Source organism: Manis javanica, chromosome 12 (genome assembly GCF_040802235.1).
Source record: "Manis javanica isolate MJ-LG chromosome 12, MJ_LKY, whole genome shotgun sequence".
In the NCBI taxonomy this organism is placed as follows: domain Eukaryota; kingdom Metazoa; phylum Chordata; class Mammalia; order Pholidota; family Manidae; genus Manis; species Manis javanica.
The window spans coordinates 10,007,295-10,071,447 of NC_133167.1; the positions used below are offsets into that span (position 1 = coordinate 10,007,295).

The following is a 64,153-nucleotide window of genomic DNA, read 5'->3' on the forward strand; positions in this document are numbered from 1 at the left end:
GAGGCAGAGAAAGTGCAGGGGAAGCCAGAAACATCTTTGTGCATAAAGCAAAATAAGTTCAAAGATCAGTAAGCACGTGTCAGACAGACACAAGAGCCATATTTTCAGACAATATTGGCTCCATTAAAAGTAAGTGATTGTGACACACTGAATAAATGAATTTTAAAAAAAGAGGAAAGAAACCATTTGCATGTCTATTATACTAAATTCTTACTCTGAAAATTAAAACCTTCCTCAGAAGAACTATATTGATCTGTGCTGAGGGAAAGCTCTTCTTTACAAAGAATTCCAGTGAATAATATAGAAAGAATAATAAGAGATTTATAACCTTCAGAGTACTAACTGATTGATGCAGGGATCCACAGCGGATGTAAAACTACCAGGTAAGCTGGGGATATTGGCACAATGTCATCATCTCACCCCACAGATGGCTTACTCTTGACAAAGGTAAATACCTCCTTTATAATGAGAAGATGTCTGTCACCGTCTTAGCCAGGAGACCACATTAGCATCACTAATTGTGTGACAAATTGGCATTATGTGCTCTGTGAAGGGAGTTATATAATGCAAACCTGAAAAATTTTGTCAGAAAAATTTACCTGAATCTAATCAGCTTTTAGATTTAACTTCTAGCCTAAAGGAAATATGAAGGACAGAGAACAAATTAAAAGAAAGAATTATTTAATACAGAATTTGCAGTTTAATAAAACAAATAATTATTCAAACAGTCAAGGTGATAAAAAATAATAAGTGAGGGAGGTCTGGTGTAATTTTTTGACTGAAAGGTATAAATCAATAAGCACAATGTATAAACCTTTGTTGGAAATTAATTTGGAAGAAAAAAATAGTCAAAAATGCATGTGGGGCATAATTTGGAGAAACATAATATGGATTAGGCATAGTAGAAAATGTTTCTTATTTTATGAGGTGTTATATGCCCTAATGATAATGGAGGAGAATTTCATTGTTTTAGGAGATGGATACTAAATTCTTAAGGTGACGTAACATCACATGTCTAACTTACTTTGAATAATTCAGCTAAATAGTTCAGAGGAACACAGAGTAAAAGAGAAGGAGATTGAGAAAGAACAAGAGAACAATAGGCCAAAATGTTCACAAGTATTGAGACTAGTTGTCAGGGACATGGTGCTCATGAGACTAGCCTTTCACCTTCTCTGTATGCCTGAAAGTTTTTATATTAAAAATTTTAACAAAAAGAATGAACAGCAAGAAATAAAAAAATCTTTTAAAACTCATAATAGTATAATTTAAAGATAAGGTAGTATCAAATCAAAATACATTTAAAATAATAGAATTTGAATATACTCAACAAAACCTTGGCTCCATTCACAATGGATAACACAGATGTACCTGGCTCCTCATCCTGGTGCATTCTGATCCAACCTATGCCCTGCGGCCACAGTGATCCTTCAAAAAGGATCAGCTCACAGTGTCCATCCTTCAGTGGTTCAGAGGCAAATCCCAAATCCCTTGGCCTGCCTCCTGGCACACTCTTTACTTTCCACAACAGTCAGACAAGTGACTTTGCTTCATAGAAATGCCCTTTGTACCAAAGGTCCCTTTGTTCTCTCAGTATGATGGAAGTTGAAGATCAGCTCATTCACCCTCCATACAGCCTTCCTTCTTCTACCTGGAAAAGTGGAAAGCTGAAACATTTCTGCAAGCTTCCTTTCAGCTAGGGTGCTGGATGCGAGGTGATCTGCTTACTAGGGGTACTAGTTCAAGAGTCGGAAGGTAGAAATCAGGCAGGGTCATCTTCACCTCCCTTTTTTACTGGTGTTTGCTATCTGTCAGAGCCGTGCAAACATGAGGTTTCTAGCATTCCATGTCCATCTTCAGCTTCCGTTGGGGCCTCTTGATGAGACTGATCCCTGGACTGCAGCTATGGGTACCCATTGTTGAGTTTCTAAAGAGTCTAGAGGTGGTTGAAGTGGCGGCCACAGTCTACCGCTAGCAGCTGGTGATCCCAATCAATATTCTTGATTCCAGCATAGCTCCATGGTGGGTGAGCCCTTTATGATTCTAGAATTATTCTTGGTGGCCCATCTTTGTTCTCATTCTGTCAGCCCTTCCAATAATATTTTAGGACCTAATTTTCTATATTAAAACCTGCTTTGATGAAAATACCTGGAGTTCTTTTCATTGTCCACACTGAACTCTAACTGATACAATTGTGTAAATCTGAGAAGTAATTACCTAAAAAAAAAAAGATCCTTTGAAATAATAGGAGCTTACATTTGGCAGAAATTCCAAAATATGGAACATCAAACCACCTTGGACACTTGAGAAAAAAAATAAATTACCTGACTACACCCCAAACCTGCACAATAAGACTCTCCCTAGGTGGAGTGCAGGATATACGTTTAAAATCTGTCCCTGTGATCATGATGCAACCTGTCTAGCACAGACAAACAGGTATGTAGGGTTCTGAGGTGTAAAGGCTTATTGACGTCATGAGACCCGATCTGCCATCTGATGCAAGAATCTCAATACCGACATTCTGATATTTCCCAACCTTCTTTTCTTACAGGTTACACTGTTGTCTGCAGTAACTTATCAACCTAGTAGAAACTCTCTATTAAAAAAAGCCACCTTCATAGAAAGAATGAAATAGCTTCTTTCAAAACTGTGTAATAAAGTAATTGCCCACGTTAAATTGACTTAAAGATCCACAGTTTACTTAGCAGAATGCAAATTAAACTGATAATAGTATGTGATACACTACGAAGCTCCTTAAAAATAGTTTTATTAGCTTAAAACATGTTCCTGATGTTGTTAATATACCAAAACAGAATCTCAAAGTAGTATGTCATAGAATCACAGAATTACAAAATACAAGATTTGAAGCAATTTTAAAGACATTCATTTTAGAACAGAAACCTAGAAAGCACAACTTAATGATATTGGGAAAAAAGTGACTTCAGAGACCTTTACCTTGATTTTTTACTGAGTGTTGGCTCAACAGAGCAATGTGTTTAATGCAGCATTCAGGGCTCTTTACAAATACATTTTCGATTTAGGCTCATGTCCCTGCATAACATTCTTTAATTTTCACTGGGTTCTTACCTTGAGATGCTCATTAACCTTACCCCTTCTGTGGATTCAACTCTGATATAAAGAGTTGGAGACTTAATTAAACATGGACAGGTAAACAGAGCAAAACAAAATACCAAAAAATTAACAAAAATCTGCAAGTTTGAAAGAGGCAAGTGATTCTGGGTATGTGTACAATGAATTTAAAAAGAAAGCAAAGGTGAAGAAGCAAAATTTCTTCCAACATCACCTTTGACAGGCCGAGAAATAATTGAGAATGGAAGCCTGTCTACTCCCAATATTTCAAGTCTGATAGTGACACTGTGGGGTGCTGCTTTCTGTTGATGACAGAGGTAGTCTGTAGCTGGGCCCAAACCCCTTAATTTCTCATCCCTCTTCTGGGTATCAACTACCCAAGAGAGTAAGAACAATAAAGTTCTTTGAAAATTGTTAAGTCCAAATGGCTAAATGTTCATGTCACAGGAAGAATATGATCTGACTTTTAGGGCAGAGAATTTACATTAGCAAATAAATAATCATGAGACCCATCTGGTCTGCTCAGAAGAAAGTTCGTGGTTAACAACTGCATGTAGATCTACGTCGGATAGACAGGGTATTAGGAGCTCAGAGTTTGGTCTAGAACTGGCCCCTGCTTCCTAGAGTAGTGGTGGCCAATAAGGTCTGCTAAACTCATAGAGGACAATAAGAGAACTTAATTTAGTTGTTCAAAACACATAAAGAAAATCACACATTTATCGTTTTGTAGTTGAGCAGGCAAATTCTCTATTATTCATTAACTTGGCAGGTATTTCCTGGGTCCCTAGCATGTAACAGGCACTCTGCCAAGCCCTGGGGTAGAGTGGTGAGCAGAGTCATTGTTTTCAGGAAGCCCCCATTCTGGACAGATTCCATGTGCCTGGAATGCTGCCAACAATCCAATGGTCTCATCTCTTCAGAAGCTCTAAGGGCATGGCTGTCAGGCCAGGCTGACAGGGACTTGGCTCTCAGCCTCACCCCCTGCTGTACACATACTCCTGGGTGCTTGTCCCACCCAGTGCCCTCCTTCTTCTGGTCCCTGGGGTGGCCACATCCAACATGGTGCCACCGTGAAGTGGGAAGTGACCTGGTCCCATAGTGTAGGGAGACACAGCTCACCCAAGTCTTTCCAACGAGGAGGTCCACTCACTGGGGAAGAAAACAAAGTTCTCCTTGCCTTAAGCAATGTGTCCTTCTCCTTACTCAACTTCCCAGTTTAGGGACTCCATTCAGATAGGACTCGTGTAGGCTGATGTGGACCCCCATAGAGATGAGCAGGCTTGTTCCCTCACACACAGGCTCTTCCCAGGAACCAAATCCACTTAATAATGAGAATCAGCTTCACATTAATGAAAGTAGAGACTCTTGGGCCCCACTCTGGACCTCACAAATCAGAATCTCTGGGGATTTCTTTTTTTAACAAATACGAGATGACACCAGGTGGCTATTAGTTTCTAAAAAGCAAAGGCCAGGTATTCCATCAGAACTTTAGATTGCTTTCCTTTTTAAAGACTTTTTCTGATTATGGAATAAACAGACAAATATGGCAGAGAATTTTGAAAAAGGGAAAAAATAAGAAGAAAACAGAACTTACCCATTATCTCAAAGCCTACAGTTAAGAAAAATGACCAGATTGGTGTTTCCCTTTTTATTTATTCCTGAGTATACATATATATTTTTCTAATGTATTTAAGGTTATACTATAAATACTGTTTTCTTTTTCTTATAGATATTCTTTGTGTATATGCACAAATGCTCTGAATACATGCCTGCTATTTTACAGAAACAGTTTGATTTAACTATTATTTATTGCAAATCCCTTATATGCAAACATTGCTTTAGATGCTGGGAATACAGGGGTCAGCAAATAGGAAGAGACCTATGTTTTCATGAATTTATATTACAATCGTAGGAGATACACAAATAAAATAATTAGTACAAGTGTCAGGAATGATAACATCTGGGTGCCTACCAGGGTAAGGCCAATTAGCATACACAGATGGACTGTATTAGCCCACCCCACCTCTTAAAAACTCTCCTGCCCTTTGTTTTAGTGGAATTGGCCCAGGCTTTAGTTCTGGCCTCTCTCGCCTATTACAATAGCCTTGAATAAAGTCATCTTTGCCTATTTAACTTTGTCCAGTGCAATTTTTGCTTTGACAGCCACAGTGAAAGTCCAGCCGATTTAGAAGGCCATGAATTTGCGATAGTCCCCCAACACAGATGGTGGAACTCTACCAACAGGACTCAGCCTTCTGCAAATTGAGGCACTGAAGGACGGGACCAAACCGCAAATGCAGTTTTGTGACTTGGGTACGGCACAAAGGAGCAAAGGGATGAGGATAGCAACAGGAGAATTGTTTTGGTAAACATATGGGACTTCGGCCGACGGGGCCAGGGGTGGGGGGGCACTTAAAGCCTGCTGATAGTGTAAAAGAAAGGAAAGGAATCAAGAAATTGGAAGACTGCCTGAGATTAAAATATAAAGGCAATGTAAGGAAGTGGGATCAAGTAGCAAGAGAGGCAGCCATCCTCAGATAAAAGTCAGCCCAATCTGACCATGTCATTCCCTGCTGGAATCCCTTCACTGGTTTCTCATAGCCTCAAGGATGACGTCACTTCCTTAATGTGAGAGCCATCCCCCACCCCATATCCAGCCACTTCTGCAGCATGCACACACACCCATACCTACTAGAACACGAGTGTTTGTGCATACACATCCCTTTTCCCACCTGAGACAACCTGAAGTGTGCATTCAACTCTTGTGTGTGAGAAATGCCTCCTTGCCTTCTACAAGTCCCAGGCAGGACTCATGTTATTTCTATAACTTCCATAGCATTTCAATTATGGACAGTGCTTTTAAGGATATTTTTGAAAAAGCCTCCTCCTTCTTCTCAATTGTAGGTTGATGTGTGCAATTTAGGTTTTTTATTTGGGGGATCTTTTTTAGTTTGTTTTGGTGGGGGACAATATTTTTACTCCCCGTAAAATGGTAAACACCCCTTTACTCCAACTGACATTTCCACCTAGGTTGACTCATTGCAGGCAGGTTTGTGGAGCCAATTTTTACAGTGGAGCTGGGAGGAGAAGCAGGCCCAGTCAGGCCCAGACAAGGTCAAGGCTGGGCTGAGGAGGGTAGTGACAGGAAGAAGGAGGCAGAGAGGCAAGCCCTGCCCAGCAGCACTGAGGATAGAAACCGAGGAAATGAATCCTTTCATCAAGTGAAACACAACTTCCGGGCCCGATGAGACTGCACCCAAGGTACCGAATCCAGACAGCCACGGGCATTCAGGGACAGACGAAGGTCAAGGCAAGAGCTACGATTGACTGAGACCTGATTCTATTAAAGGAGAGATGCTACCTGGCCTTTCTATTTGGAACCTGTATCCTACATGCCTTAAACAAAATACCAAAGGGAGGCCGTGGGGGGACGGGGTACTGTAAAACAGAAGAAAGAGCTTCCTGCCCCTCCTGTTATTGGAGGCAGGGTTGGGGGAACACAATGATTGCCTTGACATTTTTCAGGGAAGACCCATGTGTGTCAGCTTCTGCTCAAGATGTGATTAAATTTCTTCCAGGTAATTCTGGTGAGATGGGACTCTCACTAATTACATTTTGCCAAGACTATTCCACTCAATGAATACAGTTCCATCACAATGTGAAGGATAAGACAGATGTGAGAAAACTTCTGTGGCAGAAGAATTCACATAAGGAGCTGAAGATGTTGTGCAAACACACGGTTTTCATGGACCAAGTGCAGAGTGAATTTATGAATACCTGTGCTGCATCCCAGAGGGCCCGGGTTCAGGTTCTGTGCGCTCTTCTCAGTCCCTGGAATAGTCTGCCGGGGCTGCCAGAACAAATACCACAGCCTGGGAGGCTTACACAACAGAAACTAATATCCTCACAGTTTTGGAGGCTAGAAATCCAATATCAGAGTGTTTGTGGGGTTGGTTTCTTCTGAGGCCTCTCTCCTTGGCTTGTAGAGGGCTATGTCCTCACAAGGTCTTTCCTGCATGCATATCTGTGTCCAAATTTCTTCTTCCTGTAAGAACACCAGTCACATTGGATTCAGGCCCACCCTATGACCTCATTTAACCTTAATCACCTCCTCAAGTCCCTAATGAATTATGAATGTCCACATACAGTCACATTCCAAGATAATAGGGGTTAGGACTTCAAAATATGAACTTTGAGGGGATGACACAATCAACCCATAAGGGTCCCTTCACCGCTGGGCTCCCTACCTGCCTGGGTCAGCCTCTGGATTTCATGATTCAGGACCCCAGCCCTTGCTTTCGCCCCTGGATTCTGGCCTCTGAAGCACTGAGCTCATTACAACCTGAGTCTGAATGGATCAAAATCCAACCCTTTCCTCCTTGCCTGGAATTTAATTGAGTTTAACCTTAATATATTCCTGTTAAGATGACTGATATTCAAGTGAAGAGGAAGGAAGCAGGAATAAGAAAAATGAAAACCGTTTTTTCGACTAGCCTTTCAAACTTGTGACTGTTTACTGTTAAAAATGCCTCAATTGTAATAATTCAAGAAATGGAGGATATGTTGTGCCGTGCCAGAGCGTGGGCAGCATTTTCTCTAACAAATAACTAGATCTATCCACAGCGTTTATCCATTTAATTCAGTCAGAGCCACAGAAAGAAAACAAATTTGCAAAATCACCAAACCGTGCGAATAAATGTTACTTTATGCTAATTAAATCACCAAATCATGGTTTGTAGGTTTTCTGACCTTAAGTTAGCCCCCAGTTGGTGTCTTGACACTTGGTGCTAAAGTCATTCCCATGAAGAATGCTTAGTCTTAAGGATTCTACTGACCTATCCTCTTGGTCAGAACCAACTGAGGCGGAGCACAGCCGTCCTACCAGGGCATTATTTCATCTCAGAAAGTTAAGACCAGACTCTTGGACAGGCTGAGTCACATCTGTCTTCTTTGCCTTAACTGGGCTCCTTCCTCAGCCCAGGGGAAGACCTGAGCCTTGATTCTGAGAGAAAGAAAGTCGATTGTGACCAGCCCTTCACCGGATATGGAGATGTCTGTCTCCACCCCACTCTTGATCCCTTCACTTCACTTCATTTTTCTTTCACATTATGTATTTATTTGGTTACCTGTTTGTTTTCTGCCCCTACTTCGATAAGTCACATGGAAGCAAGCACTTCACCCTGCTTATCCCCAGTGACTGGAGCAGCCTGGCAGGCACATAGTAGGTAGTCAATAAAGTTCCCTTCCTGTTCCTTTCCTGTTGACTGATTGATTGAATGAATGAATGAATTAATTAATTAATGAGTGGAAAGCATAACTTATTCAATAAACTGTAACTGAACAGGAAAGAAAAGCTCAGCGGTGATGTGCATCTGGCACTGCTAGGAGAGAAGGTGCCCACATCACAGCTGGAGCTTACTACTTGGGGAAACAAACTTCTTCAGTCTTTTCAACAACAAATTCTAAAACACTCTGATACCTTCTAAAACAGCAGAGCACACAGGTGACTGTGCATCTAGAGGCAAAGCCTGAGCCTGAGCTAGTCTAACCGGTCCCTGCTCTCACAGGCAAGCTGCAGAGGGCTGCCCGCCACACGCCGGTTGGAGGCGCAGTACACCGGTATCTCCAGTCTCAGTGAAACCCCCACACTGTGGCACAAGCCTTCACTGGCACCTCAAAGCCCCAGCCCTGCCTGTTCACACTCTCAAAAGGCAACCAGTCTTTCACCAAGTAAAGCAAGACCACCAGATCGAACTCCAACTTTCTCCACCCCAAGTCGTACACTCCACTGCACCTACTCCCATTCTTCCCTCCGTGCCTCTTGTTCCAAAGGAGGAGATAACCTCGATTGACTTGTGTTCTGAAAACCATTTCTCTCACCTCTTGAGGGAAGTTGAGCCACCATTTATTCCCCCTCCGATGTTCTTTAACATCTTTAATCTCTTCTCAATCTCTCTTACTCTCTGCTCTCGATACTTTTCCATCTTAAAAAAAAAAAAGTTCCTCTCCTAGATTTCATTTCCTCCTACCTTCACTGCCAAACGCTCTGTTACCATTCATTCTTCAACTTACTGCCCCTACAATCACCAGTAACTCACAGTCCACTGCCAGAGTTCAAAGACATTATTCCATCCTCACCTTATTTGACCCCTTAATGACAGCTGACACTAATGGGAGCACTCGTGAAGTTCTGCAGGACCTGGAGCTATCCCAAAGAGTACACAAGTGAAGCCACATGTAGGGGCTAAGGCTACGGTCAGGCGTTAGCAGTTTCACACAAGAAACACTTGGAGATGCATGACTGAAAAACCCAAAAATGCTCAGGTGGTCAGAGATGAATTCCAGGGAGAAAGGACTAGACTCTGATTATAAATTAGTGCTGGAAATCTATGTTCTCAGGAAGAGCGTACAAACAAGACTGCTTGAACTAAGAGAGATAAAGGCCCCCCTGTGGAGTCACCCCTGGAGAGGCAGTTGGTGGAAGTGGAAAGGAGGCCTTTGCTTCTTCACTATCACCTGAATTTAAGAAGGAGAATTAATTCATGCATTATATACATAATTAAAAATAAGTTAAAAAGACAGAAGATGCTAGTGAAAGAAGACAGACACCAGAGTACATCCTATATAATTCTACTTACTAGAAAGCAAGAAAAGTCAAACTAATGAATTATGAAATGGATCAGAACAGCTGTAGTCCTGGGGCTGTTCAGAGAGAAAGGGGCAGGAGGGGACCTTCTGGGTGCTGCAAGTATTTAATATCTTGAATGGCCAAGAGTAGTAACACAGGTATGTACATATGTAAAAATATGTCAAGCTGTACAAGTTCAAGTCTTATATTTTACTGTATATAAATTGTAGCTCAGTTAAAATACTAAATACAAAGATACACATTTTCCAAAATGAAAAAAAAAAGAGAAGCTGTGAATTGGGAGTGACCTCCCTAATCCAAAAATATGGTTAGTGCAGTGACAGTAATGAACTGAACGTTCAAATTGCACGGCTGAGACTCCAATCTGCACTGATCTCAGGCGGAACAACCGGCTTTGTGGTTCCGATTTGACCACATGGGGGAATGTGTGGGTCTGCCCGTGTGCACATGCCCATGCACTTGACACTGGAACATTGTGATGCATAAATTGGCATCCTGGCCTAGAAATTTCTGCCTCCAGAAACTCAGCTAATAGTTATTAGTACTCCTGGTCCCAAAGACTCAGACACCATCGGAACACTAAGAGAGTGTGCCACTTTTCTGACTCTGCCAGGTCCACCTGGGGGGCCTCCCAGCAGTCAGCCAAATGTGCGGACCGCTGACAGTGGCTCTCTGGCTGTGCTGTTCCAAGAGAGGGTAACTGGTGGGTGGAGGAGGGCAGGTAACGGTCTGGGGCGATTCTCAGGAATCCCAAACTCATCTCTACTCGACCTTTCTTTTTGCCTTGACTGGGACTGAGGTCTCGCCATTTGCCGCTCTATCCACTCACTCAGTTCTCTCTGGTGCCTCTGCTTCAGCCTTCCATCCCACATCCCTTTCTCCCTGCTTGGACTTCTCAGTGTTCCCCCTGGTGTTGCCATGTTTGAGTTCAAACCACTGTACTTCATTGAGGTAACAGTTTCAGTTTAACGTGCAATTACTCCCCCTTCACCCCTACAGATTGCACACATTCTGCTTCATCCAGAGTTGCTCAATTGGTGGCATGAATGACATTTGGGGTAGGACGATGCTTCATTGTGCAGGACTATCCTGTGCATTCCAGTAAGTTCAGCATCCCTGTCTCCTGTCCACCAAATGCCTACAGTACCTACTTTCAGATATTATGGCAACTAAAATAGGTCCCCTGATTTTCCAAACACCCCCTGCTGTCCTTTTCCCAACTGGGTGGCTGCTTCTGGCCTTGCATACTTCTTGGGCTGAGCTGTAAGCAATTGTCATCTTCAAAGTTCAAGACTATCAAACACTGGCTCAACAGAATATTATTTCCTTCAGGAAGCCCTCACTACTGATTCCATACAGCAGCTCACTTTCCTTTTGTACATGCTTGTAATCATGTGTTGTAATAGTTGACTTAGTTGTCCCCTTTCTCCCACCACAAAGCTTAGTCCTAATTACCAGGGAGCAAGGACTAAATCTTAACTTTATCTCTTGGCATCTCAGGCTCCACTTGGCTCAGTGCCTGGCACATAATAGGTACTAAACCCATGTTTAATGAATTAATAAACAGGATATTGAGCATACTTTCCCTGATGACTCAGTGTTATCATTCCCAGGCACAGAGATTTCTTCAGGGCTCATGGAGCCACATAACAGCTTTTGGCTCCATACCAAATGACCCATGATTGTCCTGCTTTATGGATTTCTGTGTCTGGATTTTGCACCATATCCCTGGTGTGTCTGCCTGCATCTGATGATCCTTCATGGCCTTTGGCATTTGAGGAGGTTCTATGTGGAGGTGGTCCGTAAATATTGGCACATGAATGCTGTACTACACTGCTTCAGTGTCCTTTTGTCTTACTTCAGGGTTCTTGCTGGGTTTTACACATTTCAAGTCCCTCTGCTGGTTAGTGAAGCAATCAGTTTCTAAGACTCCTCTGCATAATCATTTTGTTTTTAGAAACTGTCTCAAGACATCTCGGGAAGACTTTTGAAGTAGAGAAATGTTCCTTAATAAGATGCTAGGATGCCTATTCCTCGGTGCTGGCTGGTGACAGAAGGATGAACTATTGATCTCCCAAGGCATTTTCTAAATGATTGTTGTGTCCTTGCAGTCACAAAGTTTGTGGGTCCACTTTTTCATTCTGAAAAATTTTATGTTAATAAACACTGAGGTATGGATCTCAGATCTCAAGATTTTTCTCATTTTTGGCTTAGATGACTTTGAATATAAAAAACAATATATTTCCTTTATAATTCATCCAAAAGGAAGCCCAGGACCATAAGGGATAGAGATAAACAATCATAAATGGGGAGTATAATTACTCAGAAAATTTCCATTTTTATTCTATCTTTAAACATTTTTCATATACTTCTTAATAAATGCTATATAACTCAATCAATGAAAAAAATTTGGTTGTTTATTTTTGATATTTATTCTTATCATATTTCTCTTTTACACAGTAATTATAACAATTTAGGAATGAAAATTATGTAAACGGAAGGCTGTTACATAGTTTTAAACATAGCTTGCTGCTTACAAGAAAGTCCATAGAATCACATTCCTCCGAACATAATTTTATACCTTGTACTAAACCACATACCTTATGGGAAATATGTATTAAATAGAAAAACACAAAAAAATGACATATATAAATAACTTAACATAAAATAGAGCTTGACTCAAAAGTGATGCTTAACAAAGCAAACCATGATGCAATATGAATCAACTTAGTTAACCAGACAAGCCCACGAGGCACAAATCAGAAAAGTGCTAAATCCTCCGTGATGTGCAAGTGAAGCCAACAGCTTCAGTGAAGTTCCTTTTATTCCTGGGCTGTGTCCAATTCCATTCCAGACAACATTGTTATTACATCTTCTTGACTCTTTGGCTGTAAAGAGAAAAAGAAGAAACCAATAAGCGAACAGGGGGAGACTGGCTTTCGAGAATAATGGCATCAGTACTGAAAGGTTGCCTCTATTCCCTTATCTCATCTCAGGATGCCAAGCAGCTCAGGGTCCACATGAGGAAACAGAGCTTCCGAGAGCCTGAGCCTTACCCAACATAACGCAGCTAACTAGTGACAGAAACAGCATGTGAACACTTAGATTGTGTCTTTAAATCCAGTGTCTATGGTACCTGGGGTTACGTGACTTCTGTCCTTTGATAAATTGTTGCTCCCTATTATCATCAATGTAAATCAGAGCCATTGATCTCTTTGGAACTGTTTTTCAGTTTGCAGCAAACAAATGCCATTATATAAATAGGAGGCATTTTTGCAAGAAGAATTAAGTAGCTCATGCCTATCAAATCATAGGCATTTGAATCGAATGCATAGGAATCAAATAGATCACGTGAAAATCACTAACTTGAAAAACTTAAATGATCTATAAATGGAGTTTTGCTTTCATGGGCCAACTCAAATTTCCCCTTTAAAATTCCATAGTGTTTAGGCTAAAGAATCGGAGGAGCCCATAACCCACCACTCTACACACTGCCCCGCCACACATACTTAAAGAGAGGCTGATTGACAGTGAATGTTCCGCACCTGAGGATATGCACAGCTTTCTTCACCCAGATCTTCTTTGGATCTGCACACACAGCCAGTCTTTTCTTGGTGTAGAAGCTGAAAAATCAGAAAATTTGATTTGTGTTTAAAGTGCTTTTAAATGGCTTTCTTCACAGGACATGCAATGGAGATTTCATATTCCCACTGATTGCTCTACACAATGAACATTTCATTTATTCCAGAGGAGAAAGAAAAAATGCCAAAAAAGAAAATGTTTCTGATAAAGCTTGATGCCAGAAATGAAAATGATTCCTCCTTTCTCTGTAATTTAGCAAATAGTTGTAAAATGGCAGGAAAACAAAGTCTCAGGATTGTTATTTAATTGTGTTGCTTGTGGTTACATGAAATACATATGTATCTGATCAATAACACATCATTCCAAAACACAGCATCCTATGTAAATCAAGAATATTATATATGACAGTCCAACTGCTCTGAGTTTTTCCTTACAGCTTCAACCATTTTCTGGTAGAAGGCGCTCATCTCAAAGTTTATGCCTCCCGTATTCCTCTGGGATAGCATGGTAGTAGCCAAAAGTTTATCTTAGAAAGTGATTTTGCTGCCCTCAACTGTATTCCTTTGTTAAAAAACTAAAATTTTGCCTTATTGCAATCCTATCTAAGGTGAACTAGGAAGGAGGTATGTGTTCTGGAAACAAAGCTATCTTTGCCACATCGGGGTTTTTTTGAATGAAACTCCAAAAGGGCAAATTTTTTGTACCTGAAATTCAAATGTACTCCTGATACAACTGAATTAAAAGTTATTACTTACATGATTGCATTGATGTCACAAGCTTCATTGGCCAGCTGCTGGGTGAAGCCCATGATAAATTTGGGATGAAGGACATGTTCTGTATATCTGAGGCAGCAGTCGAAGTTGCTTGCTGCTAAAAAGAAACAAAAGGTGTTGAGTCCACAAGAACGAACTTATTCTGTGATAGGTATTATGGAACTACTGGAAGTGACAGAAAACAGAATCTGATTTACATGGTAAATAAACTATTTAGAGGAACAGTTCCAATGTCTTTGAGACCTGATTTAACATAGTTTCCAGTCCTCTCAAAAAAAAAAAATGATCTGTGTGCTGGGAAATTTTTGTTCAACAATATGGTTTAGAAGCACATGACTTCTCATAAAAGAAGTAGCTTTAGTAAAAAACACAAACTGACAGTGTTTTATTTCAGTTCACTATAATCACTTCAGACCATGAGTATCTCTCTCTGGAAGAAACTTACAGATAACCTTCCAAAAATCACATAATGAATAAACCGGCATATTTTAATCTATTATTTGGCTACTGTGGATTGAGAAGAACAAAAAATTACAAAGGAAAATGTGATTTATGGAGCAGCTCATAAGGGCCACAACTAAAGTGCTTTGAAATTATAGTATGAGTTAGTAGGATTTTTAAGTTCTATTCATATAGGTTCAACATGCACATTTTCAAGAATGCAACTGGTGTTAAAAGTGATGTACTCTTACAGTATAAAGCAAAACTTGGACACTGCCCCAAGTTAAATTATAACCTGATGTAAGGTAAGGGAGAAATGTTATCTTCAAAGTTGGCAAGTGATGTCCCCAAGGCTGTTTAATGACAAACACGTCAAGTGAGTCAGGTGCCATAACCCATTCCTAAAGAGTGAGTTTTGAACTTCACTAAAGTTATTTAGTTGGTAGGTAAGAAAGTTGGGGAAATAAAGAGTGCTACCCACATTTCAGAATGACTCAGTTCCCTGGCAATGTTACACAATTTACATCACTCCCAGAGGTAGCACTTTGGCCTTGTTCTGGAGCTCGAGTCTCTAAGAGCTCACCTAGCCCCCAAATCTGCTGGGATTGACAGCAGAGAGGAAAGCCTGGTCAGCAGCAGGAACCTTGTCCTCCTCTGCTCACCAGTGAGCCGACAACTCCTATCATCCCCTTTTGAAGACTTTCTAACAAGCTTCCATCCCTTGGAAGCCCCCAGATGAGCTCAAGACTTAGATGAAAATGCAAACAGTTCTTCCTCCTGCATTAGCAGAAGGAGGGACACTTACCTTCTGACTTGCTGCAAAGGTGCAGCAGCAGGACTGACACCAAAGCAGCTAGCAGCAAACTCTTGGTACTGCGCAGCATTTCAGCTCTGCTTGGCACTGGATGCTCAGCCCCGTGCGTTCTGCTATGTTCTGATAGCAGCCTGTGCCTGGGATGGCTCTACTTATAGCAAATATTGGGAATGTACACAGGAGGCGTGTTCTAACCTGGGTTTTCCCCATTGATCAACCTGCCCCAACATGCCGTCACAAAGAAAAAAAACCACAGGAAAACTTCCTGCCTTTCCCTAGTGTTGGGAAGGTGTGAAGGTCAGCGAGGGTGGTGTTTGGGATACTGAGAATGTGAAAGTCCTGTTAAGTCCTTTGCATTTGCCAAGAGGGAAAAGCAGTTCAGCCCTGTGGTTCAGAAATGGTTATCATCCAGTTTTAACTTAATCTCTTGTCTCTGAATAGAGAGAGGACAAGGGTCAACAGTGATACAAAGATCAGCCTCACATAAGAACACTACAGAACTGCTGCTGTTACACTTTATTTGCTTTCAAGAGCCAATCAGGAGGAGAAGAAGAGGCAGGCAGGATGCCAGGCATTCTTGGGCATGTATTTACGATTGTATGCTTGGTGCTCAGCTATCACCAAAGACCATGAATTATTAGGCTACCATTAACAGCAGGTAATACAGCAATGTCGTCATAACGTCCTCAATTTTAGTAGAAAACAGCAGCCCTTAAGTAAGACTCAAGCTTCAGTTTCAGCTTGATTTCATGTCAGCTCTTATAAGAATCTTCTACATTTACAGGACTTTAATCAGTATTACAGCTCAGAAAGTAATCCCCACCTGCCTTTAATTCTTCATGCTGATCTAGTTACATAACTCAATACAAAGCCTGAGGAGGGTTAAAGAAAAAAGAAGAAAACCATCAGCATTAGTTAATCAACTAAAATAAATGTCAAATAATACTGACAATGGTAGTCATGTAATATGAATCCCTAACCTATGATGGTGTAAGAAGAACTCTCCACTAGAGAGAATATCACTGTATACTAGAGACTGGGTTTGTGGGAAGGATGTGACTGTAAAGAAACAGCATACGAAAGTTTTGGGGGAGATGATGGAATTACTTTCGAACCTATTGTGGGCATGGTTATCGTATCAACATGTGTTAAAATTCATAGAACTGCGCTTCAAAGGATAAAAGTGAATTGCATGATATGATCATTTAAAAAATAAAGTTTAAAAATATTGAGATCATTAAAAAGGAACTGTCCACTAAACACAGGTTGAAAGAAAATGGATCAAAAAAAGATGCTACACAAACAGTACACAAAAGAAAAGTGGAGTCACTCTGCCTGTGTCTGACAAAATAATCTTAAAACAAAAAATGTTACTAGAGATAAAGAGGAAGTTCCATAATGATAAAGAATGAATCCATCAGGAAGATATAAAGATTATGACTATCTATATATACACCTAACAACAGCACTTTCAAATGCATGAAGCAAAGACTGAGAGAATTGAAGGGAAGAATAGACTGTTTAACAATGAAAGTTAAGTACTTCAATACCACACTTTCAATTATGAATAAAAAAAGTAGAATAAAAAAGAAGAATTGAACATCACTATAAATCAATTAGACCTAAGAGATATCTACAGAACACTTCACCAAACAACAACAGAATAGGCATTCTTCTCACGTGCACGTGGAAAAATCTCCGAGATAAATCATATGCTAGGCCACAGAACAAGTCTCAATAAATTTAAAAGGATGGAAACCATAGCAAGTATGTGTTCAAACCATAATAGAACTAAATTAGAATTCAGTAATGGAAGGAAAGTTGGAAAATTCACAAACATGTGGATATTAAATAATACAATCCTAAATAATGTGCCAAAGAAGAAATCAAAAAAGAAAATAGGAAATGCTTTGAAATGAATGATAATGAAAACACAACATATCAAAACCTATGTGATACAATGAAAGCACTGCTCAGAAGTAAATGAAATAAGGAATGGCAAAATAATATAGAAAATCAGTGGAACCAACTGGTTCTTTAAAAAGAGGAACAATATTAACAAGCTTTAAGTAGACTTGCCGAGGAAATGACAGTGAGGGTGGAGAAGACAGATTGTTAAACTGAGGAATGAACGAGTGGCCTTCACTATAAGAAATAAAGAGGAGTAAAAGGGAATTCTATGAACAACTTTATGCCAATAAATTACATAATATAGGTGAAAGGAACATATTACTAGAAAGACACAAATTACTGAAACTGACTTCAGTAAACATGGAAAGTTTGAATAGTAATAGTAGATATCAAATTGGCAACTAAAAATATTTCTGCAAAGAAAATCCCAGATACAGATGGCTTCACTGGTAAATTTCGTCGAACATTCAAAGAAAACTTAAAACCAATCCTGCACAAACTTTTCCAAAAAACAGAAGAAGGAGCAGATTCTAACTCATTCTATGAGGAAGGATAGTATTACACTGAAATCAAAATGACATAAGGACATCACAAGAAAAGAAAACTACAGACCAATACCTTTAGGAATACAAACACAAAGATTCTAAACAAAATACTGGTAAACTGTATCCAGCAATATCTAAAAAGGAGCATGCACAATAACCAAATGAGTTTTATCCTAGAAAATGTGATACACAATATTAACAGAATAAAAACAAAAAAATATGAAAATCATTTGACAAACTACAACACCCTATGATAATAAAAATACTCAACTAGGAATATTAGAGAACTTCCTGAACCTCATCTATGAAAATCCCACAGCTAATATCATACTCAATGTTGACTGAATACCTTCCCTGGAGTTTAAGATCAAAATAGGGATGTCTGCTCTCACCATTTCTATTCAACATTTTGCTGGAGATTCAAGCCAAGACAATTTGGCAAGAAAAGGGGAAGGCACCCAGATGGGAAAGGAAATAGTAACTATCTTAATTTGTAGATGACATGATCTTGTATGTAGAAAATCCTAAAGAATCCAGTAAAAAACTCCTAAAATTATTAAGTGCAGCAAGATGGCAAAATTCAAGATCAATATACAAAAATCACTTGTATTTCTATACACCATCAATGAACAACCAGAAAATAAAATTAAGAAAACATTTACTTTTACAATTGCATCAGAAAGGAATAAAATACCTAGGTATAAACTTAACAAAGAAAGTGAAAAATGTAACTAAAAACTATAAAACATTATTAAAGAAATTAAAGAAGATTTCCAAATAAATTAAAGACATCTATGTCATATATTAAGTCTTCTAGAAGATTTAATATTGACTACAAAACTATACTAATCAACACATGTGGTACTGGCATAAGTGTAGACATGTACATCAATACAATAGAATTGAGAATCCAGATATAACCCCCCATGTCTATGGTTAAAAGACATTTTTATTATGGTGTCAAGACCATTCAATGAAGGGAAAGAATAGTCTTTTTCTTGGGGCAACTGGATATCCACACACAAAATAATTATGTTAAACCCCTTCCTCACACCATATACCACAAATTAACACAGAATGGATCAGAGACTTAGGTATAAGAGCAAAAACTACTAAACTCTTAGAGGAAAACATAGGAATAAATCTCCATTACTTTGGGTCAGATATTACACCAAAAGCTCAAAGAACAAAATATACCAAAACTACAAACTTTTGTGTTTCAAAGGATATTATAAAAATGTGAAAAAACAACCCACACAAAGGGTATGAAATATTTGTAAATCATGTATCTAGTAAGGGACTTATACTTGTATCCAGAATGTATGAAGAACTCTGGCAACTTAATAACAAAAAGATGAACAACCTAACATAAACATGGGCTAAATATCTAAAGAGACACATCCAAAGATATATTAATGGCCAACAAGCACGTGAAAAGATGCTCGATATCATTTATCATTAGGGAAATGTAAATCAAAACCACAGAGACATACCACTTCACACTCACAACAATGACTATAATAAAAAAGACAGATAATAAGTGTTGGCAACCACTAGTTCATTCTTGGAGTCTCTGAGTCTGCTGCCATTTTGTTCCTTCAGTTTTGCTTCATTGCTAGTGGTTACCAAAGGGGAGGTGTGTGGGAGGGAGGGGGAAGGGTATTGAGGAGTATTATGTTTAGTACACACAGAGTGGGGGATCACGGGGAGAACAGTGTAGCACAAAGAAGGTACACAGTGGATCTGTGGCATCTTACTAAGTGATGGACGATGACTGCATTGGGATATGGGTGGGGACTTGATAATATGGGTAAATGTAGTAACCACATTGTTTTTTCATGTGAAACCTTCATAAGAGTGTATATCAATCATACCTTAATAAAAAAAATTTTTTTAATGTGTTGACAGTGATGTGAAGAAATTAGAACCCTCATAACTTATTCATAGCATTGATAAATGGTGCAATCACTTGAAAAAGAGCTTGACAGATCTTCAAATGGTTAATCATAGAATTACCATATGACACAGAAATTCTACCACTAGGTATACATCCAAGAGAAGTGATAATATAAGTCCACACAAAAGCTTGTATATTAATATTCATGGCAACATTACATAATAGCCCCAAAATGGAAATAATCCAGAAGTCATCAACTGATGAATAGATAAATATATGTGATAAATTTGTACAACAGAATTCTATCTGGCAATAAATATTAATGACATCCTGATGGATACTACAACATGAACAAACCTTGAACACATACTAAGCGGAAAAAAAAACAAGCACAAAATGTCACGTATTATACGATTCCATTCATATGAAATGTTCAAAATTAGCACACCTATAGAAACAGGAAGTAGAGGAATGATTGTTTAGGGCTAGTTTGCGGTGTCGGGGAAAGTAAGAGGAATGGAAAGTGACTGCCAATGATTATAGGGTTTCTTTTTTATTTTTTATCTAAAAATAGTAATGATGTAGCATAACCCTATGAACACACTAAAACATGTTGAATTGTGCACTTTAAAAAAGTGAACTTTATAGTAAATGAATTATATCTCAATAAAGCTCAAAACCACAACAAAATTCTCCACATCCCTACATCTAACACTCACTCTGCCCACAGATCCTTTCTTTCTAACTACTCTCAGCTGCCAGCAATCTATGTTCATTTCTTCTTCTACCTCTATTCCTGTCCTCTCTCCTCTTCTCCCTCTGTGTCACCTCTTAATCGTACCTGTTTTCCTCACCCTTTAATAACTCTAAGAAAGAACTGATATTTTGATACTTTTTTATACATTGATTGAAATTTTACTTCCCTATGCTGAGTTTGATAGATGTGTCATTTCAATTTGTCACTTGAAAACTTTAAAAAATATGCCCCTCAAGTGATTTTTTTGGTCAATGAATATGCCAATGAAAAGGTTAATGTAAGAAAATTATTTCAAACCTAAATTATTAGAAGGCTATTTATCAGAGTGGAATTTGTTTTCTAGCCATTCTTTTCAAGTATCTCAGACACATTCCTAGTGAGTTCTAATTCCTGCATGCAGTAGAGTCTGTTTTTTTCACAGAAAAATTTTTAAAACTTGTCTTATGTAGAAGGTACTTAGTGTATATACAGATGGGCAGAACACAGTACCTGATTCAGAGAACTTATAATAAGAGAATTAAAACACACACAAAGAAATAGAAAATGAAGAAATACAGGGTAAGTGTCATATTCATATTTTACAGAACATTTTCATTGAAATTATTCATTTAACGTGATCATTTAAAAGTTACTTAACTCCCTTCCATTTCTACAACAAACAAAATTGAGACATGTCATGCTGAGAACAGAGTGTCCATCAAATGTCCATCAACCCTTTCTGTAGGGGTTCCATGAAAAGATTTTTTAAAGATGGAGGGAGTTCTTTTTAAAGGAGCATGTATTGAGAACCTACTTGGCGCCAGGTATTTTAGTGTGAATGGGCTTTGGGAGCAAGGAAACATGATACTCAATTTGTGCAGTGGAGGTTTGGCGGGGGTAGGGGGGTGGAGACCAAGGGCCGGACAGCCCTGAGCTTCCCAGCTTCCCAGCTTCCACCCCAGAGGCTCCTGCCGGCAGCTGAGCTCCAGGCACAAACAGGTTTCTCGCCATGGTTTTTGTATAGTACAAAATCATTGAATTTTTAAGCTGGTGAAGCATGAAGCCCATCTAGCTCAATACCTCAGTTTTAAAGTTGAGAACACAGAAGCTAGAGAGGTTTGGCTTTGGGTCTGGAGCTGAATATAGAAATCAGGTACTCCTCCCAGGCCAGTGTATGATTAATTTCCTCCTCAAGACTTTATTATCTCACTGCTGGTGGATGGTGTATTATGTGTCATTAGCCTGCACTTTATTGGCTTTCAGATCATAATTCAAGTTGGAGTTTCATCATATACATCAAATACAGAGATATTACAAAGGTCGCTAAAAGTAAAAATAGAAAACCATGACTTGAATGGAAGATAGAAATAGCATCCAATAAAATGACTACTTAAATCAGTATCTTGTTTCTTGGCATCTTAGCCTGTATTCCCCTGAAGCAGAGCCTTGGGTGTGGACCATGTACTTGAGAGCGAGTCCCAGGAAACAAGAGGTTGGTGGGGGGAGCTTCCAAGGTGATTCTGGGGCACTGGGAACTTGATTCCTTCTGAGAAACAAACAGATTTTGATTTACAGAATTACCCTCCCAAAGGATGGCAAGTGGGGTATTTGTCAACTGGCTCACATCCCTCATTGGGGACTGTCCCCCTGCATTAATCCCCCTGCAGTTCTAAGCTTTGTTTGGGGGTGGGGAGATGGGCCCAGCATCAGGTGCTAGAGCAGAAGCAAGCAGAACATGCTTAAGGTAAGTTGTGACTGTGATATGATGAGAACTCATTCCACTACTGCTGCTGGGGTGAAATCAAAGGTGGGCTGGAGGAATGTGACGTGGGTTCTGGAGATACCTGCTACCAACGGGTTTAGAAAGCTTCCATAGAAACAGCAATTGTGAAGAAAACAACTATCAAGGTCAGGTGATTCCTACACAGACCCCAGGAAAACAGCACAATTTTATAAAAAGTCTTTCCAGAACACACTGTCTATCCACAAGCTGTTTTTCTCATGCCCCATTTATCCCAATAAGCTTTGGCCCGTAAGTTTATTATGCTGCAAGGATGCGTCACTGTGCCGAAGAATACTTATTTACCGGGTCCAGGAAGCCAAGGACTAGTGGTCCTGAGAGCCACAAAGAGGCCTAAAAAATATCACCACTACCACTGAAGAGTAGCCAACGGGTGTCACTTTGACCTACAGGGACAGCCAGAGCCAAGGGGCTGGGGGTCAATGCAAGCATCTGGAGGGAAAGCACCTCGGTAAAGAAAGCTTCCACCTTTGGCTTTAGAACCAACATTAATGTATGATATGCTCATCAATATCATCATAAAATTCTTTCAGGGAGTAGGGCAGACCACTTTTCTAAATGTAAAAACTATTCATTATAAACCAATAGCATAAACTATTATGCTACTCTGTAATAGCCACGGATAGAGACTCATGCATAAATTGCTTCTTTTCAAGAACCGGAAGAGACACCCTTGGGAGATTGTTAAAGCACTGGCTGCAGGTTAAGTAGAACAGGAAACCAACCCTGAATTCCTGCCAGGTCATTTAAAACAAGGTAAAGAGCCCTTATAACCAGTCGAGGGATAACTGACAGTATTATCTCAGGAGAGGAGCCCTGGGTAAATATTTAAGGGGGCATTTGGACACTCATCTCAGCTGATGACGATAGAAAGTTGAAGATGTTACATATGTGCACACAGGGTTCTCCTTTTCTGACCTACTGAGAGGCCATCCCAGTTCAGATTTAGTTTCTCTGTAGAAAAGAGATTAATGAACGTAAAATTCACCTAACTCTCTCTGCCCTGCTCGTCCTCATGGGGGCGCTCTTCACTTTGCCTCTAGCTTCTCACCTCCCAGGTTCTGTGTGGTTGCAGCAGAGGAGTCTCCGTTAAGGACATGTGAATCATCAGGTTGTTACAGGCCTCACACTGGTAACCAGCAGATACAAACTATGCCAAAATTTCCTGTGCAAGGCCATCGAGCATCACCTTCCCAAAGCTAGCGAAGGACGGCTGTCAGACAGTTTGAGGCTGGCATAATGAGGCTGATGAATGGAGGCCAATGGACACTGCTTCTTGGTTTAGTAGTTTCCTTATAACAATATTCAGTGGAAAATGCAATAAATACTAGCCAGCCCTTTTATGATTGATTTTAGCAAGAAAATGTCCTGATGGGACACATAGAAGTCAACCTTTGATGAACCGTGGTGAGAAGGACCTGGAGGCTAAGTGAGGGACGCTGAGAGAAGTGTCGTGGTTTATTAGGAATGGCTGCTATGAGGCAGTGGAATGATGATACACGGGCAGCATATCTGTACATAAAGAGATGGATCTGCCCCTGAATTGTATTAATGGTTTCAATGAGATGGTTGAATACTTAGTGTTTTTCTTGCATAAAGATTTTATTACAGAAACAAAATATATATGTCAAACTGAATACATAAATCTCCTAGTGCCCTTTCATCTCTTGAAGAATGAAGAAAGTCCATAAGAATAGAAATACAGAAAGAACAGAGTTTTAAAGATATTTCTGTACTTAAAAAAAAGCAATCACCATAGTGCATTCTCGTTTAAAAGAAAGATATAAATAACTCAAAAGAGAAACACAGATTCATCAGAAACTCACCATCTAGAGAATAAGTGTTAAAAGATTTCCGTATAACCTCTAGACTTATATCTTGGAATTTATGTAATATAAGCGGGGTCATAGGGTACATGTGTTTAAAACTTATTCTTTTCATATAAGAAGACAGATATAGTCAACTATTGTATCAAAAAAATGTACTCTCTATGCCACATTTAAAATAGTTGTACAGTTTCTCACTGCATGATTATCCATGATTTAATTCCCTGGGTGTTTCTTATTTTTCAGTTGTTGTAAATAGTACTATGAAGTACATTTTATATTTGAATCTTTATATTCTTCATTACTTTCTCAAGATAAGTCCAAGAAATGCAGTTCATCAAGAAATGTGTACATGATTAATAGTTTTGAGATTGCAAAGCTATCTACCAGAAATCTCTGCTTGGGTGGACCCAATTCCCTGTACACTTTACAACATTTAGAAATAGATGTGTTTACGTCTAGGGCTTGGTGGAAGCCACCACATGCACTTCTTTATTAAACATGACTCTAAAACGTGGCACATGCCTCAATGTTATCAGCTACCATGATATCTCCTAGCCTGTACCTCATTAACTGCTAGGGACTTTTTTTTTGCTGGCATAGCCTCTCTGAAATATGCATGCCATGCCCTGACCTCTTAAAGTAAATATTTTGCCAGGGAAATCGAAGAACCGGAAGAAGAGAACCAGCAGAAGGGAGTCGGACAGTCCCCATCACTCCCGTACTTTCCAAAGGATCCTCTGAGTACTGAGCAGATTTATTTAAGGGAGCAAAGGTTTTAAATATGTAACTGAGTTATTGCTCAGATGATGAAATCTAGGTGGCTCCCTATTGTAAGTTCGAAAATCCCCCTGCATGCTTTCTCAAAGCTGGCATGAAGAGCTGGCTCTAATAATCTACTCAGAGGCGGAGCATAATCTGCGGAGGAATGCTGCTCGGTCACTGCAGAGATCAGGGCCGAGGCCGCACGTCCATGCTGAGCCCCTAGCTTCATGCTGCAGCCGGCAATTCCCATGTGGTCCTTGGGGATGGCATCAGATAAAGGCCAGGGTGGCGACATGTTCCAAGTTCTAATATGTGACATTTAAATACTCCAATGTTGTGTAAGTTTCCTCTGCTTTTGAGCAGAAGAGTTCAGTTGTCCATTTAGTAATTGTTTCTGCAGTTATTCCAGAAAAGACTAAATTTAACCATTTATTTAAGGCAATTTGTATCAACTAAGAATATAATCAGAAATGTTGGCAAAAATTACACATGAAACCATTCAACACGGCACCCTGTAGGACAAGAAAGAAAATGAAAATATCCAAATTGTCAATAACAGAGCAGTGATTAAAATAATTATAGGATATCTGTAGGATTGGATAATATGCTCCATTTAAATAATGTTAAAACATTTTATACAAGGGGAAAGTGTCAATGATGTGATGACAGTGAGAATAGAGGAGCCCAAAACTGTAAATGACACATCAATCCAATATGGAAGACACTCATGCATTAAAAAAAAAAAAGACTGGAAGGAAATTCACCAAAGTGAGACAGCAATTACCTCCGGGAATGGGAGGCCCTCCCTCCTCATTTTCAGTTTTTTTTCCCTATATTTATCAATCTTTTTACAATAAACACATATTGCTCTTATGATCAGAGAAAAATAAGCTTTTTTTCAAACTCGTATATAAAAAGAACCCCATTTCTTACTATATTGAGCTTAGCAATATGATTTTAAAGGGCTACTTTTATTCATAATTTTAGTATTTTCTAGTAAACACTGCCCCTGGAAGAGAAAGAATGACCTTATTTCTTGGAATGCCTCATACCAGGCTTTCATGAAAATACTACACTAAGCCTTGCAAAGTTCTCACAGCACTTTTAGCTTCACGGACAGCCCTAGAAGGGAGACAACTCTATCAGGAGAATGTCAATAATATATTCTGTCTTAGAATTTGTGAGATAAAAGAGGTGAAAGCTAACTGGAAAAAGTTTACATGGGTTGGTGGATTTTTCCAAATTTAATTGTAAAGTTACTTTACTGGGTTAGGAAAATGTGTTTATAAAACAGTTTCAGAAACACAGATCACTTTGCTGGCGAGGGTGAAAGAATAAATGACCAGGCCAGTAACTTGCTGTGTGATTGGGCGAATCATTGTGTCTCTGGGTCTTAGCATGTCCCTCAGGAAATGAGCAACGAGCAAATGCCTACTTTCTCTTTCAAAAGTAATATATTATTCAATAACACAAAAGAATTTCTTCACAGATCTTATTAAGCATTCATTTCCACTAAACAAGAAGAAATGGCTGTAAACTCTGGTAGTATACAGAGTATAGCCTTATGAGTTTTTGGTGGTGAGAACATTTAAGATTTAGTCTCTTAGCAACTCTGAAGCGTGTAATTACACTCTAAGTATATAATGTGGGTACAGTGCTACTGGCTGTAGTCCCAAGGCTGTGCATTAGATCTCCAGAATTTATGCATATTCTGACTGCAAGTTTGTACCTTATTTCCAACATCTCCCCATTCCCTCTACTCCACAGCCTCTGGTAACCACCATTTCACTCTTTGTTTTTATGTAGTTATAACTAGATTTTCAACAGCTTATAATAATCCAGGTTAGCCCATAGGCTTATAAACTCTTCCTTGCATTTTACCATAATGTGACCTAAGCAAGCATCCATTTTGAATCTTGTCATTTTTCTTAACTGTGTTACATCCTACCATCCTAATCATCCTTCCTCTCAAGGTAGAAGTTAGGCGAATCCTAAAATAACTTGTCACTTCCAACTACACCCATTACCATTTACGGCACATTTCTTCAGAGCTCACCAATGCCCATTGGGAGTGAACCTGATGGTGGAATCAAATAAGCATCTGGAATGTTCTCAAGCCCAGAACTACCGATCTGCTTGGGGTCTATATGTCGGTTGAGGAAGATTAACCGAGTCATGACTTGGTTCGCAGGTGTTGTGACTGCCACCAGGACGAGGTGGGCTGACGTAGCAGCTCTAGCCATGGAAGGGCACCAGCGAGGCCACAGTTCTGGATTCATCACCAAGCAGGCTCATTGATTTGTTTCAGACCTACAACCCTTAACTCAGGCCCAGCATGCATAAGGGGACTTGGGTGAATGATGGCAGGTGGGGCAGAACAAAATGTGGCCTGTACCGTGAGCACAATCAGTACAGCATCTCCAAAACCAGCCCAAACACTTTTATTACGGAACTCCGCCGAAAGGCTGTTCCCGCCTGACTACTGAGCTGAAGCACCTTCTGAAATGCTCCCATCCTTTCTGAGGCTTGATGATCTCTCGGCAGAGAATCACAAGGGAAAACTGTCTGACTCTTTCAAACATCTGTGTCATACAGACTCAGTTTTCTAGGAAAAAACTTTCTCCCAGAGATGAGTCAAGTGGCACAGATGACTGTTACCCAAGCCAAAGGGTGAGCAGGACCATGGAGGGGAACAAAAAGCTAAGAAAAGCTACACTGTGATTTTTAAGAAATGGTGTATCTCACCATGACGGCCGCTGGAGATTTTTCCACCCTAAGCTATTTGTTACTAATTAGTAGAGATACATGATCACTTTTAGGAAGATGATTATAAAAACAGGTATAGGGAACTCAGAACACCATTGGCCCTGGGCTGCATATGAAGCACATTCATATAGGGTCCTGTTCTTTCTCTTACTCTCAATTTATCTTATTTTAATGCCATTTCAGCTTTTTCTTTGGGAGGGGGGTAGTTAAGCTTATTTTCTCTCTCCTCTTCCTCCTCCTTTCCTCTCTCCTTTTTTATTTTCCTCACCTTTACCATTCAATTTCCTCTTAACTTAAAGTTATAGATGTATTTTGTCCTCTGCTTCCACTTCTCCTTTTTCCCTTCCTCAACTTCCATGCCAACTAATGGTGTTCAAAAGGAGGATTTGCTCAACCAACTCTACCAAATAAATTGGCCCTCCTTCTACTTACTGATAAATATATACGTATTCACTCCCCACCTCGGCCGCCAATAGAAAATATATTAGCTGACTCTTCTACAGACTTTTGGGAGCTTAGAATGAATCGGCAGCATGAACACGTAATTTGAGCTATTCCAAATGAGAAAGCTTTTGTTTTAAAGTGAAAGCAACTAAGAAAATAATTCAGGTTTGATGTTCTTCATCCCTCCATGCTCCAAGGAAGTCTGACCCTTGTTGAATGTCACAGTCAATAAGAATAATTCCAGGAATGTAGAGAATTAGTTTGAGCACCTGGAAAACTTAGTCTAATGAGAGCTTTCATTGAAGGAGGAGGCGGGGTGGGGTTAAGGGAGAGGAGACTGAATATTTTGCTTCCTCTAATTTTTAGCAATAAAATACATTAGAAAAACTGAAAAACCTCACCTTTCAGTAGTTTCAATCATGCCAATATATATAACTAAGAAATAAACACTTAATGGTAAAAATGGCCAAATTTGAGGGATGCACAAAAACATGCATGAGTGTTGGGTATTGTTTCCAGCCCACTAAGCAATCTGGTCAAGACAAAGATGTAAAAGAGAGAGTTTTGGTGGTTGAGAGGGTTTGGGTGGAAATTTAGTAAGAAAGATAAAACATAAATCAATGAGAAAGCACTAACAGCAAGCCCTTCTATAGCAACTTACTGGCAGGCACTTTTATGTCTAGTAATGTATTTTAAGTATAGTAATTTGTTTAATTGTTACAGTAACACTGTAGGGTAAATAGTACTATTATAGATGTGTGTGTGTGTATATATATATATTTGTCTATGTGTGTGTATACATTTGTATATATGTGTATATTTGTATAATGACACACATAATGACTATTATTATTTCCATTTAACCAGTATGGAAACTGCAAGAAAAAAAATCACAGGTCGTAAGTGGCAAAAATGAGATTTGAACCCAGGAGTAGGGGGGATATAAGGAGAGCCAGGGAGGAAGAGGGAAGGAAGGAGAAGAAAGTGCAGAAGAAAGAGAAATAGAAAGACGAAAACAAGGTTCCAAAATACATTAGAAAAACTGAGATTTCTTATTTAGGTAACCGACGGACTATTGAAAACCCACACTGGTGAGCGCTCTCAGGGAGAGGAAGATATTCAAGAACTCTCTCTGTTAGAGAATTTAGTGAAGTGGGAAGATATCACAAATAAGGCGATAGGATGTGGAACTCTAACAGGTAACATTGGACACAGAAGGAGAAACAAAGCTCCTCACTCTTCGCTTCACTCTTATCTTAAATCTTGTCTGAGGTATTAGCAAGAGTTAGTCTTTCTTTGGCTAAGAGATAAAATATATTCTTGTAAAGGGGGGGGAAATGATAAAAATAAAACATTCTCATTCAGTGTTGGTGAGAAAAACTTTGAAAGTTCCTAGATATGGAAAGAACACCTCCTGGCACCCCTAAAAATTTCTCATGTGCAGACTCAAAAAAAAAAAAAGGCAGCCACACCCCACGGCTATCCTGTCATTCCAAAAAAGTGTGCAATCCACCCACAGCATGCATGACACCATCGGACAGAATTTCCCCAGCACGTGTGCCATTCCGCCCGGAGTCTGGCAAGGACTCCACCAGCTTCCTCCTGGGCTTCCACTCCTGCAGATTCGTTCTCATTGCTGATCTTGTCAGTGAGGCTTTATTGTGACCTATTTACCATTTCCTGTGTGCCAGGAAGAGACTTGATTTTGGAGTCGAAAGTGAGCTGTCAGCATCAAGTCACAGTAAATGCTTTAGAACTTGAACCGAGTCCAGTTCCCAGGAGTGACTGCTAAGAGCAGCGTAGCAGGATCACACACGAGCCATCGGATCCCCTCCTCCAAGGCCATGAGGGCAGTGCTCACCAACTCCAACAGGGATTCAAGACAAACCTCTCAGAACCAACAAGAGGGGTGAGTTCCAGAGGAAAGTGGGTGTGATTCAAAAATGAGGATTTTCAGATGAGAAGGAGGGAAGACACTGATGAGCAAGGTGAATGCAAAGCACACGTCGGTTTCAGACATAAGGCAGAGCCCAGAGGGGAGGGGCATGGGACCGATGGTGCTTCCGGAACTGCCCACCCTTCTTGGAGCCCAGCCTTCTGGTGTCCCCTGCCACCGGCTATAACGGCAGTGCCAACTACAGAGAGCAACATGGGCCATGCATACCCACAGGCTGGGGAAGACCCTCTGAGGGTGGAAGGCTCCTCACCTGCCCACGCGCCTCCACGGGATATCCTAATGGGATGGTAATGCTATCCTCTATCATCCCATCAAGTCTTTAGGAAAACTAAAAATCCTTCTGGGCTTGTTTCTCAGTATGTATAGACATGTTGATTTAAGGGCCTTTCCCTAATGTATCTTCCCTCATTCCCAAAATAACTCCTTATCCCTCCACTCCGACCTGGCCCATCATTGTGGTCAGATGTCCATATCCAATTCATCATTCATGACAGGTCATTCAAAGGTTACTTTTCCAGGGTAATTTCCACAATTGGATTAAATGGTTCTTTCCTTTCAGCTCCCATGGTACTTTGCTTTTCATACCATGTGAGAACCCCGTATTTCCCCGTCTTTGTCTTTACAGCATCTTACACAGGGTAGAGGTTCATGTGTCTCAGCTGAATGAACCAACGGAAGTCACCTTTGATTACTCCCACCCCTCCTTTCCAATCATTTCCCTCTTCCAAATCATTTCCCTCTCTCCCCCCACAGCTGCCCTGGCCTCTGGTCTCAGAACTCTGTCTGCAGTGCTATGGTAATTTTCTGGAACCGCCTCTCAGCCATTACAGAATCAAAGAATACTATGACTACGACATGGGGAAACTTGTTCTCCATTGCTTCAGTTGGCTGGTTCCCAACCAGAGAAAAAGAGGAAGGTGGACCAGCCCATCTTCCCTACGGGGCTATTTCTGGGAAAACTAAAAAACAGGGAAGATAATTTCATAGGAGCTAGATCTCAAGAGAATTAAATGAGAAAGAAGAATGATATAGAAGGGTTTCTTCAAGAGACTGAGATGAAGAGACTTTTGTTGGCAGTAACCATGAGTTTGAAATTTTAGAGAAAGAGAAAATTAAAACTAATTTTAATATTACAATTTATGGTCTATGAAGGCATTAGGTCCTTCATAGATCTACCACTTTCTCTTAAGATGTACCTTCCATTGAAATTAAGTTGGCCTCCTTTGCCATACTAATGACTAATAATTATTAAATGTTCTCTATGTCAATATTTTGTTTATATATTCACCATTCCTGGGTACATATTTCTATAATGCTTTCAGAGATAAGAGATTTGGAAAATTGAGAAATTTGCCCAATATCATCCAGCTAATAATATCAGACCCATAGTCCATGCCGCTTCTCCAAAACCTTCCTCTTCCAAATTAGCCAAGGAAGGAGAAAGAAGTAGATCGATGCACATCTTACTGTCAATCATCATGCTAAGCCACCCTTGTCAAAATTTGCATGGCTAGATGGTAGTAGAATTGACATTTCAACCCTGATCTCTTATTCCAAAACCCACGTTTCTTCACCTCTTCTGATTTGACTTCCGTCTTAGTGACCTTGCTTCCCTCGGTTTCCTTATAGCTTCTCCCAATCTTCTATGGCTTCACTAGAGGTAAATCTGTCTTCTGTGGAGCCTTTCTTCACTATCCCTCCTTCATAATCATTCATCACTTACTGAAGTTTGCTACAACAATTCTACACTGAAGGATTATTAACTAAATTGTGTGAATCCCTAGAGCCCAGGGGTGACCTTAAAGATATTTATAAAGCCCCAGAAGTTATATGTAAAATGTTGGGTCCAGCCAACACGGTACTGAAGGAGAAGAACAGAGTTGGAAGACTGATACTACCAGATGTTAAGACTTACTCTAAAGCTATAGTACTCAAGACAATGTAGTATTGGTGAAAAATAGACAAATACATAAATGGAACAGAGTAAAAAGCCCAGAAAGAGATCCATATAAATATAGTAAACTGATCTTGAATAAATAAGCTGAGCAAAGGCAATACAATGGACCAAAGACAGTATTTTCAACAAATAGCGCTCCAACAACTAGACATCCATCTGTAAATAATAATAATAATAATAATAATCTAGACAAAGATCTTAGATCCTTCATATATTGACTCAGAGTTTATCACAGACCTAAATGTAAAACACAGAACTATAAAACTCCTAGACAATAACATAGGAGAAAAATCTAGAGTGACCTTGGGCATGACAATGATTTTTTAGATAGAACATCAAAGATACAATCCATGAAAGAAATAATTGGTAAGATAGACTTCATTAAAATTAAAAACTTCCACTCTACATAAAATAATGTCAAGAGAATGGGAAAACAAGCCACAGATTGGGAGAAAATATTTGCAAAAGACACATCTGATAAAGGTTGTTATCCAAAATATACAAAGGACTCTTAAAACTCAACAGTAGAAAGCACAAAACCCAGTTACAAAATGGACCACGGATTTTACTAGATACCTCATCAAAGATATGCAGAGAGCAAATAAGCATATGAAAAGATGCTCCACATCATATATAGTATTATCAGAGAAATTCAAATTAAAACAACACTGAGATACAACTACTTACCTATTAGAATGGCCAAAATCGAGAACCAAATTCTGGAGAAGATGTGGGGCAACAGGAACTTGTATTCATTGCTCGTGGGAATGCAAAATGGTATATAGCACTTTGTAAAACAGTCTGGAAGTTTTCTTAACAAAACTAAACATACTCTTACCATACAATCCCAATCTCACTCCCTGGTATTTTTTCCAAAGGAGCTGAAAATTTATGTCCACACAAAAACCTACACACAGATATTTGTAGCAGCCTTATTCATAATTTCTAAAACTTGGAAGCAACCAAGACATCCTTCAATAAGTGAATGGATAAATAAGCCATGGTACATCCAGACAGTGGAGTATTACTCAGTAACAAAAAGAAATGAGCTATGAAGTCACAAAAAGACATGGAGGAACCTTTAATGCATATAAATGAAAGAAGCCAATCTGGATGCTACATACTCCATGATTTCAACTCTATAACATTCTGGAAAAGGCAAAACTATGGAGACAGTAAAAAGTTCGGTGGTTACCAGGGGTTGGATGTATAAACAGGTGAAGAAGGGGGGAGAACTAGTGAAGCACAGAGGACTTTTAGGATAAAACCACTGCATACATTACTATAATGGTGGAATGAAGTCACTATACATTTGTCCAAACCCACAGAATGCAAAACACCAGGAGTCAATCCTAGTGAACTATGGACTTGGGGTGATAATGACATGTCAGTGTAGGACCATCAGTTGTAACAAATGCACCACTATGGTGGGGATGTTGATGGCAGGGAGTTCATGAGAACTCTCTGTACCTTCCTTTCAGTTTTGTTGTGAACCTAGAACTACTCTTAAAAAATGTCTTTAAAAAAAAAGATGTTGGATCTATCCGTGTAAGTGCATTTTTCTGAGGAGGCAAAGTCACAGTTCTCATGGGTGCCTCTAAGGATTCTGTAATTCCAGATGTTACAGAGTCACTACCTTGGAGCTTTCCTGTCAATCCTTGGATTGGCTCAGAAAAAATTCCATACTCATTCCTTTCAATTCATTTCCCTGAACCCACCACACAGAGCATTTTGAACTGCCCAGTCTTTTCTGTAACACCAATGGGCTCCCAATCGCCCGCAGCGGTGTCCTTTGGGCACAAGTACAGGATTCCCCTTGTTGGTGACGGTGACTTCCCAGCCTGGCCACTGCCCTCCTTCCCTCCTTTATCCTCCTGCAGATAATCACCATTCTGCTGCTTGTGTCCCATTGGATTCCCTCTCCTTTGAAAGTTTAGCTGATATGCTGTTCCCAGGCCATTTATCTCATGCCTTCCCTGTTCTGCCTGGCAAAGGTGGTTTCCTGGTACTGGGACCAGTGCCCATCAGTTCTGGTGTTTTGTTTTGTTGTTTAATTCCCCAGAAGGAAAACCCAGACCTATTGAGAAATGTGGCAAATGTGAATCCATTTTATTTCTGTCATCTGCTTTTATCAGTTCAGAACTTGAGGTTAAAACACAAAATTTGTTTCAAGAGAAGAGAGTACAGTGTTCAAATCCAGGCTAAGATTTCAGGGTTGTGTGTGACTTTAGAACTCACTCAACCAACTCAACAAACAAATCAACTACATGCCCGAGAATTCTGTCAAAGTCTTAAAACTAGTTAGTTGTAAAGTAAGGTTTTTTTACCCAAACCATTCTGTACCACCAACTCCAAGATGCACACATACTCTTCTCTTACTTGAATCAGTATTTTTCTAACTCTATGTACCAAAGCTTCTTAGCCATAAAACCAGGAACATGTGGATGCATTGCATGGGAGCAATTTTCCTGGCCCTATGTCTGTCTGAGCTGAAAAATACAGATATGGATCAGATATGCAGCTAATTAGATGTGTAGCACCCACTCAGAAAGACTATGCTCACACACACAAAATAATAATAATAGTAAGTAAAGACCAAAGTTGTGGACAAATCTAAACAGCACACAGCTGAGGATTTGCAAACTGGTTTCAGGTTCAACATCAAGCAACCGACCATTTCTGGACTCAGCAATAGGATCCCGGCCTATCCTTAACATATTACTTCTGCAAAGACAGCTGTATGCAGAAGGCCGGCAGAAGCTTGTACTGGTCGTCGGTTCAGCAGCCCCCCAAAAGCAAGAAGGGGCTCTTTAGTCAGCAACTCTCCACCCTCATTTTCTTCTCAATAGGAAATGATCCCACCCAGAAGTTCTATCAGCCACTGGCTGGATTCTCATCTTGCTCTTTGGAGGCCACTATGGTCCACGTTCAGGAAACAGTGACACGAGAACACACTTGAGGTGCTGGGGATTCTCTCTCCCTGGTATCATGTGGGTCTGGGCAAGTGAAAGGGGGGACAGGAGGCAGGGTAAGGGGGAAGGTTATGATCCTGGGGTTGAAGTTGAGTGGATGAAAGAGGACAAAAGGGATATTCTGGTGAGAGAGGCAGGGTCCACAAGATAGCCCTTGAGATGAGGGTGGGTGCGTGGGGGATCGCTGCATGGTTGGAGGGTCAGAAGAATGCTTGATATTGCTTAGCTGCTCTTTCCTTTGGATGAGAGGGCTTCTTTAAAAGTACAATTAAATTTCACCTCTCAGCCAGCACAGTAACCAGCTCTCCCATGCTGGCTGGTGATCTTCTAGTGTCTAGTGTTACCCTGGTGGAACCCAGCCAACCTGGGGCATTGCCCCAAGTCCTGGTGTAACTAGCTGCCCCGTAGAAGTGATTTTCCAATTTCTTCTCTAAGCCAATGGTTCATAGATCCTTACTATCAAGAAAGAAAAAGAAACTTCTTTCTTTTTTATAACACTTTTTTTAGCATCACACACTTTATTTACCTTCCTCAAAGTGATTTTCAAATATTAACTCATAATAGAGAAATCCCCTCTGCTAGGGGATTTCATATCTATTTTTACTTCGGTGTCTCTCCACATGATATCTGTTAACAATGATGGTGTCTAAGCCAATTCTAAACCAACCCTTTTGACAATGATGTGAGGTAGGCTCATTAAGTCCCATTTCACAGATGAGAAAACTGACACTCAGAGAACACTGAATCTGGCCAGATGTCACATGGCTATTAAGTGCCAGAGGCAAGATCAAAACCTGAGTTTGCCTGACCAAAGCTCTTCGTCCTCAGAAAGGACAGGGTGCAGAGTCAAACCCTGAGGGTGGGGCAGCACCTTGATGCTGCCCTGTGGCAATTTCAGCAACAAGTCAGGCATCTGCCTGGTGCAGGGCCCTGCCATATTTCAAATGTGGCACCTTGAGAAGACTACTGTGGGACAAGAAAGCCTGGGTGACTGTGACCAGGACCTCGGGTGCACAGAGACCAGTAGAGAGAAACTACAGAAACTGGGAGCTGTGCAAGTTGCAGGCCATCTAGGCAGAAGGCTGTGGTCAGGTCACTGAGCACGAAGGTAACTGGACTGTCCCAAGGTATGGCAAGCAGTCTCTTCAGGACCTACCCAGTAAAGTGTGTAAGGAAGCAGAGAACAATGGGGAAATCCCACAGGAGCGAACAGAGCCCCAGCCCTGAGCTGAGTTTCCAGTTTGGCCCAGGGGTGAACTGGTAAGAGCAGAATAACACAGATGAAGAAAGGGCCAGCCTCCAGGGCTGGGATCTGAGACTTGGCTGTGACCCAGCCATCGGGACAGAAGCCCAGGAGTCACGGCTACAACACGTGCTCAGCCAGGGCCAGAGATGAAGCAGTGCCAGAAAGAAGCATCTTCCACAATTTTCCGGGGGCCACCACTGTCCCTGGAGGTGGTGGAAGGTAATCTTGGGTGGCCCTCGGCTAAGCAAAGTTAACCAAATACTTTCCTGATGTTTTTGCGGAGATATTCATATACTTAGATTCATTTTAAATCTCGAGAAGGGGACATTTCCCAAATGTATTTGATCAGAGAATTCCTCGTTTTGTTTTTTAACAGATCTATTGTTACCTTCTGGAACATCAAAACACTTTTGGGAAACAGCGAGGTAGGTAGTGTGCTTTAAACGATTCTCCACCCCCAGGATTGGAAATGGGTCCTTAAAATGGAATGATGCTTTGCTGGCAGGTGGGGATCCTGGGGTCTCAGCTGGGCAGAGGGGGCTGCAGGGCTGGGAGCCAGGCAGACACAAGACACGTGAAAGGCAGAAACATTAGTTCTGCTTCCAAGAAGTTGATGCTTTATGGGACCCCAGTCCTTTCAAAGCGGCAGCCATACCCTTCTCCTATTTCACTCAAGCTCTGCCTTCATTCTCCTCCCCTTTCATGGAGTCAGTGATTGAAAATAAAATAGGTATGATATATCCCTGCAATGGAATATCTATCAGCAATGAGTTTAAGTGAAATACTGACACAACAACATGAATGAACGTCGAAAACTTTACTCCAAGTGAAAGAAGCCCCACAAGGAAGTCCCCAGAGGGTAGGATTCCCTGGACATGGAACGTCCAGAACAGGCAAATCCACAGAGACAGAGACAGAAGGGTGGCTGCCGGGGCTGAAAGAGGAGGGGACGCCGAAGCGCTGGGGGATTCTTCTTCTGGGAGGGAGGGGGGAGGTGACATGGTTCTGAAACAAGACTGTGTGGTGGTCACACGTCACTGTGAATACATAGTTTAATGGGAAACTTCCGTATGCCCCGCTCACCCCAGGAGCAGATAAAACCCGTTCTTGCCTTCCTACCGGCCTAAGGTTTGAAGAAATTGACACTCCATTCTTGGTTAATTCACTAAACCTTTGAAATGTGAAGAAACAGCCCCCTTCAGGCCCTACCTCTGGATCTCTTACCCTCGGTCGAACAGTGATTTGCTGCACACTCTCCCGAAAAGCCAGCTGTCTCCTAGGCACATCCCCCTAGTTTACTGGGACGTGATGGGGGCACTGGGGGGTAGCATCGCAGCAGGTCATGGTGAGGGATGCTGCCGATCACCAGGTATTCGGTGGGCCATGTCTTACTTAAAAAAAAAAAAAACTTTTTAAAAAGCACTTTTACAAAATAAAGTCATTAAAAAGTAAAAAATAAACAATTAAAAAGCTTTGACTTCTCAGAACGGTCAAGGTCATGAAACACAAGGAAAGACTGAGACTGTCTCAGACCAAAGGAGACTAAGGGACATGCGGGCTGAACGCAACTCGGCCGCCCCGCAGGGATCCTCGAACCACACAAGGAAGTCAGTGGGAAACCAGGGAAATGCCACCAAGTCTGGAGCTCAGGGCACAGGAGAGTGCCAACGAGAATCCCTCAGCCTCGGTAAACGTGCCACGGTCTTGTAAACTGGCCACATCGGGACAAGCTGCGTGAAGGGGACCCGGGAACTCTCCGCAGTGCCTCTGCAACTTTTCTGTGAGTCTAAAATCATTCCAAAACGAAAGTGCAAATTTAAAATAAATAAAAATGTCTATGCACATCAAAGCTGACTGCTATTATTATTTTCTTGACTTGACCGTGCTTCCTTCACAACCAGATGCAAGAGCCGGTTCTTGCCCCCACTGGCTCCGAATGCCCCGCCTGTGTCTCGCTGCTCTTCTCTCAGGAGAGATTTTATATCTTTCCCTTTTCCTTGCAGTCTTCACTGGAAGAAGAATCCAGAGAAACCTGAGTCACTGGGACTGCCAAGCCTGGGCAACTTCTACTAATTCTACCACATACTCCTCAACACATATACACCACCTCAGCAAAATTAGGTAATACTGCACAGATGATGTAATCCCATCTGCTTTTTACCAGAATCTCTTAAAAGGCTAAGCCACCCCTTAGCAAACTTCAACTTTTGGAGCAGAAACCTTGAATTTGTAGTGGCGCATTCTTGAGCTTTTTTATTTTGAAACAAATGTCTTGTTTGAAGTGATACAAAGTACAGAGCAAGTAGGAAATGAATCATGTGGATTGGAACGGCACCTGTAAGCACGCAGGCGGGAAGGGAAAGGTGCACCCAAACATGCAAATGCCAACATTTTTCTTTCCGTTACAAGAATGACCTTTTCTGTGAGCAGCACTTTTCATACCAGTTTTCAAGGTGTGGGAGGGAATTTTTCCAGTTTCTGTCAGACCAGGCAAACACCACACCACCAAGGATAAATTTCAATAATTCTTGGAAATCAGCATTGACAGCATTCATATTCTTTTACCAAACCATCAGAAAGGTTAAGAACACAGAAAACTCCTATAATGCTGGGTGGAATAGAATGAAAGATTATCAATGAATGGCAGAGATAAATGAGGGACCCGTTGCCCTTTCCATGATTAATGGAAATTCTGAGAGAAAATACCAGAACTTTGATTTTAAAAATAAAGAAGTGGAAAATAGTAGACTCATCATTTCCTCTCTCCTATTCTATATCTCCCTTTTAAAACTGACTTATGTAGATTTGAAAAGTCTTTCTAGGGTTAACTTAGATGTGGGAAAAAAAATCTATGAAAAGTGACCTACTTAGAGTTCAGTGAAATTGTCATAGAAACTGTAGGTCGTCTAGGACAGCTACCAGGTAATGCAATGGGGGCCCAGATCAATGGAACGACTTTTCCAGGTGGAGTTATTTATTGAGTGGAGAACCAGGACTCAAATCCAGGTCTTCTAACTCCCTATTTGATGATCTTTCATCTCCTTTCTGCTTATTTCACTTTGAACAAAAAAAAGGTAAAAGGTTGTGATATGAAGAAAAGGTAAAATAATCCATCATCCCGCTCAAAGAAAAGGCATTCATAACCATAAGAAGGCCAAAAAAGAAACTGGAGAGAATAGTCACCTGTTATTGAAAAGCAGCTATTCAATGATTATGCTATAAACTGCATTTATTTATTTATTTATTACACTTAGGGGTAAAAAAGCACTGTTTTCTAAGCACAAGTACATTCATATTCAAGCCCAAGATTCTTTTACCCTAAACAATCTTCCATCCCCCCTTCCATGAAGATTAGAGGACACTTAAATTAGCAGAGATTAGAAATATGCTGCTATCTTAACACCTGTTATCAGAAATACTCTCAAGGAGGGAACTGTTTTCATAAGCAAATGTCATAAGTGGGTAAACTTACCATGAGCAAAGATAAGAAACAAAAGAGAACGCTAAAGTGCTTTGCATTAAAAATCAACAGAAGCTAAAGGGTAAAACTATAAAACTCCTAAAAGATAACATAAGAGAAAATCTAGATGACTTGGGTATGGCCATGATTTATTTTTTGCATATAACACCAAAGTCACAATCCGTAAAAGAAATAACTGATAAGCTAGGCTTCATTAAAATTAAAAACTGTACTCTGTGAAAGACAAGGTCAAAAGAATGAGAAGACAAGCCACAGACTGGGAGAAAATATGTGCCAAAGACACATCTAATAAAGGATTGCTGTCCAAATTACACAGAGAACTCTCAAAACTCAGCAACAAGAAAGCAAAAGCCCAATTAAGAAATGGTCCAAGGACTGTAACAGACACCTCACCAAAGAAAATACACAGATGGCAAGTAAGCACGTGGAAAGATGCTCCACATCCCATGTCGTCGGGGAAATGCAAATAAAACAGCACTGAGATGCAACTACGCACTTATTAGAAGGGCCAAAACCCAAAACACTGACAACACCAAATGCTGGTGAGGATATAGAACACCATTCACGGCTGGGGGCAGGCAAAACAGTAGCTATTTGGAAGACAGTCTGGCAGTTTCTTATAAAAGTATACACACTCTTACCATGTGATGCAGCATCACACTCCTTGGTATTTATCCAAAGCAGTTGAACATTATGTCCACACAAAACCTGTGCACATGGATGTTTACAGCATCCTTATTCATAACTGCCAACACTTTGAAGCAACCAAGATATGCTTCTGCAAGTGAATGGATAAATAAACTGTGGTACATTGAGACAATGAAATATTACTTAGCACTATAAAAAATGAGCTATCAAGTCAGGAAATGACATGGGGGGGGAACCTTAAATGCATACAGTGAAAGAAGCTGCCTGGAAAGGCTACATGCTATAGGATTCCTACTCTACAACATTCTGGTAAAGGCAAAACTATGGATGCAGCAAAAAGATTAGGGGTTGGTGGGGATAGATGAACAGGCAGAGCACAGATTTTTAGGGCACTGAAAATATGCTATATGATACCATAATAATAGATACCTTTCATTATGCATTTGTCCAAAAACCCACAGAATGGACACCACCAGGAATGAACCCTGGCATGAACTATGGACTTTGGGTAATTATGATGTGTCAGTGTAGGTGTGTCAGCTGTAACAAACATACCCCTCTGGGCAGGACAGTGCTGGTGGGGGAACCCATGCATGTGTAGGGGTAGAGGGTACATGGGAAATCTCTGTACTTTCCCCTTAATTTGCTGTGAATCTAAAACTGCTCTTTAAAAAAAAAAGAAAAGGCTTAATACAAAAATATCAGAAGACACTTGGGTCTGATGAGAGAGTAGGAGAAGAGTGGGGTGACTGTAAAAACGCTCTTGAGTGGGAGACACCCCTGACTGCCAGGAACCCCGGGGAGGACAGTCGACTGAGCAGCGCCCACTCAGCAGACTGTTAGACCCTAAGGAACAAAGCAATCGCTGGCCCACACCTTTTGTACAAATATTATGGCATGTGGTTAGTGAAAGAGGGTTTGGTATCCAGCCAGTGGGGCGGGCTGTGTACTCAGGGCTTGAGCAGGCTGTGGAGTCGTACAAACTTCATTCATGCATGCAAACCTGCCCTTCTCATCGCACAGGCCGAAGAGCAAATAAATATGCCTTCCTGCAGCTTTCTAACCCAGTCTCTCTTCTTTTATTTGGTTTCCGGTTTGGGTTGTTTGCTCTGCACTTTGAGTGCTACTGTTGTTACTGTGGGGACCCCAGAGAGAAAAACACCACGGGGACAGCCTCAGTAATGACCCAGATGGCCTCACAAGGCCTTTGCCGAACACTGGAGAAACTTGTCAGCATAGACTTAACTTACAAGAAAGCCACCCTGGAAGAAGAGGAAAGGGGCTTCCAGGTAACCTAGAAAAATCCTCTGCTTCACCGTGAGGAACCACCGGCTGCAGAAGGAAAGTGGCTGGCCCCACATTCGCCAGCTGGGCCGAGTACAGCCAGACCTCCTGATGCTGAGATCAACGCTGAAGACAGCTACACCCACGCATCCTAAAACAAGCCGCCATCGCCATCAAACATTCAACTACCTCCTCTGGGACCTTCACTGTTCCTGACATGGAGGAATTTAAACACTCCTCCAAAATCCAGCAGTCTTTTTCCTCCACCAAAACATGTTCCCTGCAGAAGCTTCTATGGGCAGAACACCACCTCGACCCTGCCGGTGGACCTGTGATCAGAGGGGAGAGGAAGTTCCAGAAATGAGGAAACTCTAAGGAAAACACCTATCAGACGAGCTTGGGAAAACACGTGTAAGTCAACAGGTCAGTGCTGGTTGTAACAATACATAAAAAAATAATATGAATTCTAATGAAAGCTTCTAACCAAATAAAATGTATTTTCCGCAAACCACTGTTTTGTTTGCTAGCAGGTTGAACTCCTGAAGAACTCTGAAGGCAGAATTTTCTTTGACCAAGTGACACTTCCTAAAGCTAAAACATTTGCTTTCAGGGTGGTTATGTGGGCCTTACATTTTGCAAATATTTCAGATTGAGGCTTTCCCCAGGACTAACCATGATCCTCCGAGTCATCCAGTTTGACCAGTGTGAAAGGGAAAGGTGCTGTGGTCAGCTGAACAATGGCCCCCCACCCCCAAAAAAACATCAAAGTACCGATCCTGGAACCTAGGAATGTTATCTTATAAGGCAGAAGGGACTCTGCAGATGTGACTGAGGACTTGGAGATGGGAAGATTACCCTAGAGCATCAGGATGGGCCCTAAATGAGATCACAAGCATCCTTATAGAAGGGAGGCCGGGGGAGCTTTGGCTACAGAAGGGGGAGGAAGAGATGTGATCCTGGAAGCAAGAGGCTGGAGGGAGTCAAGGGAGCGGCCGAGTCCAGAAATGCAGGGAGCCTCCCCACTGGAAGGGGCTGGGGAGCGGATCCCCTCCTCAGACTCCCCAGAAGGAACCAGCCTGGCTGACAGCTTGACTTCAGTGCAGTGAACCTGAGTTCAGACTTCCGGCCCCCAAACCTGCGGGAGAACAGTGTGGGCATCTGGAACCCCACGCTGGGGCTTATTTGATACACTGGCAAAAGGAAACAACCGACCCATGGGACTAACCTGGCCATGCTGGGCCAGGACGCATTCTCATTTAAAGGCAAAGAAGCAGAGACAGAGTGACCCTGGGGAGACGCACAGAGTAAGTACAGGCACAGGGGAGCCCCGCACCTCTGGTCCGTTCCCTGAAGCCTCATTCAGAATCTGTTTACACACCAGACCAGGATGTATTTCTGATTCCCTGAGAATGCTTCCAGGGCCTAAAGAGTTCCCAAATTAATAAATGAGCCTAGAGTATAATGTTACTGACAAACAAACAAACCACAGAGGGACGGACGCCAAGCAATTCCCTTTAGATGGTTGTAAATCTAAAGAACAATCAAACAAACTAAGTTAGCAAATTAAAACTGTCAACAGTACTGAGCAAGGCTGATTCTTCTGGCAGGCGAGCGTCACCGACCTATTCTGCATCTTCTGATTCCAGATCTTCCTTTAGAAAGTCTGGGATGAGACAGACCACCCCTGGCAGGGAGCCAGTCCTGTCCTGGCTGGTTCAAGGAAGCAGAGATTTCAGGTTTAACAGGGTACTCACCCCAATGCTTGCTGTCTGGCTTCTGCCAGGGGACCTGGGCCTCAGTGCCTACCCGTCCACACAGTTTGTGGCAGAAAGAACACTCCCTTTATGAAGAATGTGGAGGCATAGGCCACCCAAGCATTGGTCAGTGGTAGGAGAGTTTCTTTCATCTCTTTATCCTGTTACTTATTAAATAGAAATGGCTGAGAAGTAAAACTGGGAGGGAAGTTGATGACGGTTAACAGCATCTGTTATCTTTAAAGAATCTCCATCACTTACTGCATCAGCTGTATAGGCTTTAACCTGTGGCTTTTCTATCTAAACATGGTACCAAAAGTTGCAAACTCTTCTTAAACGTTGGCTTGGCCCTAAGAAAAGAAAGTAATGTATCAAAGTCCATGCAAACTCTCAGTGCACGAAGGGCCTATGAATTCCTATAAGGCCCTTTTCTCTCTGTCCTTTAGATCCTTCCAATCCTTCTACATTTGTAAGAAAGAAATGGGTCTTAAGAAAATTGTTCTCAACAGTTGGCCCAGTAAAATCAATTAGGGGGAAAAGGTTACTTTCACCCAAACCACACCGTCGGATATTAGGGGTCATCTGAATGTTGTTTGCAGCCACCGCGTGTGTGGTGCTGGAGATAGAACCTCATTCCCACTAGTCAGTGGCTCTACCCAGTGGATTTCCTGAGAATAAGGCAGCGATCTAGTTGCCTGGGCCTCCGAATGCAGTTCTGAGCCCAAAAAAGCCTACAGACCCTTTGCGGGCCGGGAACCCTGGATGAACACAGCCCCACTGTGGGCAAGAGGCACGTGTGGGACGCCCGGGGAATCTGTCCGGAAGGCAGGGCCTGGCTTCCCTGAGAAAGCGCACTGACGGAGAGGCACATGGTTCCTCATTGGCCTCCTGCGCCTGGTCTGGATGGAATCCCACATCCGTATTTCTCGGAACGGCCAGGGAATTTGTGTCAAATGTGAATCTTGCCACATCACTCCCGCAGGTTCCTCTTCAGTGGTTTTCCATCAGCTCCAGGGTAAAGTCCCAGTCCCTTCCAGGGCCCAGGGGATCCCATACCTTGGTCCACCCCCCACCCCCACATCCCCCCCGGAACTCTCAGCTTAATCTCCTAACGCGTCCGGCTTTCCTCCTGACTCACCGAGATTGTCACTTTCCCCCAAAATGTCGCCACGCCTTCCTGCCTTGGCGCTTGCTGCTCCCCCTCTGCAAAGTCTTCCCGCCGCACCTTCTAATTTCTGGTCCAAGTTCACCTCTTCCAGGGAGCCCTCCCCGACCGCCCCACGCTGCCCCGGCTCACGTCTGCTGATGCACTTCCCACTGGGAACCACCAGGTGGCAGCACAGGACTGGGTTTAAGAGATCCAGCTCCGGCCACACTGCCTAAATTGAAATGCCGGTTCTGTGAACAGTTAAATGACCCTGGGTACGTGACCTAATAACTCTGTGACTCTTTTTCTTTATCTGTAAGATGGAGATGAAGCAGAATATACTGCATGGAATTGTTGCATGGATTACATGAGCTCATATTGGAAAAGTTAAAAAAGTCTCACAGTAAATGTCCAGCGTGCGCTAACTTGCTTATCACAATTTTCTGTTGTGGTGTCCGCCTCTCCCAGCTGACAGTGATTAAGCATGAATAGTAGAAAGTCCACGTTGCAAGCATCTCTTAATTGCTTCCTGGGGCTTCACAATTTCCAATTATTTGCGACGTTTCCTGGCTCTTTGTACTACAACCCCCACACCCTCACTCCTTCGAGTTGCTGGCTCACAACCTTTGCTGTAGGTTTGTCCTCACGGGAGAGGACCTGTGAGCGCTCAGCTCCCATTTCGCCAGCCCCCTGCGTCACAGTCCGGCCTGGTTCACAGTTGCCTAGAGGATGAAGTCTGAATGCCTTTGCACAGCCTACGAAGGTCCACTGGGGTCCCCACCACCGGTCACACCCCATCACACACTCTCACCACCCCACCTGCCTTTTTCACACCAGTAACTTCTGTTTCCTTGACAGTTTCCGCCTGAACCCATGAATCCTCTCTTTGTGGATTTATCCTCTTCATCACACCTCCCTCAGCATCCCAAAATGATCTCTTTGGGTGTCCCTCAAAGATTGTATATATTATTCTAATAGAAATTGCACCATAGTCTCATCACTATTGGTAGCTGTGGGTAAAATGGCAGTATTTGCACAATCTTTCACCTGGCCTTAGTGCATCTCCATATCAATAGACGTTTCCAAGGGCTGGAGAAAGTAGTCCCTCTCCATATCAACAGTCGGGTCCTGAAAGACACGAGAGAGCAGAAGTGGATGACTGCTTGTAAGCAATAAATGGGTTTCTCCCACTTCATTTCTCCCTTTGACTCATTTTGGTTTCAAAGGTTTTTTGGCCCAGGGATTTTCCCCCAGAGTTACACCTGGAAGTAATCGGCAGGACTTCTGAACCCGAAATTTGTCTACATGAGTGCAACCCTTGGGTGGGATGCCTCTCGAGATGGTGGGGAGATGCCTGGAAAGCCCCTTGTGGATGGTGAGGAGGCCCCAGTGGCTGCAGTGGTAGTGGGTGTAGCTTCACTCTGGAGCCCCCTACCTGTGGGGTTTCCGACTGGGGCATCCCCAATGGGGAACCAGTCTAGGGTAAAGCACCTCCTAGACGAGTAAGGACTTCACAATAATTAGGGAAGGGTGGAAACACTGGAAGCTGTGAAATTAGCCCTCCATGAGATAGAAGACTGCTGAGAGGCCCTGAGTGGCCATGTAGCAACCTGGATTGTGGATGCCTTTCCCTTGAGATACTGGAAAGGGTTATGAAGGAAAGAAAGAGGGTTATCGAAGAGAGAGAGGGTTATCAAGGGTAGAGAGAGAGACTTTGGCAGGAGAGAGACACACTTGAGCATCCGCTTGGAGGAGCAGGGCAATGACCTATGGGTTACCCTTAAGAAAGAGAGACACTGAGAAGACAGGTTGTGCCCCTGGAAGATTCCTTAGCAGCAGCAAGAGAGGAGATATCAGGAGAAGCCGCATTGCAGGAGACGGTGGTGGGGGGCAGTGGGGAGGGGTTGGGGAAGAGCAGTGCCGTCAGCCCCAGAGATGGTAGAGGAGGTGTTGCGGGAGGATGAGGGGATGGGGCCCAGGGCTGGTCTGTTGCCAAGGCTACTGTCCAAGGCACCTGCCTCCCCTGTATTAAAGGCCCACCCCTTTGTAATTAAGAAAGTAAAAACACAACAACTGCAGGCTCTTCAGGGGGAGGAGGCACTCCATGCTCTGCCCCTATACCCAGGATGAGCTGGTGGACATGAGCCTCTGGTTTCAGCAGAAGGTGACAGAACCTCTGCCTACACGGCTTTTGCATCTCTGGGATCTGGGGGTGGAAAACATTGCTATGTCGGGTTCTGAAATGGGTAGACCAGCTTCCCTGATGACTCACCCTTCCCTCCGGCAGTGGTTGCAAAGTGCCCATCACACCTCAGGGAATCAGGCGCTTCTGGATGGGCTGACAGCAGCCATCAGGGCAGTTTGGCCTAATCAGGGTGATTTACCATACTTACCCACTAGCTGGAAAACATATGCAGAGCTCCAGCAGGTGTTACGGGAGCCAGGCATGAAAAATATCATCTATACTATGGGCCCCCAGGGCCCGATGAGGAGTTGTTCACCAAAGGAATGAGAGATCTGGTGCTCCATACAGCTCCCCCATCTCTCTTTGGGTCCCTAATGACTATTCTTGTCCCCCACATAAGGCAACCCATAAGTGAAGTTACTTGTACTTTAGTAGGTCTGGGGGAGGTTGAAACAATAAGAGCACGGAAGGAAGTATGGGCTACAACTGAAAGGAGAGGTGCAAAGGGCCCTGTGAAGGTCTCAAGAACCCAGATGTGGGGTGATTTGATAAAGGAAAGGGTAATGAAAGAAAAACTTGATGGGCAGCCCAGTAGGATCTTGCTAGAACTGTGGCACCAATTAAAAGCCAGAGCAGCAGTTCCAGCCGCTGAGGCCCAGGACATGGAAGCCGGAGACTAATTCTCATGTCCAGGCCTGTGTCCTTGCAAGACTTCCTGGAGCACAGTACTCAGGCTTCGCCTGGGCTCTCACCCCCACAGGAGGATGATTGGGCATCGTGGTTTGATGGGAGGGGGGGAGTGGATCAAGGCCCTCACCTTGGGGGACAAGGTAGAGATTAGAGGCCACATGTAGAATTAGCAATTCATTGGTCCCCTGTGAATGCACAACGTGTTCTGGCGCTGGTGGACACAGGAGCTGAATGTTCTCTGATTCATGGGAACCCTGAGCATTTTCCTGGGACCCCTGCTGTGATAGATGGCTATTGGGGGTAAGGCAATTAGCGTGAAGAAAGCCCAGATCCCATTGCAGATAGGGTGTTTACCCCCAAAGGAGTGTACTGTGTACATTTCTCCCATCCCTGAATATATTTTGGGGGTCCATATCCTGCAGGGCCTGTGGTTACAGACCACTGCAGGTGAGTTCAGTGAGTGACAAATACTAAGCAGTATAAATTGCCTGGGGGGCACAAGGAAATTGGAGAAACTCTACAGGAGTTTGAGAAGGTAGGCATCATAAAGCCCACTCATAGTCCTTTTTTTTTTTTTTTTTTGAGAGGGCATCTCTCATATTTATTGATCAAATGGTTGTTAACAACAATAAAATTCAGTATAGGGGGGTCAATGCTCAATGTACAATCATTAATCCATCTCAAGCCTAACTCTCGTCAGTCTCCAATCTTCTGAAGCATAACGAACAAGTTCTTACATGGTGAACGAATTCTTACATAGTGAATAAGTTCTTACATGGTGAACAGTACAAGGGCAGTCATCACAGAAACTTTCGGTTTTGATCACGCATTATGAAGTATAAACAATCAGGTCAAATATGAATATTCATTTGATTTTTATACTTGATTTATATGTTGATCCCACATTTCTCCCTTTATTATTATTATTATTTTTATTTTTAATAAAATGCTGAAGTGGTAGGTAGATGCAAGATAAAGGTAGAAAACATAGTTTAGTGTTGTAGGAGAGCAATTGTAGATGATCAGGTGTGTGCCTGTAGACTATGTGTTAATCCAAGCTAGACAAGGGCAATAAACCATCCACGGATGCAGAAGATTTCTCTCAAAGCAGGGGGGATGAGGTTCTGAGCCTCACCTCTGTTGATCCCCAATTTCTCACCTGATGGCACCCCTGTGACTGTGCCTGTCTTAGGTTGTTCCTCCCTTGAGGAATCTTACCCGTCTCTGGCTAACCAGTCATCTTCCGGGGCCATACAGGGAAATGTAAAGTTGGTAAGTGAGAGAGTAGCCATATGTTTGAAAAGGTTAGCTTTTTACTTCTTTGCAGATTTATGCCCTGTGGCTTCTATGCCCAGCACTTGTCTCAAGGTATCTTTACCACCTGGAGGAATTATGATACTCGGTAACTTCGATATGAGGCACGAATTCTATTTAAGGGTTGTAATTAGGAAGGAAGAAGAAAAGCTATAGAGGTAGCAGATGGAAGAAAACATGGGAGGATTGATTATTTCTTTGACATATCTTCTTGTAGAGTAACTTAAGTATGTATAGGTTTTAAACTAGTAACTAATTTGTACACACATATTAACATAATAGGAATACGGTGACATAAACAAAGCAAATCTATAATTACCATCCATCTCCAGTGAAGCCAAGAAAACCATTTAGGCACCCTAGGCATTTGTGAAAATTTGTCTATGATATGATGGATATTGTCCAACTGTACTTGAACAGTCTGAGAGAAATCAGACAAATTAAAGCAACCCATTTCTGGGATCTGTTCACCTCCCATATGTCCTTTTAACCGTAGATAGTCTATAGTCATAAGATTTTGGAGTGCTACAACTTGCACCCCTCCCAACTCCTGGTTGAGTTCCAACAGTACAGATCCGGTCAAATTCGTTGTCTCACTGTTTGCACATGCCAGCCTAGACATCTCCCTCCTCATTCCTATGGCAAGTCCAGGAGACGGTGGGGTGAACGCAGCCACGACCGCAGCATCGCCCGGATCCCTGTGGAGGCTTTTTGATGATCATCCCCCGGCACGAGTCCTCCAGAGAGTGCTGATGCCGGAAGCTCCTCCTCATATCGTATCTTAGTTCATTTTCTGGGTATCCAAGCTAGGCCTTGATCTTCTGCATAGAAACAAACAGACCCTTTGCCCACACTTTGACATGCCCTCTACACCACTGTGCAGATCTCATTGGAGGCCAGCACACAGGGACTGCTTTTTTTTTTTTTTTTTATTAAGAGAAAGGAATATTATCAGAAAAGAGTACCTCCATAGCTGATCATCTGACACCCTTTAAGTGATCAACATTAAGGATATTTAAAGCATGCGTTGATCTTTGATTTACCAATAGTTTTATCCTATCAAGGAGTAATCCCCCTTTTCTTTCTTTCTTTCTTTCTTTCTTTCTTTCTTTCTTTCTTTCTTTCTTTTTTTTTTTAATCTTTAATCTACACTTACATGAAGAGTACTATGTTTACTATGCTCTCCCCTATATCAGGTCCCCCCTAACAACCACATTACGGTTACTGTCCATCAGCTTAGCAAAATGTGGTAGAATCCCTACTTGTCACAGTCCTTTTAATTCCCCAGTGTGGCCAGTGAAAAAGCCAGACAGATCCTGGTGTGTGACCTTGGACTACAGGGAATTGAGTAAAGTCACAGCCCTTTGCATGCTGCTGTCCTTTCTATAGCAGTCCTTACGGACGCCTGCAGTCATGAACTGGGCACGTATCATTACGTCGTGGACATTGCTACTGCTTTCTTCTCTATTGACATAGCACAGGAAAGTCAGGAACAGTTTGCCTTCACATGGGAAGGCCGGCAGTGGACATACACTGTCCTCCCGCAGGGATACTGCTATAGTCCCACCAGCTGTCACAGACTTGTAGCCCAGGACTTGGCCACATGGAAGAAACCACAAATGGTGCGGCTGTGTCACTACACTGATGACATGATGCTCACATCTGGTTCTCCTGCAGGTTTCAAAGGGGCAGTTCCTAGACTGCGGCAACACCTACAGAAGAAAGGCCAGACTGTGAACAGCACCAAGGTTCAGGAACCTGGTTCGTCTGTAAAGTTCTTGGGGATTGTCTGATAGGGTAAAACTAAAGTTACCCCAGAAGCAGTCATAGACAAGGTCCAGGCTTTCCTTCTCCTACCACTGTGGCAGTATTACAAAAGTTTTGGGGTCTTTTGGGCTACTGGACAGTGTTTATCCCACACTTGGCACAAATTCTGAAGCCCTTATACCCGTTGGTACAAAAGGGCATCAGGTGGGACTGGGATTAAACATGTACAGCTGCTTTTACTGCTCAGCGAGCAGTCAGGCCGTGCAGGCCTTGAACATAATGGACTCATCAAGGCCCTGTGAGCTAGATGTTCATACCTGTAGATGGTCATGGATGGGGTCTTGGGCAGCAGCTTGAACAGACACACCAACCTATTGAATTCTGGTCACAACTATGGAAAGGAGTAGAGGTCTGGTACACCTTGACAGAGAAGCAACTGGCTGCGGTGTACCATGCCTTGCTGGCTATGGAGCCCATCACCAGAATAGGTCCAACCAAGGTAATAACCACCTACCCCATCACGGGGTGGGTGTGAGACTTGACCCAAAGGCCATGGAGTGGCATGGCACAGACACCTACACTGGCCAAATGGGGCACATATTTACAGCAGTGCAGCACCCTCTTTACTAGCCCCTTAAGTGGAGAACTCCAACACTTATTAGGGTGAGTGGAAAGCAAGAAGAACTTGCTGTTGAGCCACTGGTAGCCAAGAGTCCTTATCAGGAGGGAAAAGCCCCTATACCTGAAGATGCTTGATATACAGACGGCTCCAGTCGTTGGCAGCCCCCATAGTGCAGGGCTGTGGCTTTCCATCCTAAGACTGAGACAATACGGATAGAGGATGGAGAGGGGAAGAGCTGCCAATGGGCTGAGTTGCAGACAGTGTGGCTCATGGTCACCCAGGAGCCCTCCCCTATAGTTGTCTACACTGACAACTAGACCATCTATTGGGGCTTGACCCTGTGGCTGCCAACATGGTACCATGCCAACTGGATGGTTGGTCACTGGCCTCTTTGGGGACAAGAGTTATGGCAAGACCTATGGGCCTCTGGTCAGGATAAGACACTTACTATATATCATGTCACTGGCCATTTGCCTTTCTCATCCCCAGGGAATGATGAAGCAGACACATTGGCCCAAGTGCGCTGGCTAGAAGGAAAGCCTGCCTCTGATGTGGCCCAATGGTTACATCAGTGTTTGTTGAACGCAGGGCAAAAGACAATGTGGGCTGTAGTCCATCAGTAGGGCTTGCCGTTGATCTTTGATGAAGTCAGCAGAGCTCAGAAGGAGTGCCTTGTGTGCTCTGAGAGGGACTTACACCAAGTCCCGCAGCAACATGGGACAATAGTAAAGGGGTCAGTACCCCTTGTCAGGTGACAGATGGACTATATTGGGCCTCTGCCTGTATCAGAAGCATATTGGCATGCCATGACTTCGGTGGACACAGCTACTGGCGGTTGGTTGCATTTCCTGCATGTCATGCAGATCAGCAACACAAGAGGGACCAGGAGCATCTCTTTGCAGCCTACAGCCTTCTGCAAGTGATTGAGAACAATCAAGGCACCTACTTTACTGGACATGCATTACAAGAATGGGTGCAGCAATTACGAATAAAGTGGAAGTTTCATGTATCATATAACCCTACCAGGGCAGGCATGATAGACAGGTACAATGGTTTATTGAAATCTGTCCTGAAATTGGTCACCAATAGTCTACGTGGCTGGTCAGTTCATTTATAGACAGTGCTACAGCGTTTGAATGAGAAGCCCCAAAAAGGATCCTTGAGCCCTGCGGCTATGCTAACACACATTGCTGCCTCTCCTGTACAACTGTATGTACAAACCAAAAATGAGTTACTGAAACGCTAGGGTAGGGCCAGCAGAGCAACATCCTGCTGCCAGCCCCAACTGCATTAAACCCTGGAGACACTGTTGAGTGGACGTGGCCCTGGACATTTTGACACATGGACCAGTGATACTGGTCCTTTTGGCACCTTGGGGAAAAGGCCTGGAAGCTGGCCTCCTGTGTATTCCTGGAGAAACAGCAGAGTGGCCCCCAAAGATCATGGTAGTGTACCCAAAATATCTGGGAGGTAAGAGCATCTTACGGGGAAGTATTGTTTTATCTAAATGGCCAGTGCCTGTACCTCCCATAGCCCTATGTACTGACCCATCTGTAACTCCCACAGGGAAAGGCATGAGAGTCGGTACACTCGACCAGGATGAGATCCCATTCTGGCCAGTCTCCTATCACAGGACCACTCTCGTGCATGCATCCTACCTGATGGACAAGATTTGCTTATGCTGGTGTTATTAAAACATGTATCTTATCGCCCTTAAGGTATTTTCTTCTACAGTCCCTGTGGCCTGGATACGCCCCCTGGCTGCAACTGTCACATGGTGATTGCTCTGAACTCCCTACCCGTTCAGCTACTGCCTGCCTGTGGAATGGGTGAGCTATGGACTTAATCTGCATAGGACTTTGAACATAGCTGAGTCCTCCACCTTGAGGATTATCATTTTATTGCTGTTGCTATTGTATGTTATTAGTCTGGTTATAACGCTCCAGTTTTCTCACACAAGGGCCACTGCAGAAGATGGGGAACATATAGATTGTGAGGCAAGATTTCTGGAGGGGTGAACAGAAATTGCAGTATTTCCAGAACCTCTCACCTGGCCTTAATGCATCTCCATATCAATAAGTGTTCCCAAGGGGTGGAGAAAAGTAGGCCATCTCCACATCAATAGGTAATTACAAGGGCAAGCCAGGGCAAATCTGGACCAGAGAGGATGGGTGGGGCCCTTCTTCTGTATCTGGTTCCTGAGAGAGACACAGGAGAGTGGCAGATGACTGCTCTCTCACTTTATTTCTCCCTTTGACTGATTACGGTTTCAAAGGTATTTTTGCCCCAGGATTTTCCCATGGAACTATAGCCCGGGAAACTTTCAGTGCCCATTAAATGTGTAATAAATGGCTAAATTGAACATTAATCCCTGCAACTTGCCTGTAGGTCCACCATTTCTATTTCTAAGGAGATAAAGAAAAATTAGTAACCTAATGATGACTCTTGACCTTCAAAAAATGCATTTCATTTCCCTTAGAAACTGATTGGCTATGGGGAAAAATAGCGTTTATTCAATTAAGCACACTGACAATTTTTCTGAAATAAAAATGCCCAAGAAATATCTGTGTGCTTCCAGTGTATATTTGAGATTGTAGTTACATGTGAAATCTAAATATATGACCCTGATCAAGTAACAAAGTATGCTTGTTTAATCACTAAAAAGAAAAGGAACACATAGCTCAGCCTATTTATTGTCCAGTGGCTGGAGAGTGGCCGTCAGAATACATGTCCAGACCTGGTTGGAGATGCCTCAAGCATTACTTCATCTCTGATATTTTGATCCCAGCCATTGCCTATATCAGAGAATCTATAAAGTCAAAATCATGAAATGTAGACATAAATCACTCATACATTCATTCATTCATCTCTTCCATAAATCCTTGTTGATATTGTTAAGGCAGAAAAATAGATATGAGTGGGTGAAGGGAAAATAAGGCCAGTAAAGCCCACTAAATGGGACTCAAAGAGTTAGCCAGATAAAACCAGAGAGCCAGATAGGACTCAGAGTCAATGCCCTTTGCAATGTGAATTTATGCTCTGAATCTAAGGGGACCTTGAGACTTGCCCTAGCTAATGCAGGTAAGATAGGCAGAGACATGAGACAAGCATTATGATTAATTTTCCCCAAAATGCTGAGATGGGAACAGCATAGTAAGAATAGGAGGGACTTATCTTGAGGCTAAGATTCCATTTTAAAAGCCAAGAGTTGGGAAGTTAGATTCCTAACGTAATCTTTGGTAATCAGCCAATGACTTATCTTAAGGCTAGTCTTTAACTGATATGTTCCCAGTGCTTGGGAGTAGCCACTATTTTAGGAAGGAACAAAGAGTTTATTCTACAGAATTACCTAGAGGACTGGCTATAGATAATGACATACTGTTTCTCACCAGAGATAGACATCATAAGACCACCTGACAAGTCTACGCACTGCCCGCCAACCCCACCCCGACCCTTCACCTTTATCCCAATCTTGCAAATCCTTAAAAGACACAATTTCAGCTTTTGGGTGCACTTCTTCTCTAGGGTTGTCCACACTCCCCTTTCTTCCATTGTGCACTTTTTTGCTTTAAATAAACTTCTCATTGCTCACCTTGTAATGTTTTGTCTGTGCTCTTCCAGTGCCGTCAATGTTACTTTGCTATTTCATTCTACTTCTAGGCCTAAGCACAAGCCTTCACTCTGTCCCTGTCTCACCTCAGATTAGTAGGGAGGGGCCGCTGGGAGCTCTGATTTGGGCTTTCAAGTCCCCCTGGCCTGGATGACCTGGATGGAGTTGCAGCTGTGCTTTCATGCTCTTTAGCAGCCCGCCTGAAAATCTCCTTTCTCTGCTTTGGGAAGTTCTCAGAACATAATCTCACTCCATCCAGTGGTCTGCAGTTCCCCTAAAACCTGGGGTGGTCGGGGCTTAATTCCCATGCTGTGCAAATTCAAGCAGACACTGGATGCCAGGTGACACTGTCTTTAGGAGTTGGCAAGGGAGGTGCCCTGTGCTGAGCAGGAGTTCAATGAGCTTCTCTTATATCTTTTGTCTTTCCTTGCTCTCTGCTGCCTGCAAGGCAGCTGCCATTCCTTCTTACTCTCACTTTAATGAATTCCTTCCTCACCTTGTACTCTGACTTCCCTGCCTCTCCAAACCAAATGCCTCCCCAACAATATCACCTCCTACGTGCCAGGCCCTGGGCTAGCTCTGGCAGTTCAGCGTCACTGACCATAGCTGTACATTCAGCCAGTGACAAATCAGTCTCTAGAGATACTGACCACCCACTGTTATTAGGCTCCATTGCTGCTATCACAAATTACCACGAATTTAAGGGCTTAAATACAAGTCTATTCTCTTAGAATCCAGGAGATCCGAAGTCTAAAATGGGTTACATTTAGCGAAGATCAAAGTGTCAGCAGGGCCCTGCTCTCTGCAGGGGATCTAGGAGAGAATCTGTTTCCTTGCCTTTTCTGGTGTCTAGAGGCTGCCTGATTCCTGCCTCATGGCCCATTTCCAGCAACTGCATTACTCTGACATCTGCCCCCTCATCACATCCCCTCTGACTCCGACCCTCCCCTCTCCTTCTTCTAAGGACCTTTGTTGATTACACGGGGCCAAAGTGGATAGCCCAAGATGATCTGTTCATCTCAAAACCCTTAACTAAGTCACATTTGCAAAGTTCTTTTGTCATATCATATAAGGTTACATATTCGTAGGTTCTAGGGATTAGGTGCTCAGCATCATTTTTCAGGAGGGTGGGAGTAGGGGAAGTTGCATTATCCTGCCAACGACCCCCCACCCAGTGCATAGCACATAACAGACACAATGGAGACCTCCAAATTTGGAATAGATCTGTAATTTGAAGAAAATTCCATCAGGATGAGAAATTTTTTCATCTCTCATTGAATATGCAGATTCCTGGAAGCACTTTTGTAGGAATTCTGATCACTTAAGCCTATGGCAGAGCCTATGATTCTACATTTTAACTAGACTCTGAAGCCATACCAAGACGGAGGGCCAATGGACCACACCTGAGAAACACTACTCTCGACATTAACATATTCTCTGAAATAGTCCATGTAAGTGAATCTAGAAAATTGACTAAATGTAAATCTCTAGGGAGGTTCCTCCTATGGGAATTTACATTACTACTTTTCAAAATAAAAACCATCAATTGATCTATTTTGAGTGTAATATTAGTTTACATTTTAGAGCATAGACTAGTTACATAGTAAAGACTAAATCCTTATGGCTGTGAAATAATTTGTTTAATGCATAAAGAGATCTATAAACGCAAGGCATTACTTAGCTTTGTTGTTGGCAATTGTGAACAGCCTATATAGCATATCTTCTTAAACTCAAGGTGATAGGGTTGAAAGTAAATCCCCTCTTTTGTAGCAGTTCTGAATTTAGGCATAAGAAAAACACTTACCAAGCAATTTGGCCTGTATAAATAAGATGTAAGTTTTCCAGGACCATTGCTCTTTCCTACATTTACTAGTTAAGGGAAGCATAGCATCTTATTACTATTAAGGGATGCATAACTCTCTCACATCTACGTCCTTTTTCTACCTGGTAGGCGAAATAATATATTAAGCAGGAAACATTATAGAACAGAGAATAATGTTAGCGTTTCATGCTTATTGTTTAACTCTCTCCATTCGAATTCCAATAATAATTGCAGAGGGAATTACTGAGATAATTTAGAGTCATATGATACAGTTTTCAGGGGGTTTCTTTTCAGTGACACAGAGACCTCTGGAGCCACATTTTTGGTACTGGTAGTGTGCTTTTGCTAGCAACCAACATCAAGGAAGCAAATAGCCAGGCCTTTTTTTTTTGGTTAACATTGATTCACATTCAATGCTTACGTGAATACTACCCACACAATTTGTAAGTTAGTCTTTAACTACTTGTAATAGAGATTACAGAATGACTTATTTCCACATTAAGTTGCTTATCTTCAGGTTAAACTTTTCAAATGGAGGAACGCTACCAGTATCTGCAACAAATCAGAATAAACCGATGCTTCGGATAATATGTATTATACAAGCTCATTTATTGCTTTTGGAATGTAACTATAAACCATCAGAAACCACAAGCCCCTTTAGTAAACACCAGTGAATGGCTCAGCATTCAAATAACTAAGAACATCCCATGACATTAATGTCCAGATGGTTTTATTGAGTCATTTTCCTGTTTTTCATAAAACTGAATTAGTACATTCCTACAAATGTTCTATATTTCTAAATTAGCACACTGCCCCTTGCCTTGGTGCCTGACCTAGGAAATGTAGAAAATAATGGTACTGTGCCTTCTTGATGCAGGAAATTTCAATAACAGAGAAAGAAGCAATGGGAAAACATAAGTTTCTTAAAGTATTCTTCAGCAAGTGTTTTTTTTCATTTTTTGTGATCAAAGACAGAAATATCTGATTCGTGTCAGAGCTAAAGGTGTTTGAATTTTTTCCCTTTCTCAAGGTGTCACAACCAGAAGTTTATAAATTATCTGTATGTGTCTTGCTACATCAATGTTGTACAGAAAAATGAGATCATCTTTCCTTGTTAGCACTTATTAAAAAACATCCAGACTTGCTGCAGCCAAACTATTAACAGACATCTGCAGTACAGGTAGACTACAGTGCTTGCCTGTGTTTTGTTACTTTCACCTTTGACCCCCTTCACCCATTTTTCTTCTTCCTCCCACCCTGCCTCTGGAATGCAACAATCTGTTCTCTATATCTATGAGCTTGGTTTCTTGTTTTTTTAGATTTCACATATAAGAAAGATCATACAATACTTGTCTTTCTCTGTCTGACATATTTCACTTAGCATCATGTCCTTAAGTTCCATCCATGTTCTTGCAAATGGCAAGATTTCATCCTTTATTTAATGGCTGAACAATATGCCATTGTGTATGTATATATGCATCACAGTTTCTTTACTCATTCATCCTTCATTGGACACTTAGGCTGTTACCTTTCTGTAAAAAATGCTGCAGTGAACATGAAAGTGCATATACATTTTTGAGTTAGTGTTTGCATTTTCTTTGGATAAATACCTGGAAATGAAAATTCTGGATCATACAGTAGTCCTATTTTTAATTTTTTTGAGGACCCTCCATATTATTTTCCACAGAGGCTACAAAAATTTACATTCCCACCAATAGCACACAAGGGTTCCCTTCCTCACCATCCTCACTAACAGTCGTTAATTCTTGTCATTTTTATAATAGCCATTCTAACTGGTGTTAGATGATATCTCATTGTGGTTTTGATTTGCATTTCCCTGATGATTAATGAGGTTGAGCATCTTTTTATGTGCCCATTGGCCATCTGTATGTCTTCCTTTAAAAGGACCTATTAAGATCTTCTGCTTTTTTTAAATCAGATTGGTTTTTTTTTGCTAATGACCTAATGAGATATTTATGAATTTTGGATATTAGCCCCTTATCAGGTATATGATTGTAAACATTTTCTACCATTCAGTGGGTTACCTTTCATTTTGGTCATTTTCTTTGTTGTGCACAAGTTTTTTAGTTTGATACAGCTCCATTTATTAATTTTTACTTTGTGGATTTTGCTTTTGGTGTTACATTCAAAAAATCATTGCCAAGACCTATGGCAAGGAGTGTCCCCTGTATTTTCTTCTAGGAGTTCATGTCAAGTTTTAATTCACTTTGAGTTAACTTTTGTGTATAGTATAAGACAGTGGTCATTTTTACATGGGGCTGCCCTGTTTTCTCAACAACATTAGTAGAAGAGACTTCCCCTATTGCATATTCTTGTCATTATTAATTGGCCATAAATTAACTGACCTTTTGTCATAAATTAATTGACCATATATGCATGGGTTTATTTCTGGTCTCTCTACTCTGTCTGTTTTTATATCATATTTTCTTGATTACTATAATTTTATAATATAGTGTGAAATCAGGGAGTGTGATGCCTCCAGCTTTGTTCTTCTTTCTGAAGGTTGTTTTGGCTATTTGGGATATTTTTGTGGTTCCATGTAAATTTTAGAATTGTTTATATTTCTTTGAAAAATGGTACTGGAATTCTGATAGGGATGCACTGAATCTTTAGATTGTTTTGAGTTACATAAACATTTCAACAATGTTGATTCTTCCAATCCATAACCATAGAATATTTTTCAATTTATTCATGTCTTCTTCAATTTCTTTCATTAATGTCTTGCAATTTTCAATATCAGGTTTTTCTTCTCTTTGGTTAAATTTATTCCTAGGTAGTTTGTTTTGAAGCAATTATAAATGGGATTGTTTTCTTTATTTCTATTTCTGAAAGTTCTATTAGTGTATAGAAATGCAGCAGATTTTTGTATATTGATTTTGTATCCTACAGCTTTACTTAATTTGGTTATTAGTTCTAACAGTTTTTTGATGGAGAATTTAGGGTTTCATGTATATTAAATTATGTCACCTACAAATAGTGGCAGTTTTACTTCCTTCTTTTCCAATTTTGCAGCCTTTTCTCTTTCTTGCCTGATTGCTCTGGTCAGTACTACTAATATACAGTGTTGAATAAAAGTGGTGAGAGTGGCCATCTTTCTCTTGTTCTTGTTCTTAGAGGAAAGGCTTTCAGCTTTTCACCATTGGGTATGATGTCAGCTTTTAGGTTTATGCATGGCCTTTATTATGTTGAGTTACATTTCTTCACTAACCACTTTGTTTAGAGTTTTTATCCTAAAAGGATGTTGAATTTTGTCAAATGCCTTTTCTGCATCTATTGAGATGATGATGACTTTTATCCTCCACCAGTTACTGTGCATCACACTGACTGACATGCAGATGTCAAACCATCCTTGCATCCCTGGAATAAATCTCACTTGATCATGGTCTATGTTTCTTTCAATGTATTGCTGAATTTGGTTTGCTAGTATTTTGTTAATGATTTTTTATCTATGTTCATCAGGGATATTGGCCTGCAATTTTCTTTTCTTGTGGCGTCCTTGTCTGATTTGGACATCATGGTAGTGCTGGCCTCATAAAATGAGTTTGGAAGATTCCCTCTTCTTTTTTTGGAAGAGTTTGAGAAGGATTGGTATTAATTCTCATTTGAATGTTTGGTAGAATTTACCAGTAAAGTCATCTGGTCCTGAACTTTTGTTTGTTGGAAAGGTTTCTATTACTGATTCAGTTTCTTTACCAGTAATTAGTCTATTTAGATTATCTTTTTCATCATAATTCAGTCTCAACAGGCTGTCTCTATGAATTTATTTATTTATTTTAGGTTGTCTGACTTGTTGACAGAGTTGTTCATAGCACTCTCTTAGGATCCTTTGTTTTTTATGGTATCAATTGTAACATCTACTTCATTTCAAATTTAAGTTACTATCAACCTAAAATAGTTGTTATAGATATAAATGATTATATGTAAGCTTCATGGTAACCACAAAGCAAAAATACACAGAGGATAAAGAGAAAGGAATATAAGAATACCGCTAAAGACATTCACCAAACCACAAAGGAGTGAGAGAACAAAAGAACAGAGAAGAGTCAAAACAGCAAAAACAGTCAGAAACTGATTAACAAAATGGCAGCAAGAACATACTTATTGATAACTACTTTAAATGTTAATAAAGGTAGAATTCTCCAGTTGAAATACATATGGTGGCTAAATGGATAAAAAAACAAGACCCATCTATATGCTCACTTTAGGTATAAGGGTACATGCAGACTGAAAGGGAAGGGATAGAAAAAGATATTCTGTACAAATGGAAACAAAAAAGAGGCTGGAGTAGCTATACTTATATCAGATCTTAAGAAATAGCCTGTAATAAGAGACAAGGGCAGTACATAGTGATAAAAGGGTCAACTCAACAGGCAATGTAACATTTGTAAATATTTGTGCACCCAACACAGGAGAACCTAAATATATAAAGCAAATATTAACAGATCTAAAGGGAGAAATGAAGAGCAATTTAATAATAGTAAGGGATTTTAATACCCCACTTGCATCAATGGATAGATTATACAGACAGAAAATCAATAAGGAGACATTGTCCTAAATTACACATTGGACCAGATGGACTTAATAGACATTTACAGAACATTCCATCCAAAAGCAACAGAATATACTCCCCAAGTGTACATGGGACATTCTCCAGGATACATAGGCCACAAAACAAATCTTAAAATCTAAGAGGACTGAAATCATATCAGGCGTCTTTTCCAATCACCATGGTATGAAATTAGAAATTAATGACATGAAGAAAACTGGAAAATTCACGAAGGTGGGCATTAAACACCATGCTACTGAACAACCAAAAGGTCAAAGAAGATATCAAAAGAGAAGTCAAAAATACAAATGAAAATGGAAATGCAACATATCAAAAATTTGTGGTATGTGTATCAAAAGCTGTTCTAAGAGGGAAGTTCATAGCAATAATGCCTTAAGAAACAAGAAAAGTCTCAAATAAACAACTTAATATACACTTCAAGGAACTAGAAAAGAAGAAATGAAGCCCAAAGTTAGTAAAAGGAAAGAAATGATGAAGATTAGAGGAGAAAGGAATGAAATAGAGATGAAAAAGACAATGGAAAAGACCAATGAAACTAAGAGCTGGTTCTTTGAAAAGATCATTGAAATTGACAAGCCTTTAGTTAAACTTACCAAGAAAAAAAAAAGGACTCAAGTAAAATCAGGAATGAAAGAGGAGATGTTGCAACTAGCAGCAAAGAATACAAAAGGCTCATGAGAGTCTCTTATAAAGAGTGATGTCTGGTAGAATCTTTATGCACATATGTTCAAGGATGCTCATTGAAGCATTGTTTGCAGTATCAAAAAATTGGATATAACTTAAATTCCCATTAATGGCAACAAAGTTAAAAAAAAAGGTAAATCTATAAGATGGAAAGCTTTTTAAGAATTTCTAAAACATATGCATAAACCAGATAGCTGGTATACACTACTAACAAGTGAAAAAAGCAAATTGCACAAAAATACATAGAACATAGACTCATTTTGCAAATATTAACTGTATGCTGAACATACGCATAGAAAAAAAACATGAGCATAATTACTGAATGTTAAAGTAGTTATATTTAGGTAATGAGACTCACAATGGACTTTTGTGTTTTACTTTGGTTCTGGACTGTTTTAATTTCTCAATTACTATGATTTATTTTTGCAATATAAAATCAGTAGATTTATACAGAGTGGTAGATGAATATATGTGCATTCTTTGTAAAGCTTCATTGCCTGGTGGTCCATCTCAGTACAGAATCACAGGGAAAAGAAAACAATAACAATATGAATCTTTACTGTAACCTCTTAGCAAAGTTCAAAGTAAGATGTAAATTACAGAAACCAGAGTAAAACATCCTAAGCATCCTCCTCCTCCCACCTTTCCAGTTCCTTCCAGCAGAGCATGGTCGAACTCCTCATCTCTCCTCACTCTCTTAAAACCCCCCAAGTGCCCAAAGAACTCAGTATTGGCTTTTTTCCTTCAAGATCCTACTCATTTTCTTTCCTCATCTAATCCCTCCTGTCCGTCAAATGTAAATTAGTTGTGTTTTTCTGGACTTCATTCAGTTCTCCAGACTAGAGCTGTCAGGCAAACTCAAGAACTATGGGATGGAGGGGAAGATATACATATTTATCGGTGACTAGCATTTATCTATATAAAGCACACTACATCTTATATAAGATACTGTGCACTCACATTATATGCACCATGAGAAGTGAGATGCAAGAGGCTAAACACAAGAGAGGAAAACAATGGATTTTCTGTTACGTGTTAATGTTTAATTTAACATGTACACAGAAACACACATACGCACATATCCCACGAAATACCTCGTGCTCTTTTGAAGACAAAGAACAGTAGCTTTCAACACTGTTAATCATTTAAGATGCTATTTTCCCCACTGTAAAAATAGAGCCTGGGAAATGGCTATAAAGATGCAAAGCCAATTATTAAACTTTGCCCTTTCCTGGATCCTGTGTACTTTACTCTCTTGTGTTATGTGCCAGGAGGTCAGCACAGAAATGTTGGATGATTAGATAGTGAGCCATTAACCCTTAACAGGCATAATTATTATTCAAGCTCATTAGCATTCTTTTTGCTATCTGTGCTGCCAGCTTCTCTCCCTTGACCAAAACCTATGTAGAACACTACAAAAGTACTCCAGCCCCACCTGATAAATAACCTAGCTGACATTCCTTCAAAGACAAGCAGTTCCTAGTTAAAACTAAAATGTTAAATGAAAATTTGCACTGAACTCTCAATATATTCACACAGCTTTTAAGAACTGACTTCTGCTACCGAATATTTCCTGGGAGTAGGTTTTGAAAAAGAAATGGAACACATGAGTCACTGAACGCAAGTGACAGCATGAGACCCCCCCACACACCACCACCTAAGGCACAAAATGGGAACCAGGGTGAGGACACCCAGACCAACCTTGATCTTCCTCCCCAGTTGCTTCAGGCTAACCTTTCAAGATCCCATTCCTGGACTCCAGCCAAACCACCCCTCCTAAGTTAGCATGATGCGGATACACAGCCTACCTGCACCCACCTGGACAAATGCAGGCACCCAAATCCGGCACTGCAGAAAGCCACCGTCTATGGGATTTGCTAAGTGTCTGCACCTGTAGAGCGCAGGTTCTGAAGAATGGGATTCATGTTTAATGAATCCCAAATATGTCAAGAAATGTGGTTGTGATTGGAGTCTTAGCCAAAAAATGTCCAATGAAAAGAGAGTTGCCACCTGAATAGAGAATATTCACTGAAAGTGTATCTATGAAGATAGACAAGTAATAACCTATTTTTAAAACTAATAAAGCTTTACTTTTTCATTATCAAAAAAAAAGCCACCAGAAAAGTTGCTTCTGCCTAGTCTGAAATTCAAGAAGAAAAAGGTTTTCTAACATGCAACTGTTTTATTAATACTTATGTACTATATTAGTTATTCCACTTACATGTATACAAGATTTTTTTTTTTCAGGTGCAGAAGTAAGAATGAAGGAATCATGAGGAAAGAAAAGACAGTTCAAAGTCAGGAGTGAGTTTCATTCAGAAAAAGGTTGCCATGAGGACTTTATAGGAGATCCCAGGTTTGGGTCTGACCTCCAAAAGCAGGAGT

General features: G+C 41.3%; 1 protein-coding gene and 2 long non-coding RNA genes across 4 annotated transcripts; 2 read left to right on the plus strand and 1 right to left on the minus strand.

Annotated features, from left to right (window-relative positions):
• Nucleotides 1-12,138: 12,138 nt before the first annotated feature.
• Nucleotides 12,139-15,499, minus strand: CCL20 (C-C motif chemokine ligand 20). Of its 2 annotated transcripts, none has more exons than XM_017648863.3 (4): nt 15,341-15,499; nt 14,077-14,188; nt 13,285-13,362; nt 12,139-12,627 (listed from the first exon to the last, which is right to left on the minus strand). In XM_017648863.3, the coding sequence occupies exons 1-4, from the start codon at nt 15,417-15,419 to the stop codon at nt 12,606-12,608; spliced, it is 291 nt and encodes a 96-aa protein (XP_017504352.1). In that variant the 5' UTR covers nt 15,420-15,499; the 3' UTR covers nt 12,139-12,605. The 2 variants fall into 2 exon arrangements, with proteins under 2 accessions (XP_017504352.1, XP_017504351.1); XM_017648862.3 differs by having other exon boundaries at nt 14,077-14,191; nt 15,341-15,489.
• Nucleotides 15,500-29,770: 14,271 nt separating this feature from the next.
• LOC140844745 (uncharacterized) lies at nt 29,771-37,970 on the plus strand. Its single transcript, XR_012123237.1, has 3 exons — nt 29,771-29,949; nt 36,549-36,597; nt 37,658-37,970. It is a non-coding gene; the product is annotated as an uncharacterized lncRNA (long non-coding RNA).
• A 3,335-nt stretch (nt 37,971-41,305) lies between these two features.
• LOC140844732 (uncharacterized) lies at nt 41,306-43,166 on the plus strand. The gene is made up of 2 exons (XR_012123213.1): nt 41,306-42,008; nt 42,116-43,166. It is a non-coding gene; the product is annotated as an uncharacterized lncRNA (long non-coding RNA).
• Nucleotides 43,167-64,153: the final 20,987 nt, after the last annotated feature.

What these genes read in the sequence shown, in the direction of transcription:
- CCL20 (XM_017648862.3), bottom strand. Translation starts at nt 15,419, where the DNA reads ATGCTGCGCAGTACCAAGAGTTTGCTGCTAGCTGCTTTGGTGTCAGTC. An exon ending in TGTGACATCAATGCAATCAT is followed by an intron (nt 13,363 to 14,076) that starts GTAAGTAATAAC and finishes CTGATTTTTCAG; the next exon opens with CTTCTACACCAAGAAAAGAC. An exon ending in AAAGCTGTGCATATCCTCAG is followed by an intron (nt 12,628 to 13,284) that starts GTGCGGAACATT and finishes TTCTCTTTACAG; the next exon opens with CCAAAGAGTCAAGAAGATGT.